Below are 72,089 nucleotides of genomic sequence, written 5' to 3'. Positions count from 1 at the left end.
TTGGAAAAAACAGTAAGTGGGAATAGAAAGGACTGGGCCGGGAAGCTGGATGACGCATTATGGGCGTATCACACTGCATACAAGACCCCCATAGGTACTTCTTCGTACATGTTGGTTTATGGGAAGGCGTGCCATTTGCCCGTCGAGCTTGAACACAAAGCATATTGGGCGATTAAAAAGCTAAATATGGAGATGGACTTGGCCGGTGAGAAGAGATTGCTACAACTCAATGAGCTTGATGAGTTTCGATTGCATGCGTATGAAAATGCCAAATTGTATAAAGAAAAGACCAAAAGGTGGCATGATAAGCACATCTAACATTGTGAGTTTGAGCCAGGTCAAGAAGTTCTTGTTTAATTCAAGGCTAAAGCTTTTTCCAGAAAAGCTTAAATCTCGATGGTCGGGTCCGTTTGAAGTGGTTAGTGTGAAACCTCATGGTGCGGTGGAATTGCATGATACGGGTTCCAATGCGACATTCTTGGTAAATGGCCAGAGAGTAAAACACTATTGGGGTGGTGACATTGCACGTCACAAGACCTCGATGGATTTAGTGGAGGCATGAAGAACGTGTTGCGTCGTGCCGCGACGTTAAATCAGGCGCTTCTTAGGAGGCCGCCCAAGTTAGTTAGTTCATTGTTTTGTAGGAATTAGATCTTGTATGTGTGTGTGTGTGTGTATATATATATATATATATATATATATATATATATATATATATATATATATATATATATATATATATATATATATATATATATATATATAAAGGGGATCCAGATATGGGAAAACGAGGCGGATGCGTCGCATTCCCCTCAGCATGAAAAAATTGATGGACTAATTGCACAAGGCAGTGAAGTCTGCCCATCGCGTCCACAGCAGCGTCCAAAAATAATTCAGAGAAGTCACTTAGGATGCGTCGCGTCCAAATATGCATCCCAGGTAAGTATTACTTAAAACACTTAAACCATCTAAATCCCCTCCCTCACAATTTTCCCTTCAACCCGTCTTCCTCGTTCTTTCTTTTAATTTAATTGGCCCAAAAAAAAAACCAAAGTCACCGCCTCACCCCAATTGCGACGCATCCAAACGCGACAGGTACGTATCGTCTTCCTCGTTCTTTCTTTTTCTTCTCTCCTAATTCTCCTCTCTTCCCTCTCTCAATGGTAGCAACAAGTTAGGTTTTGCCAATTTCAAATATTACACATGTGTTTAAGAGAGGAACCGAAAAAGTTTGAGGTTTAGGGTTGTCGTTCTTGTTAGTTGTAATGGTTACGAGATGATAAACTATAATTCCCTTCATCTCGTTAATTTTGGGAGGGTAGTCGAATTACCCAACTGATAGAATGAACTAGGCACAACTGTTGCATATCACATGTTCGACGAATTGCCCGTGAGGTAAATTTAGGCGCCGGTGAAGTCTGAGTAACCGAGCAACACTAGTATATGCTAGTGAATAAGTGTGAGGTCGTTTGTGTTGATTGTGTACAGTAATGTTTTGAGCCTATGATATATTGTCTAAATAAATTGAACATCCGGCACATGCTAGACATCTTGAATTATAAAGTGTTACTCGATTTAAATTGTGTGAGCGCTATGCGTAATGATATGTCGTGAGAATAAGTGTGGGGTCGAGTGAGGTGCTATGTGCAATTGAACATGGTTAGTGAGCGTCGCTCGGATAAACCTCATGTTGGGCATAATGATATCTATATAGCGCAATGCTTATTTGTAAAATTTGAAGAAAGTATCACATCCCTGCTGAAAGTCATGAGCTATAGTTTCATGAAGTATTGAATGGCATGAATTTGCGAATAATTGGAAGTGCAAGCTGTTGCAACTGCTTTATAGCTGAACTTCACTGTTTTATACGCTAATTGTTGATTTCTTTGCATTGCAGGTACTTAGGTTCATAAATGGCAGCAACGAGTAAACTGTCTAAGCAACAAGACAAAGATAATAACAAGCAACCGCCCAAAAAGCTTACTGGAAAGGCAGCAGGTGCCCCAAATCCACAGAAAAAAAAGGAAGCGAACTGAGAAGGAGAAGGAACTGCAGACTAGGCAGTTGATTGATGAATCAGAGCAAGAAGAGGAAGAACCATTAGTAAGGAGGACATTGAAAAAGGGTATTACAACAACATCATTAACTCTGCCAAGCAAAGGGATAGAGATAAAAGAACCTGTGACATACCAGAGAAAAGCCTCCAAGCAGAGTGACCCGAATGATAAAGGAAAGCAGAAGATTACTGCAGAATCTGAGTCCGAGTCAGATTCGGATAATGAGCTTCTACATGGCGACATGAGTGACGAAGATGAGGGTGAACTAATAGACCGAGCTGCTTGGGAGAAGAGCTTTGTTAATGAAAAGGCATTTCGAGCTTATAATAAGATACTGGGTTCAAAGAAGTACATTCGATAAAAGCCTATCAACATCGGAGCACTTAAGAAAAAGTACCCAGAGTTTCTAAAATCAATTTGAGAGGTGCAACAATGGGGACCTATTTTGAAGGGCCACGGCAAGGCCAACCTCACTATCGTTAGAGAGCTTTACGCCAATTGGCGTCACTCCAGGGGCAGCATTGTGAGAGTACGAGGGGTAGATATTAATGTGTCAGCTGAAGCTCTGAATAATTTCTTAGGGGTGCCACACACACTAACAGATAGGTTTGACTCCATATGCAAAACACCAGATTATGCACACATTAAGTCTGTCATATGCCCTACCAGGAAGGATGCAAATTGGAAGCATGGGAGTATGGAGTACCATTCTATAGCCAAGGAATTCATGAGTGCGTTAGCACGTGTGGCTCTAAATTTCATATGCAACCGCCTGATGCCATGTCAACACAAAACTGATGTCCCTCGACACCGAGCACTAGTATTGTATGCTTTATTGGAGGGGATACCGCTCAACTTAGGAGCCATCATGCATGACCAAATGCAACATACCAGGATGAACTACAAGTGGAGGTTGTTCTTTGCAAATACCCTATCAGCTTTCTTGACAGAGATGGGAGTACCATAGGACAAGGAGAATGACGACGTTGAGCCTAAAGCTCCAGGACCATATGATGTTACTCAGGAACTAGAGCCGAACAAGGGAAGGTCTTCTAAGCTCACCATTCAACAGTTGTTTGAGAAAATGCAAGCGGATATGCAAGAGAACAAGGCTGAGTTGATAGTGACTCGTGTAGAGTTGAGTGCCACCAGAGACGAGTTGAGTCAGACTCGTGCAGATCTAAGCCGAGTCCAGACTGAGCAGGCCACGATGATGAGGGACATATCATTACTCCTCAGAGCTCTGGTTCAACGTGCAGATATAGACATCTCACAGCTGATTGCATCGTCCACTGCCGGACCATCCAATCCTGTTCCTCCTATAGTCCCTGAGGCTCCACACACCAGGCCTACTGAGATCGCTGTACCACCTGCTACAGAATCAGCTCCAGTTGGTGATGATAGGACAATGACAGCTCTCCCTATGCGTGAGGATTATATTGTAAGGCTGGAGGGGGTCTTGATGAATGCCATGGATGCAGATGCTCTTCCACAGACTGCGGATGAGCCTTCCACCTTGACTTGAGGGAGTTTCTTCTCACCCTACTTTACCTTATTTGTGTGCATTGAGGACAACACACAGTTCTAAGTGTGGGTGGGGGTTATTCATATTTTTTTGTATGGATGAATGTACTTAACTGTTACAATTTGACTGTTGGGGGCTGTAATATTCACTGGATTAATGGCATGTAATAGTAGTAAATTCATCGATATGGAGTAACTCTTAGTTGATTCTTGAAATTAGTGTTAGTATTAGGAGATTGACAGAAAACTAAAGAACAGCACAAAAATAGAGTAGTAGCCTTGAGTAATTAGTAAAAATTTTGTGTAGGTAGTAATAATCCCCTGTGGTTTTTCTTTGTGCATCGGTTCTTTTCCATGGGATGTATTTTGAACCGGGTAGTAAATTTTTTCTTTTAGAATAGATTAGAGTTAGAAAATAAATGGAGGAAGAAATATGAGATTTCTAGGGGGCTCTTGACTTGTTTGATAGTAGCATATTCAGGCTTTGGCATGTGTAGTGCCTTTCCTATGTTTTAAAATTGATCATGAAGCCTTTATAAATTGGATAGCATGTTTTGTGATACCTATGTCTCGTTTACATGACTTATGTTCACTTTGTGCTTAATGCTTAATATCTCGTTGCTCCGTGAATACTTACATTGTTTGAGAGTCGGAATGTGATCGTCCTTAGTGAGTCATATGCCATGTGGGGTGAGGTTTTTGTATTGTTCATGTATTGTACTTGTGTCTAGAACTTGCCCGGTATGTGAGTTGAAGCGAAATTTGAGGTGATGCTCGGTTTGAAAAATGATTTTAGGCTTTCTTTGATCTTTTTGAGCTTATTGCTTATCATAAATAAAATTTATCCCTAGTTAACCAATTTGAGCCTATTGACTTTTATTTGGTACCTACATTACAAGCCTATACCCTTTTTATTCTTAATTGACATTGTTTTGATCCTTTTACCTCTTGAAGCACTTTAGTTGTTAGATGAGCACTAAAAGAAGTAAGAAGGAACTAAGTGTGGGGTGGCTTTTGAGTGGAACCAATGAAAGGAAGAAAGGTGCACTTGTTTTGTAAAATAATACACCACTAGCGGAAATTGAAAAAATAGTTGAAAAAAAAGGAAAAATATAGATGAATAAATTGTTGTCTTGTTCTTGCTAGTGGGTATGAATTAAAGTAGTGCTTAAAGAAAGAGAAAATATTATTGGGGATGATATTATTTTTGAAATTGAAATGGCGTTGAAGAATTTGCGCTTAAGTTATTTGGTGATGTGTTAAAGTGCTTAGGAGGTTGAGTCACTATTCCTAAAATATATCCTACCCGTCCCTTAGCCCACATTACAACCATGAAAAAGTCCTAATTGATTCTAGATCGAGCGAGCTTAAATTAGTAGAGATTTACATTAAGGGCAAGCCTATGGTATCAATTGCATGCATGTGACTTCTTTGTGAGAGTGAGAGATTTTCTTTGATATATGTGAGTCATTAAAATATATTTGATCATGAGATTCGAATGTGTGGATTGAACTCGCTCTCTTGTTCTTGTTGTGAGGGCACATGGTTTCACGAGGGATAGGTAACGTTATTAGACTTCTCTATGATGTTGAGTGTTCAAGCCATGAGTGCATTGTGACATTGAATCAGTTTTTGAGGTTAGGATTGTTGTGAGCATGTTGTGTTTGTTTGAATAATTTTAAAGAATGACATAAGAAAAGGAAAGTATATGTGATGCATATTCTAGAGCCTAATTGTTGCAAATAACCATGGTCATAGGTGTGGTGTGCTTTGAATGATAAAATCTTAATTTTGTTTTGTCTACTATAGTGATGGTTTGTTCGAGGACGAACAAAGGTTTAAGTGTGGGTAGTGATGTTTGGCATATTTCGATATGTGTTGATGTTACTTTACCCATGTTTTAACCGCTTTTTGATGCTATTTGATATTTAAAATGCCCAACATGGTTTAATTATTGGTTGTATGACTAATTGAGTTGTATTTAGGGTGGTTGGAATGCAAAATTATGAAGAAAAGGTGCTCTAGCTAGAGGAAGAGGGGTTGGATGCGTCGCATCCAATCTAGAAAAAAAATTAGATTTCATGCACCCTTAGTAGTGATGTCGTCCCATAGCATCCGCCTTAGCATCCGCACCTGGGAAAAGCTGAGATGGAGGAACAAAGGGTGGATGCAAACATACACCCTAGCATGCGAAGCTGAGAAGTGGAGGACGAGGTGGATGCGACGCATCCACCCTAGCATCGATCCCTGAAGCTGATTTGGACTAGAAATAGGAGAACTTTGGCCCACGACTTTGTACACAATATATAAGCCAAAAACGCCTCTTTTAGGTCATCTAACATATGGGGAAGGCGGAAAACACAAGCACAGAGCCGCCGTGGAAGCCGGAATTCATCAAGTTCCATCTTTTTCCCACCAAACTTTGTAATTTTTATGTTTCTTTGTATGATTTGTTGTTTGGCTACCATGTCTATGTGGAGCTAAACTTCACGTTCTAGGGTTGTGGTTCTTTCATGACTATTATTATTCGGATATTGATTTTGCCTTTTTGATTTATCATATTGGTTTATTTATTCAATCTTGCGCTTAATTATTTAATTGCTTGATCACCAATTGAATACTATCTACGAATCTAGAATTGAACTCGAAAGTGGGAATTCTAGATTGCATATAGGATTGAGTAGAGCAAGTTCTTGAACTCGGGCATCGGGGAACGGATTCGTGGTTAGGATAGACATATACCTAATTGCCTTGCTTGGTTGATTTACAGAAATTATAAATGCGTTCTTATTGATTCTAACTCCATAGACATATAGGCGTTAGGTTAGCTTGAATAGGCGAGTAAGAACTCGACAGATTCTTATAAGCAATATTAACCTTGTCAACCAATAATCTAGATAAATTAGTCGATCAATTCAATTGAAGAATACAATAGGATTGTTAGATAGCCCATAACCCTAGATCGTTTTCATTACATTGATATCATAAAAATTCGCTCTTTCTCTGTTCAAAATTCATTATTTATAATTTTTTATTTTATTTTATTAGTTTAGAATCAAATATTTTTAGGTTTAATTCTTGTTTAGATAATTAGGATAGTCTAATTTAGTTAATAGTTAATCATAAGTCCTCGTGGGTTTGACATCCGACTTTTAGTCACTTTATTACTTGACGACCGCGTATACTTGCATGTGCGTTTGGCCGCAACAGGTATGCTAAGGTTATCCCTTATTTCTTTTTGGCATGATCTATACGACACGAACGACACGAGCACATGCACAACTTTTATAAATGACTCTATTCATAGAAGTATTAGGGGTGTCTATGTTATTGATTCTCCATGTGAATTATTATTATATCATCTGTTTATGGGTCTCAGAAAAATACGTAAGTTGAAAAAGTTTACTTAATGATATTACTCAAAGGCATAATGGTCTTATGACACCCTGAAAGATTTTATTGACGTATTTCTTATGCATTGCATTCATGTACACTGACCCATAACCAGTTGGCGTTATATATGCATATATATATATATATATATATATATATATATATATATATATATATATATATATATATATATATGGGATATGGAAAAGGTTACGGCGTTATATACGCACCACCACCTGATCAGCTGGTATACGTTGATGATTTGCCCACATTAGCCGAGAAGATATGATGGGATGCCCTCAGAGGCTTGATGATGTTATGAACACATATACATATGCATGGTATGATATTTATACGCATATGCATGACATTATAAAAATGAAATGATTCACAGAGCTATGCAGACGTACATGTCGAGTCCTTTACTCTATGTTTCTCTCATGTCTATTATTTACTGATTTTTGTTCCTTACATACTCGGTATATTATTTGTACTGATGTCCCTTTTTCCTAGGGACGCTACGTTTCATGCCCATAGGTCTCGATAGACAGGTTGAGAGTCCTCCAAGTAGGCGATCAGCTCAGCGGAAGATGTTGGTGCACTCCAATTGCTTCGGAATTGCTTGTTTGGTCAGTATGATTTTGATTTGTATTGTTTGGTATGGCAAGGATCTGTCCCGACCTTTATGACAATTATGTATTCTTAGAGGTTTGTAGACAGATGCCATGTATATGAAAGATTGTACGGCCTTGTCGGCCTATGTTCAGTGTACGAGTGATCGTTTTGGTCTTATAGGCCAGTATGTCATATGTATAATTTTATTCCCTCATGCTTTACTCTGGTTCATTTACCTATGATGGAATGATACAAAATACGTTATGTTGGTACTCGGTTAAGTAAGGTACCGGGTGCCCGTCGCGGCCCATCGGTTTGGGTCGTGACATTCTTCTTGTTCGTTTTTGTTTACCGAAATCCTTATTTTTGAAATGGTTTTTGGCTCTATCGCTTACAAATTCTTAAAGATGCCCTTTATTGAATAACTGGGCTACCTCCTCTCTTAGTTTCCTGCAATCTTCCGTTTTGTGACCATGGGTGCCATGATATTCACACATTTGATTGGGGTTCCTCTGGGCAGGATCGGTCTACATGGGTCGAGGCCATTTAGTGTCCTTGATACGTCTGATAGCCGACACGATGGCGGATGCATCGATGCTTAAGTTATACTCTGATAGCCGTGGTGCTTCCTTAGGTCCGGTATGCCTATCGAACCCATTTATGTTCATCAGTCCCCGAGATCCTTGGCTTCGATCATTTCTCTTTTTGCCTCGTACGAGGTTACGTGAAAGTTCGCTACCCCGACGATCTCCATTGTATGGCCGGTATCGATCCTTGCTTAACCTTGGTTCTCGATCGGTATCCCTTTTAAAATCGGACCCGGAACCCAACTTGTCGTCTTCGACCCTTATTTTAGATTGATACCGATTGTGCACATCAGCCCAAGTAATAGCTGGTTATTCGATCAGGTTATGTTTCAGCCGTCGTGAAGCCATCGAGCTCCGTTCGTTTATACCTTGAGTGAAAGCTTGAATGGCCCAATCGTCTGTGACTGGTGGTAGATCCATTCGTTCCATTTGGAAACGAGATACAAATTATCTTAGCATCTCGTTATCCTTTTGTCTTACCTTGAATAGGTTCGACTTCCGGGTCTCGACTTTTATGGCCTCGATATGTGCTTTTACGAAACAATTTGCAAGCATAGCAAAAGAATCAATAGAGTTTGATGGTAAATTATGATACCATATCATCACCCCCTTCGACAGAGTTTCACCGAACCTTTTCAATAATACAGATTCGATCTCATCATCTTCTAGATCGTTTCCTTTAATGGCACATGTGTAAGAGGTGACATGTTCGTTGGGGTCGGTCGTCCCATTATACTTAGGAATTTCGGGCATGCGAAACTTTTTTGGGATTGGTTTAGGGGCCGCGCTGGGGGGAAAAGGATTCTGTACGAATTTTTTGGAATCTAAGCATTTCAGTATCGGGGGTTCCCCAGGATCTGATCAACCCTTGAGTTGTACGTTTCCACCTTTTTGTTGTTTTATTCGATCCTCTTTTCTCCTGATTTTATTCGTTTTGTCTGTTCTTCGAACATCTTATCTATTTCATGATTAGTCCCTGATTCTTGCTCATTTGACCTTACTACAACTGGCTCCGTTATGTGGGTGATTTCTCGGGGTGGACTGGGATCCGATCTGCTCGGTACCTATATTTGACTCTGCAACTGAGCTATCGCTACCTGTTGAGCTTGCAATATTTCGAAAATCATACGCAAGCTGATTCTGTTTTCCTTAACATTATGGGTGTCTCGAGGTGCAGATCGAGTACCACCATGAATGCTATTTTTAGGCTCAGAACATTGGTTTTCCTCAATAGCCACATGCAAATTAACGTCTAATGGTACTTCGACTCGGGCCCCAACGACATCGACAAGCGGACTTTCGGCCCTGGTTGTCAAGTTGTTGTTTTCTTCTTGAAGGCCAGTTGTCGATAGGTAAGGTCATTAATTGAGAGTTCGTTGTTGCTAATTCGAAATCAAAGATACTTTCAAAAACAAGTGTAAGAGGGTGCGTTTAGCAGATTCGTACCAAATAATCACTGTTATCCTTAGCCCCACGGTGGGCGCCAAACTGTTTACCCGAAAAACAGATAGAGTTAAATTTGTACGTAGTTCTAAGGGTATGCGGTATAACTTGACACAAATTGTAAGGATGAATAGAAATATCAAGTATTGACTATAGAGAATAAAAAATAAGCAAAGTTGGGAAGAAGATGATTTATAGATTAAGCAAGATGAATCAATTTATGAAACTAAAAAAGGATAACTCTTGAATATGAGAGTGTATGATATCTCAGTTACAATGTATGCCAAAAACTTGGTCTTCACAGAAATAATAACCATCCTTTTTATAGTAGAGGGATCCTACTTTAGATATAATTAAATATACATAGTAGGAGACCCATGATACATCAGCTTTTCTATCATTCCTACCAGGATTCTTTCCTCTACTGGGATTGCAATGGCTCTTGTCTATGAGATCGTTATTGACTCGAGCTTAGTATCGACTCGAGCTCTCGATCTTGACTCGAGCCCTCGATCTTGACTCGAGCTCGATTCTGACTTGGATCCTAGTATTGATTCGGGGTCAGTGTAGGTCGGTCGGTCTCTGCTTCATAAGCTTGATAAACTTTATTTTGCATCACAGTTCGATTTGGATTCGAGCTCGACATTGATCGGTCCCTAGGGCTCGAGGCTTGGTCTAGTGACTCTTGATATTATGAAGACGCTTCTCCGATTCAGTATATTACCATTTCGACCAGTTCGTACGAAGGTCTAACTGGTTTTTACCGTATACAACTGTGTACAATAGACCCTTATGGTCCGACTCTTCCCCGGATTATGCGAGAGTTTAGTGCACAGAAATACCCGTTCATATAACTTTTAACGTCATATTACTCGCTCGGAGTTGCGATATGTAATAGGCCAAGGGTGAATAGGTTGAGCACTTGAGACCCGGAAGTCAAAGATTAATGCTACGCCACTAGGTGTTAGAAAAAATATAAGAAAAAATTATAGTGGTTTTATACATAAAGGCCCTTTCCAAAAACTTAGCAGGAAGAATAACGAAAGAAACTAATTGTGTTCGCCAATAATGAAATTAATGAATGTCAGCATTATCTAAAAACACATAGATTAATTAGCTTAATCAGGCTGCTTCCTGCGACAAGTCAAACTCATGCGCTACTTCACCAAATTTGATAGCAATGATTTTGAAATAACTAGTAAAATTATGTTTCTTTTGTTAATAAAAAAACCCACTTAATTATGTCTATAGCATTCAAAAGGTTACTCACCTAGATTTTTCAAATTTTCGGTAGCTAAATACTTATTTTACCTTCTAAAGTATCAACATTTATCTTTTTTAATACCTTTTTAACATTATAATTTTTTTCTCTTTTACTTTGTATGATGGACTTAATAGAACAAATAAATATTTATAAAGTAAAAATGAAAAAGAATAATTTTAGGATATATTTAATGTTAGGACAAAATAATTGAGCAAAGTTTTCAAGTATATATAATGTATATTATAGATATATATACCTCTATTTTAAATAATTATTTTTTTGGTATTAATGCATATGATATATCCTTTAAAAGCTTTTATTTTCTTTTATTCTCAATTGTGTAAATATGTTTTTGAGTTGTTATTGTTACTATTAAAATTATCGATACGAATAAATTATTCCAACTAAATTTTTTATTATGCACAATTATTTTATTCATTAATTTCATGTACTTAAACTCTTATTTTATAACTCAAACATAATCTTTAATATAATATTTATGTAATTTTAAAAAATTATACATCAAAACAAGGTACAAAACGCAACACCCGTGCTTAAGACTAGTTAGATAATAGTTTACGAAAGAATTGGGTTAGTGTCAGCAGCATTTGACAGATTGGGCCAAAATCGCCATAAAAATAACTCGTAAAATAGCATGAGTTAGCCAGTTTTCGGACTGATAATTTAAAAATAGCTACCGTTTGTAAAGTCATTGAAAAATAGCCACTATTTTACTACATTACGGACCGGTCCAGCATAATATACCGGAGATTGGTGCACCTGTGTATGAACTTCCAACATATTATGCAGGAACTCCAACACGCGGAAAGTTCCAGTATAATATACTGGAGATTGGAGCACCTGTGTATGAACTTCCAGCATATTATGCTGGACCGGTATATTATACTGGAACTCCAATATAAGGGTGGCATGTGGGCCGGTTAGGACCGGGACCGGCCCATGACCGCAAGCCCACATGGGCGGTGGGCCTAAACGGTCATAACCGGATAGGACCGGGACCGTGGGGTGGTGGGCCGGGTAGTGGGCCGGTCTCATAGGGAAGGCCCGCGAGACCGGAACCGTTTAGGACCGGGACCGGCTGAGAAGTGGGCCGGTTCAAGCGGTCCTAAACGAGCCTAAACGGGCCCAACGGATAATTTTTATAAAAAAAAAAAAATTGACCGTTTGGCCATTTAAAAACTAACCGTTTGGTCTGCCAAAATAGTCGTTGGCTATTTGCAAAATAGCCATTTAACCCCCCAAATTTTGTTTTAACCCCAAACTTTTTATAATTACACTTTTTCCCTATTTTCAACTATAAATACCCCCTCATTCTTTTATTTTTCTCACAAAATCATCAATCTCTCTCTAATATTCTTCTATAATTGCTTACTTAATTGTTACAATTTGTGCAAAAATTGTGAAGTTGGTGAATTGAAGTTTTTAAGTCTTCAACGAATTTTTCAACAAGTTATTCGTCAATTCGGTAAACTCGTTCCAACTCTTAAGTTTTAATATTATAGTTTTGTTTGTTTTATTTATTTTGCTTGATTAATTAAGATGGCTTATTCCCTAAAAAAAATATTTAGTAAAAATAAGGAAAAATTCAAGAGTAGTGAATCTAATGGCCAATCTGTTCCTCCTCCACTTCCCCGGGCTCCCCGACCGAAACCTGTTACCCGTCCTACACCTCTTATTCTTGATAGCGATAATAGTTTATTATAATTTATCGAGAGTCAATTTTGCCATAATATTGCACCCGGTGAACAATTACACCATGAATATATGAATGCTCTTTATGGTAATCCAACTATTGATGAAAATGATGATGAGGAAATAGATTTTGATGAAGTTAACCCAACTAATAATAATCCAAATGATCCCCCGTCTGACCCTCATGTTACTGCCCCTATTTTTTCTAGACAACCTTCTAAACGGGCAGAAACATCTCTTGTTTGGCCTTTTTTATTCAACTAAGAGAAAAAAATAGGGCTAAGTGTAAAACTTGTGGCAAAGAGTTAGTTTTTAAATATGTTGGAAGTCGGGGAGGACGGGAAGTTTGACTAGATACATATTGCTACACCCTCAAGATAAAGCTAGATATTTTTGTATGAAAGCTTTGGCCGAGGGGACAAGTGCACCTAGTTAGGCTGACCTTAGTATCGGGTCAAATCAATTTCAACCGGGAATTAACACTATTACCGGTGGTATTTTATATTATGATCCAAAAAAAGATCGGGAAGAATTGACAAAAATGGTTACTGTTATGTGTCTACCATATAGTTTTTCTTCTAACCCTCACTTTGTGCATTATATTAGAAAAGTTTATAATCCTACTTATAAAGGTTTTCCTCGCACAACCGTAAAGAGTGATATTTATAAATATAAACATGAATATGAACAATATTTGCGCTATTTATTTACTCATATAAATTATCGTGTTGCTATTACAAATGATATTGGTAGAAGTGGTAATGACTGTGATTACCTTACTGTTACCAGTCATTGGATTGATGAGGATTGGATAATGCAAAAGCGCATTATTGCTTATAGAATAATTAATTCACGTCACACATGGGCAGTTTATTTCTAGCACGATTACAGATATTTGTAGATATTTTTGCATTAGTGATAAAATAATGTCAGTTTCAATGGATAATACTACTAGTAACACAAATGTTGTAGCCTTGCTTACCACTACACTAAGTCCTGCATTTAGTAACATTTTTTATGTTAGATGTATTTGTCATATTTACCATTTAATTGTGGGTGATGGTATGCGAATTTTAAATGTTGAAATTGAAAAGGTTAAAATGGCTCTTAATTGGCTTTTTTATTCAAACCGTAGAAGTAGACTTAGATGTATATATACATCTTACTATATACATAGTATATAAGCCATATTCGATAGTATACATCTTACAATATATTATATATACATCTTAATATAGTAAGATGTATATATAGTATATATATATATATATATATATATATATATATATGAGAGAGAGAGAGAGAGAGAGAGAGAGAGAGAGAGAGAGATATATCTTAAGCCATATTCGAATATATATATATATATATATATCTTAAGATTTATATAAAGTATATAAATCGAATATTAATGTATAAATCTTAAGATGTATATATAGTAAATCGAATATAGCTTGTATATCTTAAGATGTATAGTATAATATATATATTATAACGCATTGCTTTGAATATCTCTTTACAATATTTTTGTCTTTAAATTTGATTTAAAAAATTTAGGTGACAATTCTATAATATAATTTACTAGAAATTGCCTTAGATATTTCTATTACCATTTTTTTCTCTAACTTGTATAAAAATAATTTAAAAAATAGAAAGTATCCGTTGGGCCCACTTGGGCCCGCTTAGGACCGTTTGGGCCCGCTTAGGCCCGGGACCGGTCCACTTAACACGTGCCCGTTAGTTCGTGGTCCCGGTCCCGGACCGGTTCCAACAAGAAGCCTGCGAAGCCTGGGACCGCTTAGGACCGGCCCGCCTATGACCGACCCACTTAGGACCGGGCCCGCAAAGCCCACTTAGGACCGGATCCGCGAAGCCCACTTAGGACCGGGCCCGACCCACATGCCACCCCTACTCCAATATATTATGCTGGAATATTTTTCCGATTTTGAACAGTATTTTCGTTCAGATTTATCTTTACATAAAAAGTGGCTATATTTTAATTACTTTTAAAATTGTGACTATTTTTCAATTACCACTTGTAAATTTGGCTATTTTTGAATTTCTCCCAAATAACTCAACTATAATTTATGGTCGAAAGTTCAAATGATGCTACATTAATCCGAAAAAATATTCTCTTGTAGTTAGCGGTACTGCAAATTATATTTATGTTTATGGAATAAGTTACTGGAATAAACTAGAAATTGGAAGTAATTATTATTTGAATATTTCCTTTTTAATTAGAAAAATAGTGACTCGTAAATCGTGATCTTATAAAGAATAACAAAATACCATTGGCTCTCTTTCTCAACTCAGTTTTCAGTTTAAGTTCCCACAGTAATGAATTTTGCTCCTTCCAATGGACACCATCGTTAACTCGGCGCTCGAAGAAATCTGCGCGCATGGCGAATCCGGTCTCCCTCTCTCTAAACTCTGGCAAAAGCTACGGCCTTCAATTTCAAATCAAGGCATTAAACTTTGCCCAAACGTCAAAAAGGTCATTTGGTCTAACCTTATTGACATTCCAGGCCTTAAATTCGAATCCCATGGCGTTGTTTATAATTCTCAGGAGGATAATTGTATTCGTTCAGTGGAGCAAAGTGAGCGATTGAATTTGAAAATCGTGGCGCCGGATTATATGTGTGATAATTTCGTTGGAATTTATGATATTGAAGCCTCTGATGCTAAGCTTTCTAAGCCTGAACGTCGTGCTCTTGGTTGCCTCGCGACTCTTAGGTTTTCATTCAATTCTTTCTCTGTTTCTTTTCTGAGCATATTTCAATTGCTTACCGTTACTTACATAGTTTGAGTGAGCACGGAATTTTAAGAAAAAAATTACTTTCAAAACGTTGTAGCTACAGTATTAATCATTTAATTAAGGGTAAAATAAGAAGTTTATAATGCACATTCCTTTTGTAATAGGAAAGGGTGCCATATAAATTGGAACAGAGGGAGTATTATTTTTCGAGGAGTAAGGCAGCTTGTGTTCACCTTGACTAATGTAAACTACTATAGACTAAAATTATAGATGTTGGGTAAACTTGAAGAAAATGGGCTCACATTGAGGGTTGTAATTGGGATTTGAACCTGGAATCTCCAGGTTGTTAATCTTAAGCATCACTCATCCCTTTGGGACGAGCATATAGCAATTATATAAGCTGTCGTAAATCAGCAGTCTTTTTTTGTAGCGAAATTTGGTGAAATCATGCTTATGCTGTGCTTAGTTAGAGGTTGTAGTTTTACTCTGTGATTTGAAAGGTGGAAATTTAAGTGAAACCTTGAGAAAATTTGGAGAAGGTAAAGGAAGTTATTCATTGGGTTGGGGCTTATAGATGATATTTGAAATTCTTTTGTCAAATAAGTGTTTGTTTTACAATCTGGTCCATTCTTTCAATTTCAACTTTTTATTTTTGAAATGGTAAGGTATTATAGATATAAAAAAATCAGCACTAAGAGAACTTCAACTTGAAATAGAGAATTTGAAATTTGAAATTTGAAAAAGTTGTTTGAGAAGTGTTTCAATTTTCAAATGAAACAATAGTTTCGACACACAAAATTTAACTTTTTTTTCCAAGTGAAAGTCATGTCCAAACACAACTCAACTTCCAAATACCCTTTTTCAACTTCAAATACTCTTTTTTTTCATAGTAATGGAAGTAGCTTTATTGCTGATCAAAGTCTCTTAACTATGACCGAGTTTCAGAGGAAATGGAATCGCCCAAAATGAGCTTGGTAAAGACTTTGACATTAAAGGAAATGACATGTTCTACATATTGAAGAAGCTTGAAAGCCGAGGATTGATTGTCAGACAGTCAACAATTGTTAGGACAAGAGACATGGACGGAGAAGGGGACTTGAAAAAAAATCCAGTTAATACCAATATGCTCTACTTATCACGCTACGCAAAGAATTTGGGTAGTCAACAAAGGCTTGAGATAACCAAGGGGGATAATTCCTTGGCGGATAGTGAGATCATTGATGGAAGAGATGAAAATAGTGGTGGTGTCGCTGAGGAATCTCTTAAAGTAGATGTGCATGTAAAAGATTTTCTTCCGGAACTAGAAGCTATCTGTGATAAGCTTGAAAAAACTGAAGGAAAGGTTGGTTGTAAAGTTGAATGCTACATCTATCTGGTTTTTAGATGTACACTATTGCTGATTCTTTTATTTCTTTTCATGTACAAAGGTCCTTGCTATAACAGATATCAAGCAAGAACTTGGTTACCGAATGACTTCCGGGCATAGGCGATGGAGATTTGTACCTTCTTTTCCACTGATTTCCTTTCTATTATGTTTTACCTTAAGTATATTCCAACTTGTGAACCCATCACATGCATCATTATTGAATCTTTTACCAAAACTTTTACCCTAGGTTCTCAACAAGCTGAAGGAGGCTCAAGTGGTGAAGAAGGAAAAAGTCATAGTAGACGGGAAGGTAAGTGAAAAGTACTTTATAAGTACCAATTGCTGTGGGTTTTATCTATTACACTTTTTTGGGTCAAATATCTATTACACTTTTACAAATATCTATGACGTCATGGAAGAGCTCATGACTCCACTGCATATTCTCCCATTTCTTCTATTGTTTCTCTTTTTCATCTATGGAATTAGGTCCAAGGGTCGTATAATTAGTTTTCTAAAATTTTCTCCTATTGGAATGAACACATTTGTTAGGAATCCGCGAATTACACCTGCTTTCTGAACAAATTTAATCTAGTGGAATGCAGTTTCATTATTGTTGATCATTTATGCTAGGTTTCTTTATTGTTTGATAGGTGTTTCAACCAACTTTATCACTTACAATAAAGAATATTTTTGATTAGATCTTTTGCAGCTGTTTAATCCAATTTCTACTGAAACTTTAGATGTAGAAAAGGCCTTGCTTTTAATAATAGAATTGTACAGTATTTATAGGAGAACAAGTACATCAACATAGACTAATTAATTCCTAGTTCGTAGGAGATCCTTGAATCAAGGAATTTCATCTGAATTGTTTCCTAGAATAACTCCTAACAACTTTTCCTAAAATATCTGCTAACCTATATTTACAGGAGCAGATTATAATCAAATCCGTCAGCTCATTCGAGGAGCAGATTACCTCATTTGACACTCCCCCTCAAGTTGGCATGTAAATATCGAACATGGCTAACTTACTAACGGAAGACTCAAAAGTAGTTCTAAAAAGACCTTTTGTGAAAATATCTACAACTTGTTCAGTAAGCTATAAGAGTTGGATTTGGAGATTGGTAGTGGATATTGTCTTTTGCTAAGTTACTCTTTATGACATAACTGATGTTTGTGTCCAAAGAATAGGGCAAAGATTCATGGGGTTGATCTGATAGTTTTCTTTAACTTTTTCCTTTTTTTGGGGGGGGGGGGCTAACTTACTTACAATAGATTCCAGTGCAAGTTTCTTACCTTCACCTTTTCATGTCTTCATTTTCTTTCTAACTAAACAGATTTCAAAGTTCCACTTTTATCCCTCTACGTCTTATAAAGAAAAAACCCGTATGTGTCATCAACAGGGAAGAGGAACTTCTAAGATTTGAGCTTTAAGAGGAACTTCTAAGATTGTGAGGTGTCAGAATTTCAAAGATTGGTTGAATTACTTATCAAACAAAGTACATCTCAGGATCACAGCGATGTATGGAGGTGGAAGCCAGGGAACAGTGGAGTTTTTTCTGTTAAGTCTTATTATAGGAAACTTTTGATCAGGGAGGAGGTAGACTTTCCACGTTTTTCGGTATGTATCCCTAGGGTACTGAGAAAGGTGTGTTTTTTCATCTGGTTAGCAGCACGAGGGGTGATCTTAATGGCTGATAATCTAAGGAAGAGGAAAATTACTTACGTCAGCTGGTGTTCTATGTGTAGGGATCAGGTGAAGACGCGTACCATCTCCTTCTACATTGCTCGGTAGCTTCTTGGTTATGGTGGGAAATCCTGTATCGGTTTGGTACATTTTGAGTGATGCCCGACACAGTGAAAGAAATATTGTTTAGATGGAATTGCAGAAGACGGAGGGGGAGCCCCAGGGCGTGGAAGGTTGCTCCACTTGCACTTATGTGGGTCGTGTGGAGAGAGAGAAATAGAAGAGTTTTCGAAGGGTAGAGAATAATTTCACAGTTAAGAAATAGCCTCAATAGCCTCTTGGCCCTTATTGCTTTTTGGTGCACTCATGAGATTCCTGTATGTACAGACGATTGGGTGACGTTTGTAGAGAGCCATTTGTTTTTGTTAGGTTTTTTACTTTTTGGTATACCACTTGTATGCAGGTTTTTGCCCGACTATCAACAAATTTTGTTTACTTCATCAAAAAAAGAACAGTCTTAAGCTCTTACGTATATTATTACTGCTCACAACATGGTAGCTGACTGTACTCTGACAAAAGTTTTCATTTTGTGTGAATATTAGCTAAAAAAACTGCAGCCTATGAATTAGGACTTTGACTGGCTAATTAATTGCCTAGCTTTTGCACCTTCGCAGGAACTCGAGTGTCTATATCTATTAAAGGCGTTTTCACGAAAACATTTTGAGCCAAAATCTAGCATGCGTGGATGTGATGATCTTGATAATGAAACAGCAATGAAAAAGGCCAAGAGAGGTCACATTTCGGACCTGCTTTTAGAGCTTCCTATAGAGCATCAGATTTACGATATGGTTGATGCTGAGGGAGGTAGAGGGTTGCCATTCATTGAGGTATTGGATATTTTCTTTTATGAATATCTAATCTAATGCTGGTGTCATTTTGCTAGTGCTGCTGTTATTTTACGTGTATATTCTCTTCTTCATTTCTGGTGTAATTTCATCGATCTATAATTTGTGTCTTGGATCATAATTTTTTGGTTCTTTTGTCAGTCAACTTTGAACTCAAGTTGATTATGTCTTTATGATCTTTTTAGGTGTAATTTCACCCAAAGCCTCATTTTTTGTCTTTATGATCATTCTTCAAGCCTTGGATAATATTTTGAATTTTTTGTGAGTCGGGTATGTGGTGATTTGGTACTCATACATGTGTATAATTTGGATAATTTATAGTTGCATTTCTGTATGTGTGTGCATTGACTTTCAAAAATATGACTCTTATGTGAGGGTTCCTTCATATGTACATATGTGATTCTTTGCCATTATAATGTACACAGGTGTGCAAAAGGCTGGGAATAAACAACAAACAACACTATGGTCGGCTGTTTGATATTATTAATAGATTCGGAATATATATGGAGCCAGAACTCATGAACAAAGCCAAGGGTTACCGACTCTGGACGCCTGGAAACCGTAATCCTGGAGCTTCAACTATCACTCTGAATGAACCAGTAGTAGACCCTTCAGAAATTTCTGGTTGCACTCCACTTGGAACAGATTTAGAGTTTCAAGAGAACTCGGCATTAACCATACAAGCAGTGGATGCTTCAGTTCCTGAAGATGACAGTGTAGCTAATAGCGAAACTGTAAACACAGGAATCAAACCAAAAGTTTCTGATGGCTTGGTGCTGGATGAAAAGGATGAATCTGTCCCACTTTTTCTGAGCAGATCACCGGACTCGACCATCAAGGTAAGCAGTACCACTTCTGATCCAGAGTTACAGCCTGTGACTGCAGCATCACTGAATGTTGCGCCAGTGGAAGCGCTGGCTCTTGCTGTGCCTTCACCTTCAAGACGCCGATCTTATCCAAGGTATCCCTGTCTTACATTTGATGCAGCCAATGCAAAGAGGGAGCAGTGGATACTTAAACTTCTACAGGTGTTTTTACTCGCCCGTTCTTTTAAGCTCTTCTGTCCGTTAGGCTACATATTTCCACAGGTGAAGGATCACAAATATTTTGTCTTTAATCAGGAGGAGAAGTTCCTGGTCAGATCAGAGCTATACAGACGGATTCAGGATCTTGAGAAGGAGAAGACGACAATGACAGACAGAAAGACCTTAGATCGTTGTCTGAATAAGCTCTTGCAAGGAGGACATTGTAAACTTATCGTTGTTTATGTCCCTGTTCTAACAAATTGCAAAAACAGCCGTCGGATACAGGTGGTTTTGCACCCTTCGGTTTCTACTGTATCTGCTGAACAGATTCATGAGAGATTCAGGTCTTTTGAGACACAAATTCGCACTCAATCCTCTTCTCAATTGGAAAAGGGAGAGCCAATTCCTCAACTGAATGATCTCACCAGGACCCATAAAAGCATAAAATTGGATAACCAAGCTGAGCGAGCTGAAGCCATGCGTGCAAATGGATTTGTACTGGCCAAGATGGTTCGCACAAAGCTTCTTCACGTCTATCTGTGGGAATATGTGAATAGTTTGCCTTGTTGTGATGATGATTTGTCATCTTTTAAAAACGGTCATGACCTAAAAAATCCTCATAGTACATGTAAATTAATTGATCTAAATGCAGCCATTAAGGCCATGCCGCTTGAACTGTTTTTACAAGTTGTTGGATCTACTCAGAAGTTTGAGGATATGATAGAGAAATGTAGAAATGGGTTTTGCCTTTCTGATCTTCCTCTGCTGGAGTACAAGCGTCTGATGGATATCTTAGCGATTGGACGACTATCATGGTTGATTGACATTTTACGACGTTTGAAGGTATGATGAATTTTACTTCGAAAATTTCAATCGTTGATGCTTGGTGCAATGTGGTTTCTAGACGAGGCTTTCCCCATAATGTTTTGATTCCTAGAGGCTGTAGGAACTATTGGGATAGGAATGTTGCTATTGGAAGAGGGGCCCATTCATTCATGCTTTTCTCAAAAGACAAATTTTCTTCTATCTACATGCCCTATTTCCATAGGAGCCTAAAATGTTATCCAACAGTTCCGCTGGAGTTCACTTTCAGTTTCCATTATCCACTAGATGCATGCCAGAGGCTTTTCAATGAAAGGAAGAGATCATAACGTAGTTCAGGTTTCTTGTAGAGAATCTGATAAATGCAATTCAGTCACTGATATCTCTTGAATAAGTTCAGAAATTATTTAAGGGAGAACTTTGATGAGAGTGAAAATTGTTTTCTTTGTAATTATCTCAGCAACTTTGTTCTGCTGGTATTCTAATATAAAGTTACTCTTTACCGATTAAAAGAAAGTTGTTTTCTTCCAGAATATTTAGAACCTGCGGAGTACTCAAAGAAATAGCATTTTCTGTAGTTTAAAGCTATTTGAGACACTTGTGGCACGTCTAATAGGTAACGAGTTTCAGGTATGGAGTTTCAGGAGTAATATTCAAAGAAAGTTGATAATTATAATTCGTGGTAACTGCCTTACAACATATCTCTCCCTGTGAAATACATTTTTACTAGCCATTCCTGTAAGTAAACTTAATCCTAAAGCTGCAAATATTAGTGAAAAAACTGGTAGTATTCACTCTCTGAAAAAGAAAAAGATTCATGTATGGAAAAATCAAAACTGAGTTATGGAATTCATTATATTAAAACTCCTTCCTGTGCTTTAATGAGAAAGTATTGGGTGTTAAGAGTTTCTGTGAGTTGTTTATGGATACAGTAGTTAATTGATCTTGTAATTATATATGGCAGTTGTTTCGGCTTGTATGTGGTGGACATCCAGAAAACACAGAAAATCTCCCTCATACTACTCTGACTCATGCATTGGAGCTTAAACCTCACATTGAGGAACCTGTTTGCTCAGTGGGTTCATCTCATGTTATTCATTGTCCAGATCTTCGCCCTCAAATCAGACATGATTTTGTTCTTTCAAGTAGAAAAGCTGTTGAGGAATACTGGAACACTTTAGAGTATTGCTATTCTGCCAGTGATCGTAAAGCCGCTTTGCATGCATTCCCCGGCTGCGCAGTTAATGAGGTTTATCCTGTTTATTTTCTTTGCATTTCAGTGACTACTTTGAATTTCCATTCTTTGAGCGTAGTGATGTCCATGGGGAGCCGGATGACACCGGGTCTCTTTCATATGCAGCCTTACCTTGCATTTCTAGAAGAAGTTGTTATATAGCAACTCAGGAAAAGGCCCAGAGTTTATAATACTTGATGCAACAGAGTGCTTAAAGCCAAGGGGCGTTAATAAGCCAACTTATGTTGAAGTTTTGCACTTAATAGCATGTCTAATCATTTCCTTGGAGTTCGATTGGATCCTTGAAAGTTTTAGGAATGTGGGGCAATTTCTTGTTGTACTGCTATTTTTCTATGATTTCTTATTTATTATTTAAAAAAATTACTCCCTTTGTTCCATTTTACATGACAGCTGGAATAGGAGTTCAAAATGTTACTCTGACTTGTATATTGTATCAAATAATAATTGAAGAAAAATATTAAAGTAATGGTTGAAAAGTTACCTTAATAGAGGAAAGATCAAGTCAAACTTAAAAATTTGAATAGTGTAGTGATTTGAATTCTGGAAAGTTGTGAAATTTGTATAGAAATGGAATTAGAGTCAAGCATTTCGGAACGTCCCAAAATAGAAAGTGGCCTTGGAAAGGAAAGAAGAGCGTTTTTCTTTGATTTGTTAATTTGGAGCAATAAGATGGATTGCCGCGCAAGATTATTTCAATGCCTATCAAAAGGAAATAGATTGCCTTTTAGAACTGTCATTTGTTTATAAAGTATGATGGCTAACTTTGGTCAGTCTCTTCTCCTTTGCGTGTTGATGGCTTGTTCGTGCTTAAAGACTTCCTGCTGATGAGTATTATGTTTGGAGAACTGTTATTTTCATTTCATCTGTTTTGTTGCATTATATCTAATTTATTTATCCCTCTTTATTGTTTTTCCTTAGTTTCTGTTTGTGCTGAGAGGGAAGTAAAATGTTTGTCAGGTATTTCTCTTCCGGTCATGGGCCTCAGTTAGAGTTATGACGGCTGATCAGCGGGCTGAACTCCTTAAGCGTGTTATTAACGATGGCCCGCACAGAAAACTTTCATTCAAGGAGTGTGAGGAGATTGCTAAAGATCTGAATTTGACTTTGGAGCAGGTTCTTCTGTGTTTTCTTTTGCCCACTCTCTGAGTTGCAATAAGAAAATTGTTTAATGAACTTACAGGACATTTCGAAGTTGAATTTGTTAAAGAAGTACTACTCTGGCTGATTATCTCACTTATCTCACTTATCTAACTGTTAGACTTGATGAATTTGTAACTATATCTTTGTATTAGGTAGCACATTTAATTAATGTATCAATGAATGCATCAAACAAGCACCCAAGGGTGTGGCCTAGTGGTCAATAAAGTGGGTGAGAACCATGAGGTCTTGGTTCAAATCCCAGAGGAGGCAAAAACACTAGGTGATTTCTTCCCATCTATCCAAGCCTTGGTGGACAGAGTTACCTGGTACCTGGCACCTTTGCTGGTGGGAGGTGGCAGGTATCCAATGGAATTAGTCTATGCGGGCGGAAGCTGGCCCGAAAACCACGGTTATCAATAGGAAAATAAAAAAGATTGCATCAAATGACGCCTAATGATCACTTTTATATGCATGAAAAGCTAAAAAGTAGTTTCCATTAGAAATCATCTTGATTGGGACTCTCATGTAATGAGTGAAGAAATTATTCTAGACCTAAAGGGTTAGTCGTTTTATTGTAGAAAACTGTGTTTTTGTTTGATTAAACAAATTTAATTAAATTAATATTTGGGCTGTCACATTCTGAGAGGCTTTCTTACATGTCACAGGGGAAAAATTAGCTAATTCCAATTATAATGTCTCATTTAATGATAATGGTATTCAAGCCATACATCTTCAGTCAGGTGACAATTCACTTGCAGGTACTTCGAGTCTATTATGATAAGCGACAACGAAGACTTACCAGATTTGAGCGAGCTTCAGATGCTGGAAAGGGCGAAATTCAACCAAATCAAGGTACACCTGCATTATCTCCAAAAAAAAGGAAAAGATCTGTAAAAGGGAAATCCTCAAAGCATACCGAAGCTGGCACCGAGTTTGGACGGCCCCATCAGACGTTTAGCCAGATAATCAATGAGGAACAAAGCTCTTTCCTGTCTACTTCTTGCCCACACACATGCAGCTTGGAGGAATATCACGCAAGAGATGACGTGGTAGCTGCTGAAGAATCAGAATTACCTGAAGATGACAGGGTAGGACGTGCTTTTCTTGCTAAATGTGCCTTGTCAAGAGTAAAGCCTACACGCAGGGGAAAGTTTCATTGGACAGATGATGCAGATAGGTAAATGTTTTGAATTATAGAATTTCTTCTACCTCGGGAGGTAAAAAAAACTAATGGCTGGTCGTTGTGACTTGTGAACAGATTTTTCAAAGTTCCTGATGACAATTAGATTCTTAAGCTTAAATCCTTGTCATAAAATTGGTGATTTACTGCCGCTCCCTTAATGCTTTATCCGTGTTAACCTGTTGCCTGGATCTATTTGTATGTTTATGCTTGTTACTTGGATTACATGAGAAACTTCATGTACAGGGAACTGGTGATCGAATATGCAAGACACCGAGCTTCTCTTGGAGCAAAATTCCATCGTGTAGACTGGGGAAAACTTCCAAATCTACCAGCACCACCTGATTCCTGCAGAAGGAGAATGTCGGCGTTATTGAGAACTAGTCCACAGTTCTGCGATTCTGTCATGAGACTGTGTAATGTGCTTAGTCAACGTTATGTGCATTACCTTGAGAAATTCCAAAATAAAACATTGAACGATGAGGGTCACCAAGCAATGCAATGTGATTTTTTTAAACTTACCTCAGACTTCCTCTCTCAAGAGCCGTGGGATAACTTTGATGATGCCAATATAAAATTGGCCCTGGATGATGCTCTGCGATACAAAAAGATTGCCAAATCGGCGACCGTGAAGGATGTTCAACCTTTCTTTGATAAGTGCTCAGATGTTAATACCGATGAAAGACATGTGAGATATTTCATGAGCTTGCGTGGCATGAATTTGTCCTGAATCTTTTAGATTTAGGCGTAGCATTTCGACAAAGATTTCAGCAACTTGAGATACCTGCACGTGCTCTAGATTGTTTGCAGAAGTGTAGCTTACTTGTGTTTTAAAAAAACAAACTGTGACTAACTCTATCTTATGTTTTCTTTACCAGATTGCTATTAGAATTTTTTTAATTTGGTTCATGTTCCCCTCTCTTTCAGGTTTCTTATGGTCCTCAATCAGTTTTACCACTTTCTAGTGGCCAATATGTTGAAAATTTTCCTGGAAAGACTGAAGATTCTAGTGCACCATTAAGCTCAAATAGGATCTTGCAGAAGTATGTGAAACTTACAATTGGCGGTACCGCCATTAGCAAACGGTTATATGAATCAGTAGCTGTTGCTAGTGCTGCAGAGCTATTTAAGCTCATCTTCCTCTGTAGTTCAAAATCTCCGCTTGTGCCGACCTTGCTTGCTGAAACTTTAAGGCGCTATTCTGAGCATGATCTCTTTGCTGCTTTCAACTACCTCAGGGACAAAAAAGTTTTGGTAAATCTTGTTTTTTACTATGTATTTAGCTGTTAGCCTTGGTATATTTCTGACTTACACTCCCTCCGTCTCAATTTATATGATGATCTTTCTGTTTTGAGAAGTTCCAAAGTATTTGATACGATTCCGTTAAGTATTTTACTTTATAAGATTTCCCCAACTTTTAAGAATTCAAATTCATCAAACTATTCACATGTGTACTTCAATGTGATGTAAGATTAGCTTTTCATTCATCTCTGTAATATTTTCGTCCACTACGCTAGTATAATAATGTCTAATATTTTGTGTGAGTCATACGCCATATAGAGAGACAGGAGTATAAATTTACAGCTTTCTTTTGAAACTAATATTTCATCTATATCCTATAAACTTGAACTTAGAAATAAATGAAATTCAGTTTCAGTTTCTTTCAATAGGTGTTCTGTTGCTGCAAAGACCCACCCTGCATCTTGACCTATAAATTTTTTTTAAAAAAGAAGAGAGACTCATCCTGCATCTTTTTTTCTGGAGATAATTCCTAAGCTTTAAATCTTTTCTCCTTGCAGATTGGGGGAAATTCCAATAGTCCTTTTGTCCTTTCTCAGACCTTCTTGCATTGTATATGTATTTCTCCATTCCCACCTAATACTGGAAAAAGAGCTGCTAAGTTTGCTAGCTGGCTTTGTGAAAGAGAGAAGGAACTGATCGCTGAGGGGGTGGATATTCCAATTGATTTGCAGTGTGGAGATGTTTTCCACCTCTGTGCTCTACTTTCTTCAGGAGAACTATCAATTGCACCATGCCTACCGGATGAAGGTGTTGGAGAGGTTGAGGATTCCAGAGTAGCTAAACGTAAATACGATGACAGTGAATTTTCTGAGAGTGATACGTATAAAAAGTTGAAAACTTCAACGGCTGGTGATGGTGAGATTTGCTCGCGACGTGCAAAAGGTTTTCCAGGAATTAGGTTGTGCTTGAGGCATGCTGCATTTTCAAGAATAAAAACTATGGATTCACTCAAAGACATTGACAAATATAATCGCATACTATCTGTTGAAGAGCATCAAGCCGTTACTACATCAGGCGCTGATCTTGGCAGTGTCTCATTCGGCCCAGATGACCAAGTAAATGAACTTCATGATAGTGGGGTCCCATATACTGCAGTTTCTCCCACCGAGTCACCATGGCAAGCCATGACTACCTATGCTGAACATGTTTGTTCTTTCGGTTCTTGCCCTGAACAGAACTCTCTGGTACATCCAGAAATGTTTAGGTCTGTTTATTCTGCTATTCAAATGGCTGGTGACCACGGTTTGTGCATGAAAGACATCTCGAAGATTCTAAAGATGCAGGGTATGTAACCACAAACCTACAATGTCTTTTAACCCCTCCATTTAGATATTCATTGCATCTGGTAATTATTGTTTCAGAGAAAAAGGTTTCGGAAGCTGTTGTTGAGGTGCTAGAAGCATTTGGACGAGTTTTGAAGGTTCGTCTGAACTAACAGTTAGCTATCTTCCCTTGTTTTCCCTGTACACTGTCGGATGAAGTTTCATATGCACCTACTTAGAATTACTAATAAAAGAAGTCTGATGAAATCCTCAGTTGTGGTTTATCTGGTTTTATTTGTGATATATAATGATTTTCACTCATTTAACTGGATAGAAAATATTAGTAAAGGGATGATTTAAAAAGAAGTCTTTCTTGTAGAGAAAATAGAAGCTGTTTGGTTTATTTGTTTTTTTAACAGATCCATGTAATGGTTAGGTTGATGTGGATTCACCTGTGTAGATTTTTATGCTAGTTTTTTCTTGAAACTCCTCTAGTTTCTTCATCGTGGGTTTAACTTTTCTGTGTGGTGTGTTTGTCTTGTCACTTATGCATGTCTAAATCTTGAAAATTTACTTAATATGTACTGACGAACCACTCCTGAAAACCGATGGATATTACCTTGAAATTCTCAGGAGCCCCCAAACTATGATTATTTTTAGAATTATGGCTAACTTTGGTAGGTTTTAACATTAAATGACGGTTTTAAGTGCCACATGAGATAAAAGATTCAGAGGATTTACCATATTCACCTGAATTTTTTTGTAAAGCATAGTGCACCGAACCAAATAGGGAGAGAGGATGGGAATAGAAGCTATGAGCAGATGGGTAAATGCTTGGAAAATAAGTTCCCTTATGTCTTGAGTTGGTTTAGTGATGTAGAAAATTTTGGTAGGTTTAAAAATGAATAAGGTGACTAGGCACCAAACAAGTGTCTGTGTCTGCATAGTCGTCATAAACAAACACACATGGACTTCAAAATTATTGTATTACTAGTAGATTGCTCTTCTGTTTCACTTTTGGTGTGTTGTCATTCTTCTCATTAAAGGGTTAGCATGTCTCTTGTGTTGTGGATTCATATATCATTCAGCCCCGTGTTCTACGAATAAGATTGACTTACATGCTGAATTTGCCGCGGACCAGCTTCTTCGCATATTAGATTGTGTGGAGCTAGCCACTAATACTCAAAATAAACCCATGACATTATGTACTGTGCTTGGTGTAGTTGTTTGTTTTACATGCGGGGTGATCAAAGGAAAGAAGGTATTGTGATAGAAGTCAAAGGGTATGAAACAAAGTACAGTAGATAAACCATTGGGCGTTCTGTTTGACTAATCATCTAGTGGGACCCAAAAATGCAGGTCAATGCCTATGATTCTATTCGGGTGGTTGATTCTTTATATCGTTCCAAGTACTTTTTGACTCCAGTGGCTGCTATTCATCAAGATGCTACATTATCTTCTTGTGGAGATTCTGAGGCTAAAGTCAATGAGTCTATTACCCACAATGGAGAAGATCATAAAGATGTTGAGTTGCAGAAGGAAATGAGTGGGAATTCTGATAAGGTACACAAAATCACAATTCTTAATCTTCCTAAAGCAGTTGCTGAACCTTCAAGTGAAAAGCAAGCCATCAATGAGGCCAAAGGTTGTCGCCATACTGAAGCTAGTTCACCCACAAGAAATCACCCAGAAGAACCATATGAGCTCCGCTCTAATGGTTTGCATTTGTGTAAGCCAATATTGCCTTGGCTAAATGGTGATGGTACAACAAATAAACCTGTCTACAAGGGACTTGTACGCCGTGTTCTTGGCATAGTGATGCAAAGTCCAGGAATAGAACAGGTATGCTCTTTTACTTTTGCAAAAACATGGATACCTTATCATAACCAGTGAATCTGTGCAATTTAGAACTGTCACTTTCTAAATTTGTGCATAGTGAATTGCTTCAAAATGTTAGAGAAAAATTGATCTTTGTTGGTTGTAGAATAAATCAGTGAATTTCTCCTTAATTTTTGTGTAACTCTCTTGTTAATATAGTTTCATTTTTCATTGTATCCAATCTCCCCACTTGTGGGATTACACTGGGCATGATGTTGTTGTAGTTGTATCCTGTCTTTTCTTATTTCCTACTACTTCACTTGTAGGCTTCTGTAAAAGGTGCGATCGTGTTAAGTTTTCTCGATCTTTTCAATGTACCCTCATAGATTTTCTGCTGTGTTCTTGAGAACACCGCTTTCTATCAATTTTTAGTGCTTCATGTCATATGGATTCACTCATTTCCCTATGAATATTGGGACTCAATCATAGGATCATTGTTAATCTTCATTTTGATCATTGATGAAAAAACTGTGCAAACAGTAACCAATTTAAACATCCAGTATGAGCTTTACTATTTATGTATAACCTTCCTCATAGCAAATTTTTTGTATATATATTATATACACACAGGTACTTCTGATTTCATATTTTTAGTTTGAAACTGACTACTTAATTGTTGTTCAGGGTGATATTATCAGGCAGATGCATGTTCTGAATCCACAGGTATGAATTTTACTTACGTTTCTTCAGACTTGTCTAGACAGGCCCCAAATTGAGCTTTGGTTTGTTGAGAATCAAATAAAAAGTAACATGAAGCTAGTATAGCCACTTTCCATGGAAATGGCGCATTGCATTTCGTGTTTCCTTTGGTTTCCTTACTTGTTACTTAAACCTATCTCTAGGGAGGATCTTATTAAGGTAAAAATGAGTAGGAATTAAATATTTGAGCGGTTTCAATGTTCTTGCCCAAGAAATTGCAAATTTTCCAATAATCTGTGCTCCAAAGGCTTTCTCTTTCCTTGAGTTATTACTTTTAACTGTTAATATTGTTTTGAAATTTTCTATTATTTCTTTCTGTAAATTCCTCTAAGGTGTTTCATATTGCCTTTGTGAGTGCACCACATGGTCTTATATCTAAGCTTTCATTTTGGAAGTCCTGATATGCCTTTTGAACATTAACAAATTATCTCTTTACCCAGAGGTGGATCCAGGATTTAAACTCAACCCATTATATTTTTAAAAATATGGGTTCATATATACTATATTTATAATTTTTATGAATTTTGCACATAAACTTTTACTTGCGTCGAAAGTTATGAGTTCAATTGAACCCGTCGCTAACACACTACATCCGCCCCTGTCTTTACCATACATGTAGTTTCTCAAAGCTAATATCTTTCTCTAGCTTGTGAGTGTTTTGCATCCTAGGCAGAGAATTGCCGGCATGTATAGTATCCATTAGTTCCTTCGTCCTAAATTTGCAACAAGGGGAACAATTAGATAACTAAGATAATGAAAGGTTTGGTAGTAATGGAGAACTCACTACCTCAAGGTCATCTTTTCAACAATTATTCAAAAAATCTTTTTGCTAATAATGTGTTATTGGTATGAGATAGACAACTCTTGATATTTAAGAGACACTTTTACCTTTACCTTTTTATCTTCTAAAACATTCTTGTTGTGTCTTTTAGAGTTGCAGAAGTTTGTTAAATATGATGGTTCTGGACAACGATATCTTTATGCGTAAGATTCCTCAAACAAAACCAGCTGAAGCCCCAATGCTTCTTGGTAGTCTTCTTGATAGCCATTTCAAGAAGGCGAAGTTAATTTCAAGGGAGCATTTCTTCGCAAACCCCTCTAGTACACACCTGTTGTAAAGAACAATAAGTACGTAATTATGTGGGCAGACGTTGGATCTAGTTATTTATTTGTTCTTCGCTTTGTGTCTCCTAGTGCGGAAACAACCTCTGGGTTCAAGTTTGCGTACACACCTACTTGTGAGGACTCACTGGGCTTGTTGTTATTGGTGTTGTTTTTTGTCTCCTAGTAGTTGTTTTGGAATGAGGCGTATTAGTTGTTGTAGTAGTCTCCTCGTTGATCTTTGTATAGTAATTTCTCTTGGAAAAATGCTCAACTTGTAGGACATGTTCAGTTGACGAACCCCTTTAGTTTATTTATAGCCTTTTTGGCCAAGTTTGTTTTGGCTAAAAGTGTTTTTTTTTTGTTTTTTACCGAAAGTGCTTTCTTTACAAAAGGTGTTTGACCAAGCTTTTAGAAAGAAAAAACTGTTTTTGAGTATAAAAATAAAAGACATGTTCATGAACAATTTGTATTATAATACAGTTTTAGCACAACATGATTGTTTCTTACTCCTAAAAAATCCATGGATCCAAAGACAGTTAGAAGTATGTTTCACAAATGACTATGAGACGAGAATCAAGAAATTAGTTGATAAATTGATGTGTACCTAATTTATTAATGTTTGGTTTTAAATCAAGAAGATGGGCGATATATAATTTGATTTAGTATTAAGCTAGAAAATTTTTGAGCAAAACTGAATCAAAGTGAAAGTAAATAATTCATTTTACAATTTTTAAATTTAATAGAACTAGAAATAAAAAATAATAGAAACTCTCTCTCAAAAAGCACTGCACAGACACCATAGATAGATCAAAAATAGCAATAACTACAACTACAAATATGAGTTTCTTCTACATATTTTTAAACCAGTTTGCATTAAAATTAAAAATCAGAGTTTATTAAATATTTAACAAAAACCAAAAAGGAATCTTAAGTAAATGTCTCAAATAAGTCCTAACTTACCAACCTCTAGTCATTAATCATAGACTTTCCAAAACTAACCAAGCACATATAAAAATTGAAAATCCAAAAAAATAAGGTTCTTTCTATTCAAAAATCTCATGCAAAGATCTCATTCCATAATTTTAAGCGTGATCAGCAACATTAGATGCAAGACGGAAAGGAAATTCATGGATGAGGTAGCAAACAAGGTGATGAAATACAAAAAAAATATATACAAGATTCCAAAAATTTAAGCAAAAAAAGATGTTTTTTCAATGGGTATAGTTGAAATTCATTGAAAACATATAGATGAGTCAATATACAAAATTTTAGAAAGATTGGAGGTGATTTGGACTGATTTGGTATCAAAATTCGTAGTTAAAATCGAGTTCAAAAAATACTTCTGTGACACATGTATCAAACATGTATCGCGCATGTATCACACATAGGTATACATGTGATACATATTTGATACAAATATGATACATATGTGTTACACAAATAATACAACGTGTGATTCATATATCATTTTTTCATGTTCATCTTCTAGTTCGAATTTTCAATTCAAACCACCTCAAAACTCCACCAAATCATCCCAAAACCGGGATTCAAACTCCTTACGATGTATCAAATCTATTCTAACAAAACCTACTCAAAAGAAAGCAAACATTTAACCTTTTTTTGCTACAAATAGCTAATTGGCTAATATTGGTAATATTTGGCTAATATTAGTAATATTTTGTGAATTGACCAATTTTTGTAATAAACTACTTATAAATGGACATTGCTGGTAATTTCCCAAACCAAAATGCTCACTTTCAACAAATTTAAAGGATCAAAGTTGCTAAACAGTACTATATTTAAGGGACTAATTTAAAAACCACTTAAAATTTGTTTAGTTATCAAAACCAGATAAATTAAGGTAGCAGTTGCCGAGCTATGAACCCAACATCCTCAGCTGCTCCTAAAGCTCTGTTAGAGCTAAAAACAGCTTTATTTCATGGCTTTAAATCATTCAATCAGCTTAAACACATTCATGCACGCCTTATTCGTACAGGCTTTGAACAAAACAACTATCTCTTAAACTTACTATTAAAATACATTTTAAACAATTTCAACAACCCTAATTATGCTAAACTTGTTTTTAACCAAACTCAAGAACCCAACATTTTTTTATACAACACTATGATTCGTGGGTTGGTCTCAAATGACTGTTTTCACCAATCTGTTGAGTTTTTTAAATTAATGAGAAAAGATGGTTTTTTGCCTAATAATTTTACTTTCCCATTTTTGTTAAAGTCTTGTGCTAGGTTAGTGGATTTTGAACTAGGTGTTAAGGCTCATACACTTGTGGTTAAAGGAGGGTTTGATTGTGATGTGTTTGTGAAGACTGGTTTGGTTTGTGTTTATGCCAGGTGTGGGTTTCTTGACGATGCACACAATGTGTTTGATGATATTCCTGAGAAGAATGTTGTTTCTTGGACCGCGATAATGACGGGGTACATTGATTTTGGGAAGTTTAGGGAAGCGATTGAGTTGTTTCGGAGGTCATTGGAGATGGGTTTGAGTCCTGATAGTTTTACGCTTGTTCGCGTGCTGTCGGCCTGTAGTTGTGTAGGGGATGTTAGTTCCGGTGAGTGGATACATAGGTATGCGGCGGAGATGGGTATGGGAAGGAATGTGTTTGTTAATACTGCTTTGGTTGACATGTACGCTAAATGTGGGAACTTGGCGAGAGCTCGCGAGGTTTTTGATGAGATGGTAGAGAAGGATGTTGTTTCTTGGAGTGCTATGATTCAGGGTTACGCGGCGAACGGGCTTCCGAAAGAGGCTTTGGAGCTGTTTCACAAGATGCAGGGAGAGAACCTTAGGCCAGATTGTTATTCAATGGTTGGTGTACTTTCTGCGTCTGCAAAGTTAGGAGCGTTAGAAGTTGGCGAATCTGCCACTAGGTTGATGGAGATGGATGAGTTTTTCTCTAATGCTGTTTTAGGTACAGCACTAATTGATATGTATGCTAAATGTGGGCGAATGTTTTCAGCTTGGGAAATATTCAAGCAAGTGAAGGTGAAGGACAGAGTAATCTGGAACGCTGTTATATCGGGTCTTGCTATGCATGGTCATGTGAAATCTGCCTTTTGTTGTTTTGGTCAAGTAGAGAAACATGGTATTAAACCTGATGGAAACACATTCATGGGTCTCCTTTGTGCTTGTACTCATGCTGGCCTTGTCGACGATGGTCGGAAATATTTTCGTAGCATGACTCACTTGTACTCTTTGGAACGAAATATTGAACATTATGGTTGCATGGTTGATCTTTTAGGCCGAGCCGGTTTGCTAGATGAAGCTCATTCGTTGATAGAAAGTATGCCAATGAAGGCTAATGCCATTATTTGGGGAGCGCTATTAAGTGGTTGCCGGTTACATCGTGATACCAAGTTGGCTGAACATGTACTAAAGCAGTTGATTGAATTGGAACCATGGAACTCAGGAAACTATGTTCTTTTATCAAATATCTATGCATCTAACAATAAATGGGATGATTCGGAGAAAATCAGGTCCACTATGAATGAGAGAAGAATGCAGAAGATTCCTGCATATAGTTGGATAGAGATTGATGGAATTGTTCACGAATTTCTTGTTGGAGATACATATCATCCAATATCAGATAAGATATACGATAAACTCAGTGAACTGAGCAAGGAGTTAAGAGAGGCGGGCTATGTTCCAAAAACGGAATATGTTCTATTTGACATTGAAGAGGAGGAGAAGGAACACTTTGTTGGCTGTCACAGTGAGAAGCTTGCGCTTGCATTTGGCTTACTAAGTACTAAAGCTAGTGATGTTATCAGAATAATTAAAAATCTTCGTATCTGTGGTGATTGTCATACATTCTTCAAGCTAATCTCAAAGATAACAGAGAGAGAAATTATCTTGCGGGATAATAACCGTTTCCATTGTTTTACTAAAGGATCATGCTCATGTGGAGATTACTGGTAAGACTTCAGTTGGTAACATGATGTGCTAACTTTCTATCGAGCAAGTAATCGAGAAGAGAAAGAATATTGGAGAGGGAGGGAAAATAGAGGTCAAATACTGTCGTACTTTTATGCCGATCAGGGAAACCCATACAAAAAGCACAAGAGACAGACCTAAGATTTCTCTGTCAACAAAGAGTACAATCAACTAAATAAGAGGAGCAATGCTGTGCAGAAGCTCACTGTTCTTTGAGGCGAGGGTCTATCGGAAACAGTTTCTCTACCTTCACAAGGTAGGGGTAAGGTCTGCGTACGCATTACCCTCCTTAGACCCCACATGTGGGATTACATTGGGTTTGTTGGTATTGCTGTAATGCTGTGCAAAAGCGAAAATACTGTGATCGAACAATATATGGTGTTGATCAATTGGATTAAAATGAGTTCCACAATTTGCAGTTCCTCGTGGAGATATTGGGCTATCTCATTGGAAGCCTTTATACAAATGCCTGGGCTTGTTGCAAGCTTTAAATCAGTAGCTATATGGGATGGTGTCATAGAAAAGACGGGGAGAGCTGGCCAACTGGAAAAGACAATACTTGTATCAGTTGCAGAGAAAGAAACAACCGAATTTTTTAGAGCAAAAGGCAGTATGTAATGACCTTGAAACACAGTTGTATTTTTTGCTAATCTTTTGGGGCAACATGGCTGATGTTAATGATACAGAAAAAGAAAAGATTAGTGTAGTTAGGTAAAAAAAAAAAATTAAATAGGTATATATACTACATATTGAATTTTCTTAATTTACTCGAGTGTTTAATTTTTATATTTTGACATCCCTTAGTAAAAATTCTGGCTCCGCCATTGACTCTAGCCCATTGAGTGCTCTCAGTCTGTTAAACGAATGTCTGCAGCAGAAAAAGTCGTCTCTGTGCGCAGAAGTCACTGACGTGCTTAAAAGAATGTTCTTTTTATGAACCGAAAAATCCCTGAGGACCAATTGCACAAGGCTAATTATTGGACTTGTCCCTCTATCCTTTTCCCTTTTAATATCAGACTTTGTCTGCGACAGAGTTCGAACCCGTGATGTGCGCTTAACCCACACATCATAATGTTGATAATAGCATTATCTGGATTGAGTTAGGCTTAATTGTCTCCTTTAGCAACGGTTTTACTTGTATATTCATGGTTAACTTTGTTTTTCAGATCCTGGTATCTCTAGTAAATAGAAAAAAATTCCAAATATGACATCGATCAGCTAGTTGTCTATGCATTGAGAAAGCATATGTGCAAAAAATCTGTATTTGAACTAGTAAATTGATAACCGTGGCAGAACATATTTGTAATGTGCTGAGATTGAGCTATGATCTTCTTACTTAAGTACTAAAAACATTAAAGGTCGAACCATCACGTTTAAATCCTGAATTCCCACGAAAAACAAATTCAGTTCACATTTTTAAGGATGTTTAGAGTAACCAACCCCCAAGTAATAGGCCATACAACAAAATAGTAGCTAGCTGCTGTTACTCAAACTGTATGCTTTTGGTGAATGATGACGATCAAACTATTCAAACCAATTATCTTTATGATAAACTATTACAAGAAACAAGGAATAACAAAATCCCAACAAAAAAAAAATGCTACGTGATATTTTCCAATATACCTAAGTTTTGGGGGTAAAATTACCCGGTACTTGTGCGGATAGAAGGTAACAAGTACCCGATGAAATAATCTGATGTGCGCGAAATTTGGCACAAAAAAAAAAGGAAACAGGGAACAAAAATCTTACAAGATTAATGTCAAAAAGGCAACTAACACAAATATTCATCAAACAAAATACTCAAACATGTGAATCTCTTTTTAATAAACTGAGGAACAACAATCGTCCAAGATTAATGCCAAAAATCACAGTAAACCAACTAACGGTAGCGGCGGAGCTACAAGTCTAGCTACGGATTCGATAGAACCTCTATATTATTCATTCTGTCATGAATTTCAGAACTCATATACTTAAAATCCCGATTCCGCCACTAATATAAATATTCATCAAACAAAATACTTAACCATGTAAATCTCTTTTGAATAAACTCATTACAAGAAACAAAACGAGGACTAACAATCTTCCAAGATTACAAGTCTAGCTACAAGTTCGACAGAACCCAGTAGCTCTATATCACCTATCCTGTTTTAGATACCAAAACCCATATACTCAAAATCCTGACTCCGCGGCCAACACAAACATTCATCAAACAAAATACTTAACCATTTGAATCTCTTTTTTCTTGAAACCACATTTCTCATAAAAAGCTCTATTCCCTTCCGTACAATCAAGTATTACCTTATAACACCCCATAGAATAAGCATGATTAGCAAGATACTCAACAATTTTTTTACCTAATTGCATGCCACGTGTACTTGAATCAACAACAACATCCTCAATATGACCAGCTTTTCCACAATTTCTTACGAATTTTTTCTCAATAAATACACTTCCTGTTGCAACAATTTTTCCTGATTTAACATCTTCAATCACACAAATAATATGTTCATCTCCATATTTTGTAATCTCTTCGAATCTTTCCTTGAATTTTTCGTCTGTTACAGAATCACAAACAGTCAATTGTTTTAATAATTCAATGAAACCTTTTTCTTTGTCTGAGATCTCCAATTTGCGGATATGGAATGTGTCTCCTTCAGTAGAATTATTGCTCTGCATTTTTGCCTTAAAAAAATAACTAATTAAGAAACTTGTAAATGAAATTTATAAATCAAGATCTCTTATTAATTGAGACTGTATATCAAAAGAAATTAAGAAAATAATAAAAACCGTAGGAAGAAGGAATTGGTCTTACACTCTTACTTGAGAGAGAGTTGGTGAGAGAAGGGAGAAAGAGAAGAGATCGATTGGAGCATATTTACCAACTGCTTTTTGTGTACATTTTTCAGATTTATCGTTACAAAGTGGGCTTGTGATCCGAAACGCAGAAGGTCCAAGCCACGTAAAAATAGCACGGGTTAGCCAGTTTTCGAACTAATAGTTCAAAAGTAGCCAGTGTTTGCAAAGTTATTGAAAAATAGTCATTATTTTGCTGCAACACGGATCGGTCCAGCATAATATACTGGAGATTGATGCACTTATGTATGAACTTCCTGCATATTATGCTGAAGCAGTATATTATACAGGAACTCCAATATATTATGCTGGAACTCCAGCATAACTCCAGTATATTATGCTGGAATATTTTCCGGATTTTGAACAGTGTTTTCGTTCAGATTTATCTTTACATGAAAAGTGGCTAAATTTCGATTACTTTTCAAACAATGACTATTTTTCAATTAACATTTGTGAATATGTGACTATTTTTTAATTTCTTCTCCAACCTTCTGTCCAAATGGACCCCCAGTGATGATTTTTCTTTTATTTTAAGAAAAAAATTAATTAAATTTTTTCTGACATCTGGGGAAAGGGAGGGGTGAGGGGGTGGGGGGGAGGCTACTTTGTTCTTTTTCATTTGTTTGCATACAATTACACCAAGTTATCCACACTACTGGCTTTAAAAAAGGAGTATGTGACAATGGTCTATTTAGTAAGAGTGTGATGGCAACAGTTTAGCCAGAAGCACTATGTACTGTAACACTATTTGTGGTGCAAATCAAGTAGCTAAGAGTACATATTGATGAGATGTTCCACCTTATTTTGTACTTTTAATGTCAACCACAGATGCACATTATATATCTGGCGTTTCAAATAATCATATGCAAAAGATGATAACAATCCCAAACAAGAAGGTAGGAAGAATGACAGTGACTAGAGTTCGTAATTAAGAAATTATTCAAAACTCAGTATAATTTCACAAGTGAGATATAAGGAGGGTAACACAGTCTTATCATTACCCTATAAAAGTAAAAATATTGTTTTTGATATACCCTCAACAGCTCAGAAGAAGCATAGTCACATCACTTACCATGAAAAGAAAACAGTAACAAGAATAGACAACAAGAATTAATAAATTATGCACTGATTAATTAATAGACAACAACAATACCATATGGTGCAATAGCTTCAGCAAGAGAAAGAGCTGTAATAATCTTGACTCTCTGGCACTCATCAGTAAGACCATGTTCAATAACTTCAACCAAAGATCTCAAACATGACAACCAATGAAAATAGCGATTTGCTAAACAATCTTAATACCTGTTTGACGAGCTTGCCAAGACTTGTTACTATGACAAGCTTCTTTCAGGAATGTCAACAAAGCAGGTATACCAAAAGCAGACGCTACGATGCTAAAAAGCTCGAGCAGTTTCGTTCCAGACATATTCCTCAAGGGGGTGAATATCAGGACGCATGACATCAATCATAGTGTAACAACCCGAAATTCTCACCTTCGGGACCGTGATGACGCCTAACATTTCACTTGCTAGGCAAGCCAACGTTACAATAATCTTAACCATTTTTTTTACAAATTAATTTGGGTAGCTGAATCCGAGCAAGTCTATGGTACGCCGCTGGTACCAACTCCAAAATTTGCACAAGTGTAGAGCGTAGTGTGAGTACAACCGACCCCATGTACTCTATAAGTGCCGAGCCTAACCTCGACGAAGTAGTGACGAGGCTAAGGCAGGTCGTTTACATTAACATGTGCGCAATAATAATAATAATAATAATAATAATAATAATAATAATAATAATAATAACAATAATAATAATTAAAAATAATAATAATAATAATAATAAAGATAATACAACAATAACAATAATAATAATAATAATAATAATAATAAAGGTAAGACAAGTAAATCATAGCAATAATCGAAATCATTTCGACAGTCACAATCAATTATTTCTTTTCTAATTCCGTTGCGACGTGCAACCCATTCCAACAATATAATTCTTCAATAAATTTCCGTTGTAGCGTGCAACCCGCTCCAACTATATAAACTTAAAATATAATCTGTTGCGGCGTGCAACCCGATCCCCCAATATATTCATTTTCATTTCCGTTGCGGCGTGCAACCTGCTCCAACAATATAAATTAATAACTCTTAAATGTAATAAAAAAAAATACTCCAGTAAATACCACATTAGATAAGAACTTATTAGGTAACAAAGAATACAATGATTATAATTTATTTAGGTTAACAAGAAATGACAAGTAGCAATTGTGAAAAATGAGGGAGAAGATAGGTAATTCAATACTTAATATGCTAAATGTCAAGTGGCAATTGAGACACATAAATCAAATAAGCACGTAACAATTATTGCATGAATTCAAGAATTAATATTTGACTGGGAATATGAGAGAAACAATCAATATAATAATTAACTCATGATAAAGAAAATAGTTTATGATTTCCAAATAATTATGCAAACAATCATTTTGACGACGTATAGCCACTCGTCACCTTGCATATACATTGTTACACATGAAATTCACGTAACAAATAATTCAAGGGTTCTATTCCCTTAAGTCAAGGTTAACTACGACACTTACCTCGCTTCGCAACCAAATTCAAGATTCCAATAAACCTTTGCCTCGCGAATTAGTGTTCAAAAGTTTCAAATCTAGTCACAAACAATTCAATATACTCAACACGGATCGTAGGAATTAATTACATATAAAATTACTAATTTTTCGAATTAAAATCTGAAATTCATCTAAAAGTTTTATAGTGGGGCCCACATCTCGAATCTCAAAAAAAAAACTCACGAAATCCGAACATCCGTTCCGAGACGAGTCCAACCATATAAAAATTATTAAATTACGATGTCAAATGGACCTTCAAATCTTAAATTTTGCTTTTGGAAAGTTTTACAAAAATTTCAATTTTCTTCCATCTAAATATGAAATACATGATGAATATAGACATGGATTTATGAAATATAATCACTATATGAAAAAAAAAAATACTTACCCAGTTCGAAATCATGAAAACTCCTTTGAAATCGCTCCTAGGCCAAGCTCTAAGGGAGGATTTGTGAAAAATGGGAAAAATCCCGGTTTTGGTCTGTTTTAATCATTGGGTGTTAGACCTTCTTCGCGTTCGTGTAATGCAGCATCCTAAGTGGCCTTCGTGTTCGTGAGTACTCCAACGCGTTCACAAAGGCTGCTCCCACTAGCCTTCGCGTTCGCGTAGAAGAAACCATGATCCCCTTCCCAGGTCCATAAAGCATCGCGTTCGTGAGTAGGGTCGCATTCGTGAGTAGCTGGTCGCGTTCGTGAAGGGTAAGGCCCCTTATTGCTCCGCGTTCACGACCCAGCTGTCGTGTTCGCGATTAAGAAAATTCCACTGTCCCAAACTCCACTTTGCGTTCGCGAAGCACACGACACCAGAAACCAGCAAAAGTCCTAAAACCAGATTTGTTTTTCAAAGAACTAAGGTCTGTAGGCTATCCGAAACTCACCCGAGCCCTCGTGCTCCAAACAAAATATGTACATAAGTACAAAAACAACCTCATACGAACTCGCTCGCGCGATCAAAATATCAATTTAATGCCTAGAACTACGAATCGGACACCAAATCAAATAAATTTTTTAATGAAATTCTACAATTTCTATTTTAACAACCTGACGTCCGGATCACGTCAAACCAACTTTGTTTCTCACCAAATTTGGCAGACAGGTCATAAATATAGTAACAGACCTATATCGGGTTCAGGAACCAAAATACGAACCCGATATCAACATAGTCAAAGATTGATCAATTCTTTAAAATCATTAAACCTTTAAATTTTAAAATTTCGACAACAAGCAATAACTCGAGTTAGGGACCTACGAATTTGATTTCGGGCATACGACCAAGTCCCAAATCACGATACGGTCCCACAGGGACCGTCAAAATACGTATCGAGATCCGTTTGCTCAAAATGTTGACCGAAATCAATTCAAATGGATTTTTAAGGCAAAATTTCATATTTTATCAATTTTTAATATATAAGCCTTTCAGAAAAATATCCGGACTGTACACACAAATCGACAAAGGCCTAAATAAGCTATTGAAGGTTTCGAAATACAGAATTAAGATTTAAAACTCTCGATGACCTGTCAGGTTATCTCGCCAAACCAACTACCTTGCTAAGATGAGATGTAATTTCCTTTCAATCAACGCGAGCATAATCATCATATTCATAAGTGAGCAGAGGTGAAATGACCATAAGAATCTTGCGCATATAAGGGCGAGCCAATTTATCTAATTTGTAGAGACCTTTTCAATAACCTTTACCAGTAAGTGTTTTTTTTGGTTATTTTGTATTGGTGTTGTTCTGATTTTTTTACCATATTTCATATTTCTATCAATTAAGGATCATTTCGTCTCATTCAGCAGCATCCACAATGTAGTCATAGAGGGCTGGGTGTCTTATTTAGGGGAAAAACTTTACGGAACAAGTGTTAGTGTGTCACTTATGTTCGTGGGTCTGTTCTCTCGATATTTTGTACTCTCTTTTATAATGGATTGTTCATCTCCGCCGTGGACGTAAGTCAATTAACCGAACTACGTTAAATCTTTGTCTCTTTTCGTATATTTCTCTTTGTTATCTAATTTATCGTCGTTCAAGGTTTGCTTTACTATCTTCCGCATGACACCTGATTATTTCGGTCCTAACAAATACTAGTAATCCTCAGGCTTCATAAATGCCAAACCACCTGGCATTTTCAAACTAGAGATCGAATAAACGGGGCACAAAGCTTATTTATTCACTTATAAACTCTTGAATCTCTTTATGTCTTAGCACCTTCTATTTATAATACTATAAAACCAAATTTGATTATACTAGAAAACTTATTCCAATATGGTTTAGATAAAGAAAATCCAACTAGACATGGATTAAATAAAGAAAAAATGTATAAGTACCCTCTGACTTATATTCGGATTCTCAATTACACATTCTACCTTTGCGGGAGGTTTATTACCCCCTAAAGGCCTAAACTATTTTAAAATAGAATTATTTACGCCCTTAAAGCTTACGTGACAGAAGTGAGAAGCAAGAAAAAATGATTTTTTAATTTATTTTTTTTTTGCTTTTTTACATTTTTAATGAGAAATATAATTTCGTACTTTTTCCTTTTTCTTTGTTTTTTCCTTCTTCTCCTGCACTTAGCCATTCCCATCAATAACATACAGCACTCGCCGACGACTTTTATGGCATTCTTCTTTAATTATTTTGGTTAGTCTTCTTTCTATTTCTCACCGTCTCAAACACACAAATCACACTTTCATTAAAAAAAAAATATACATATGTGAAGCAAACCACTCAAATCTGGAAATATCCATCACCGGAATTTTTTTTTCTGTCGGAAAAAATAGAGTTTTTGAAATTTTAAACTGGAAGAAGCCTTTTCTTACCCAGCAGACACACATATACTCACATAATTCACTAACACTCGCCTTTTAATCATAAGAGCCACCATTTTATGCCCCCACAATTACCGGTGATAGAAACCATCCAAAACGCCATCACCACAATAGCCAAAGGCCTCAAGTCTAGCTTAGCAACCAAAAAAAAAAAAATCAGGGCCCAAAATTTAGATAATGGGGTGAAACTTTGTTGTTTAGTTTGGTGGTGACGAGAGTAAATGAAAAAGAGAAAAGAGAATGAAGAAAATAAGAGAAAAGAAAAATAATTTTTTAATAAAATATACACTTGTATGGGGTGTGTAGTTCACCTCCCAGCTGAAATCTGATTGTAGTATTTCAAGGGTGGATTTATTCTATTTTAAAATAGTTTAGGGGGTAATAAAACCCCCCACAAAGGTAAAGTGTGTAATTGAGAATCCGGCTATACGTCAGGGGGTACTTAGGCATTTTTTCTTAAATAAACTAGTAAATACTAAATTCTAGACAATTTAGGAATACTAATTAATCTTGGTTTGAAGCAATACTAAATTCTATATATGTATCTGTGGCCGATCCTAATTGTTACTAACTCAGTACCTTCACCTTGATAGACTTTCTATATATGTTCAAATAATTAATATTTTCAGAACTAAAGACGTCTTATTTGACTAAAATCACCTCAAGTATCTGTGGCCGATTCTAATTGTTAGTAAAAAAACTTAGTTGACATTTACGGTTATAAAGATTTCATCATATTATCCTCAGGCAATATATACGTACATGGGGAAAAAAAAGAGAACATTCCTATAATTTAAAACCTTTTCATTTATAAGAGTGATTTTTTTAAAAGTATTATGCCATTATTATAAAATAAAAATATAATTTATAATACTTTTTATGTAATTTTTAAATACTCTATTTATATTTTATTTTCATAATATGATTAACATATGTCCAATTTGAATTCGGAAAAGATCAAAAGTGAACACCAATTAGTAAGGGATTAAAATTTTGAGACAAGTATAGGAGTGACTTCTTGAGAGGTTAGTTATTTTTTACCGATCTTCTATGAGAAGATCGTCCATAAAACTAAAAAAAACATTCGAAATGAGCCATAAATCGATTTCCTCATCGAATCGAATATTATTAGTTAAACAAGCTCCTTTTTCTCTCTCTATCTAATTTCTTAAAAAAAAGAGTTGTACAAATTAACAAAAACACATAGCAATCAAAGGAAAGTAGGATGTCAATATATATCCGAGGGAAAGAATTTCTTTTAACTAAACATTTTTCTTAGCAAACCTCTGTCGTTGTCGGCAAGCGATTCAATTGAAATTCATGTACTAATTGATTTGGTCCCTACTTGTTGCCAAGGAGGGACAATGTTGCCTACTATTAAACACACACAATAAACATTGCATATCCAATTCAAGAATCACGAATACCAAAGATTGGTGCAAAAATACTCTCAATTGGCCATAAACTTATACCAACAACAACATCCTCAGTCCCACTAGCAGAGTCCGGTCGGAAATATAGTATATACACAGACCTTACCCCTATTCTGAAAGGACAGAGATGCTATAAACATATACCACCAAGCAAAAATGGTCGACATTCCTCTACTTTTAATCATAAATCTTAAATTTGTTAAGAATGAAGTACTTTTTTTTTATAGGGAGCGCTTTATTTCTCTAAGTAGGCCTACTTGGTGCGAATTCAAATAAGTAAAACGAGGAAATTTCATATACGAGATATTGAAAGGAAAAAAACCAATAAAGGAGGCTTCGTCAATATTATGTATGACTGGGGGTAGCAAAATGGTTAAAAGAAAATAATTATTCATCCATATTATCCATTAAAAAATAGGCTGGATAGTAAATTTTCTAAAAATGGGTCAAATATAGATAAGAATCATATTATCCACTTAGAAAATGGATAACCAATGGATAACTAATGGATTTAACTTTAATATTTGTAAAGGCTCAAATTGGGGGTTCCTCGAGTTTGGGAGATTAAGAATTTCTCCCAAAAGTAATCAAATTCAAGAAGTCATGGATAATATGTATATCTATATTATCCGCTGGTTAACCCATTTTTTATCCGAATTAAATATGGGTCAGATTAGATAATTTATCCGTTTTTACATTATCCGTTTTCAATCCGCCAATATCCGACCCGACCCACCAGTTTCCCCCGTATGACCCTCTCATTGCACTTAGTCAAGAATCTTTGCTTGGTTGACCTGGGTAGTCAAAGTAGGGAACTCCTCTATTATTGTTTGTCTAGGTCATCGAGTCAACAAACCATCTCTGAATCTTTATCATTCTTTTCACATATAGTTTAACAGGAGAGAAAATAAAATCTAATTGAATAGCAATGAGTAGCAAACTAATTGATATAAAATCCTGGTATTGCTATTTGAATTGTGGTACCTTGACCATCAGATTGACTTGTGGGGTTTAATCTACAATTTAAAATATTTTTTGTAAGCAAATAATTTTATATAATTCATATTATTATTATTAATATATCAAATCAAACAGTCGATAAGAAATAATTTTAACATAATTAATTTTGACATAACTAATTCTAGCATTATTACTCTATTCAGTATTATTCTTATAACGGCAAAGGGCCAAATATACCTCTCTACTTTCGAAAATGGTCTAAGAATATCCCTCGTTATACTATTGGGTTATCTATACCCCTGCAGTCATACTTTGGGTTCAAATATACCTCTCATTTAAACGGAGGGACACGTGTCGTCGTCCTGTTGGTCAATTCTAAATATCTCCTAATTAATTAAAAAGACCCATTACCCATACCCGAAAAAAAAAATTTTAAAGCAAATTTTTTTTATAAAAAATGGAAAAAACTAAAATTATTTTTACTAAAAACTGAAAAAAACGAAAATATTTTTCAGTTTTTTAAAAAAAACTGCTTTAGAAAAAACTAAAAAATATTTTCTAAAATAATGTTTTTGTAAAAACTGAAAAATAAAAGCTGAAAATTAATTTTCTAAAGCAATTTTTTGTAAAAACTGGAAAAAACTGAATTTTTTTACTAAAAACTGAAAAAACGAAAAAAAAAATTTCCAGTTTTTACAAAAAAACTGCTTTAAAAAAAAGCTGAAAAATATTTTCTAAAATAATATTTATGTAAAAACTGAAAAAAATTAAAAATTAATTTTCTAAAGCAATGTTTTTGTAAAAACTGAATAAATAAATATTTTCTTTTTTTTCAGTTTTTAGTTAAAAAATATTTCAGTTTTTTTCAGTTTTTAATTGCTTTGGAAAATTATTTTTCACTTTTTTTTTTCAGTTTTTACAAAAATATTATTTTAGAAAAAAAATCAGTTTTTTTAAAGCAGGTTTTTTTGTAAAAACTGGAATAAAAAATATTTTCGTTTTTTTTTCACTTTTTAGTAAAAACATAAATTTAGTTTTTTCCAACTTTTACAAAAAAAAATTATGTTTCGGGTATTGGTAATATGTCTTTTTAATTAATTAGGAGATATTTTGAATTGACCAACAGGATGATGACACGTGTCCCTCTGTTTAAATGAGGGGTATATTTGAATCCAAAGTATGACTGTAGGGGTATAAATATCTCAATAGTATAATAAATGATATTCTTAGACCATTTTCAAAAGTAGAAGAGTATATTTGGCCCCTCGCCGTTCTTATAAATACTACCAAACTATCCTTGACAGTATTTACAAGTAACAGCCACAATGGACAAAAAAGAAAAGATTAAAACAAAAGGGATAGTTGGGGAGTGAACCAGTCGGTACTTGGTCTACACTGGCTACTGGATTAAATAATAATAATCAACCAAATATATAAAAAATGAAAATTATAATATAAAATAGACCATGCAACGTAGAAATCAAAAACATCTTTTTCCAGCATGCTTGACCATATCTGCAACAAAAGACGACTTGGAAACTTGTTGGGTCAATTAGTTTATTATTATTATTAGTGGAAAATTGGTTTGTTAAAATTGTTCTTAAAGTCTAAGCTAACAGTGGACGCGCACACTAAAGGGCGTGAAGACTACTTCAGAATTTGGCCATATAATTTTATTTATGTTTTTTTAAGAACTAAGGGATCGTTTGCAATTATTCCGGGTAGAATTTGAGATTGAATTTATTCCATATTTTATTATAGGTATTAGATAATCTTGAAATTAATTTTATACTAATACGATAACATTAGCTATTTCATATAAAAAGTGAGATGACTAATTTTATTCTATGATATATCTTTGTTTATCACACTATTGTACCAAACGGTCTCTTGTACACACAAAGACAAACCCCTCGTCTTTTGAATAATTTTAGGAGGATGTGATTCACGTGATGTAACACTTTAACAAAGTATTTCTAGTTGTATCTGTTTTCCGATTAAAATTATACATATAATTTTAGGAATTTTAAACATATATAAACATAGGGTTATATATAAAAGAATAATTAATGAGTGTAGTGAAATTTCGTATTATTGATTTTTTTGGAGTAGAAAATGTGCAAAAATAAAAATAAAAAGTACTATTGCTTTCTTTAAATCCACATAAAGGGCGAATCGAAGTTTGTATTTAAAAAGTGGAATCGATATGTAGGGTCTATCATGTTCACATGTTAGCCGTGGAATTTTGCATTAATGAAATTTAAATACTTATGTTTGAAGTTTGAAAAATGATTTACACGTTTTGTCAATAGCAATTGACAACCAAAACACCAAAACTACAAGAGTATGAGGTTAAAACTTTCAATATACTCGTACATGCTAATGAAGTAGTTATATATTACAAGATTATCAACAGATAACTGTGATCTAGAACTCGTAATTTGTAACGACCTGACTTGTTGTTTTAAAAATTAACGTCTCGTTTAGTGACTTAGGGTCTCGAGAAGTTTCTTAATATGTATTATGACTCGCGTGTGTGATCGAGTTTGATTTTCGAAAGATTCGGAATTAAACTGAGAGAACAATTCTCATTTTTGAAGCTTAAATGAAAAGAGTTGACCGGAGTTTGACTTTTGAGCAAATGACTCCGGAATAGAATTTCGATGATTCTAATAACTTCGTATGGTGATTTTGGATTTAGGAGTGTGTCCGAAAAATTATTTGGAAGCCTGTAATTAAATTACGCTTGAAATAGCGAAAATATGAAATTTAAGTTGGAAGTTTGATCGGGGAGTTGACTTTTTGATATCGGGGTCGGAATCCAGTTCTGAAAATTTTCATAGGTCCGTTACTTGTGTGCAAAATTTGAGGTCAATCGGACTTGACTTGATAGGTTTCAGCGTCGAATGTAGAAGTTGAAATTTCTTAGTTTCATTAAGCTTGAATTGGGGCATGATTCGTGGCTCTAGCGTTGTTTGATGTGATTTGAGACTTCGACTAAATTTGTATGATGTTCTAGGACTTGTTGATATATTTGGTTGAGGTCCCGAGGGGCTCAGGTGAGTTTCAAGGTGGTTTCGGACTATTTCTAGGCCATTTTAAATTGTTGGTTTTGTCCACAAAGGTGTGCATCGCGATCGTGAATATTAGGTCGCATTCCGAAGAGTAAAGAACAATTTGGGGCCTTGTGAATCGCAATCGCGGAAGCTATTTCGCGATCGCATAGAACAAACCTTTGTTGCACTGACCCGACTTTGAAAGCTTATATCTTACAATCTATAAAGAATTTGGAGATGATCCAAAAATTAAAGTTGTATCCCTTTGTGTCTAGTTTTCAGAAAGGAAAACCATTTGTCATTTGGAGTTGTGTACAAAATATTATGATAGATAAACTACAGGCTGTCGGGGAAGAGTTTGGAAATCTCTGTTGCATAGGGCTGACTTTGGAAGCTTATATTTCGAAATCTATAAGAAATTGGGAGATGAGCAACAAATGAAAGTTATATCCCTTGGAGTCTAGTTTTCAGAAAGTTAAACCATTCATCATTTGAAATTTTGTACAAAACATTATGACCATTATACTAGAGGCTTTTTGGAAGAGCTGAGGACTTCTTCTTCGCGATCGCGAAGCATTTTCCGCGATCACGAAGAGTAAATACCTGGGCAGTAGCTATATTTCGAGGTTTCAGCCTTTTTAACATATTTGGAGCTATGAAGCTCGGATTGAAGCGATTTTTGAGGAAATTTTCATCATATGGATTGGAGCAAGTATTTTATATCTGAAAGTGATTATACTTCATGATTCTATGGTTATATTCATCATTTATTTCAGATTTAAATGGAAGAAATCAAGATTTTTGCAAAACTTTTCAACAAGGAAAATTTTAGATTTTGAGGTCGAGTTGTTATCGAAATTTGATAAAATTGGTATGCGTGGACTCGTAATTAAATAGGTTGTCAGATTTTATGAGTTTCGTCGGATTCCGAGACGTGGGCCCCACGGACGATTTTTGAGTTAAATTTCAGGTTTTGTTGGAAAATTAGTATTTTCATATGGAATTAATTCCTATAACTAGTATTGACTGAATTGAATTAATTTGAATAGATTTGAGCTGTCCGAGTGATTTATTCAAGCAAGACGACTATTTTGGAATATCGACATAACTTCAAAAAGGTAAGTATCTTGCCTAACCTTGAGTGAGGGAATTACCCCTTTGACATTGAGTTTTATGTGAAAATTATGTAATTGAAAATCATGTACGCGAGGTGACGAGTACGTACTTAGTTTATATGTGCATATTATATCGGTTGAAATTCGTAGACGCCCTTAAGTATTAAATTGAAAAATTGTTGTAACTTATTAAATCCCTTATTTGTCATGCCTCATTCCTTGTTTGCCGAGGTTGTTTTTATATGATAATTTGGTGTGATTGCCACTTGACTTTTATGTGAACTCTGTGTTTGTTTGAGTTGCCATTTTTATGGAAAACACTTTCATTATTGATTTTACCTACAGATAGTTTAAATGAAAAATTTAGTTAATAAGATGAATAAATCTATTTATTTCTTGAAGTTGTGATTTAAAAGAGGTGTTGTTCCCTGATAAATTACTTTTCAGTTCACGTTGTTGAAAATTTGGTATTGAATTATAAAGGCCATGAATCATATTAAGGCAAAGTGTCAAATCGTGAAATATTATTCGGTTGAGTTGTTCACTCCCGAATATTTTGTTAAGATGTTGTACACATTATGATCGAGTCGTGGGTTTCTTATTGTGAAAAAATAATATATTGTTGATTTCTGTGATATGTTGTAATATTTGAGCACCTGATGTGCAATTGTGATATGTTGTAATATTTGAGCACTTGATTTGCAATTTGTGATATGTTGTAATATTTGAGTACTTGAGGTGCAAGTTGTATTATGCTGTGATATTTGGGCACTTGAGGTGTGATTTGTGAAATATTGTGATATTGATACGTATGCGGTGATTTAATGTCAAGGGTGTTGAAATGCATGCGATGAGATAAGGGTGGCTTGAAACGCGTGGCTAGTGGGGAACTACTAGAAGTCATGCGGTGTGATAAGGGTGGCTAAAACGCGGGATGCTATTTCGAAAAAAATAATTTCTTTAAAAATTAAATGTGAAGGCTCCCGCGGTGATATAAGAAAATGAGATATTGTGAATTTATTTATGATTTGGGACTACGAGTCGGTACCTCGGGAGTGCCCTGTTGATATTTATTTATTTATGTTCTTGTCTTGGGTGATTTTGTTTCATTTAATATGTAAATTTTTTTCTTCTTCTGTGGTGTACTAGTTGACTTATTACTATGTGTTTTGTGCTCCTAGTTATATTGTGTTGGCTTTGGCTTTTAGCACAAGACTTTGAAGAAGTATATTTCTGATTTTTCTTACTGATTTTAGATGATTGAGTTAATTTAAATAAAAGAGAGTATTATTATGTTTTAAATTAAATAAATTTACATCCAAATCAGTAGTTTATGCGATGCTTTAATTTAAGTGTAATTTTATTTTCTTCACCCAAATAATTTCTAAAATAAATTTATTTCTTTGTTGATTTCTTACTTGATTTAAAAATTATAAACTCACTTTAGTGAAAATAAATTGATCATGTGGATCTTATATACATTGATATTTTTGGCACGTGAGTTCTCCGTACAGTTGTGATAGAAATATGGGCACGATATGCCGTGAAAATATGAAAGTGGGCTGAGACCCGTATGTTTATAATTTTGATATGAGGTGTCACAAGGTGACTTTTATTTGAAAGAATTATATTCAAAATATTATTTTAAAGAATTATATTCGGAAGGTATTTATTCGAAAGAATTATATGTGAAAGATTTACATTTGAAGGACATGTTTAATTGGTTGTGCTTGTGTTCCTTATTCGTTCGAGTAATAATTATGGTGTTCTTGTTGCCTTGTTGTTTATATCACTGGTTGATTTTGTTGTTATTATTGCTAGTTATTTTCCAGTACTATTGTATACTGCTATATTGCACAGGCTATTTGACTAGTGAGTGTCTTGACTGTACCTCGTCATTACTCCATCGAGGTTAGTCTTGATACTTACTGGGTACCGACCGTAGTGTACTCATACTACACTTCTATATATTTTTGTGCAGAGCCAGGTATTGGAGATATCGGATTCGGACAGAGTTAGTGTGTTGATCGCAAGGATTCAAGGTAGAGCTGCTTGGTCACCGCAGTCCCTTGGAGTCTTTTCATTTTATTGTACTGTTAATTATTATTCGAACAATATTGTATATTCGATCCTTGAGATTATTTCATCAATCCAGTTAGAGTTCGTGACTTAGTATTACCAGTCTTGGGAGGTTTTTAGAATTATTTCCGTTGTTGGTTTCGACACGTGTATTAAATTATATGTTTAAAAAAGGGCTTGAATTATAATTGTAATCGGCTTACCTAGTCTTAGAGACTAAGTGTCATCACGATGCCTGTGGTGAAATTTTGGGTTGTGACATAATTAATAAGGACTTAGGGTAATTATGCAACCCATTTCACAATGCATCCTGAGGATTTAGGATAATTGTGTCGCCCGGTATACAAAACATCCCGCGTTCACTAAGGGTTCGAGAAAGGGCCGCATCCCAAGAGGGAGTGATGAGACAGCCTATTCCCATTCAAGCATTAATGACTGATTTCACGACTTGAACCCGTGACCTATAGGTCATACGGAGATAACTTTATCGTTGCTCCAAGGCTCACCTCTAAAATAATTATGCATAAGTTGAAAAACTTTAAAGATTTTTGACATATTTTGCTTTTGTTCTTTCGAGATATGGGTGTGATCCATTGCCTTCCATCTTTATTGTACAATAATTTCTTAAAAGAACTCACAATAAGTCTTCTACCCTTGACGTACAATATAATTTTATTAAAGGGTAGCCCAGTGCACTAAGTGTCACGATCCAAATTTTCTATATGCCGTAATGACGCCCAACATCGCTGCTAGGCAAGCCAACGGTGAACTAACCATGTATCTATTCTTTTAACATTTTTGAAATAGTTGACTTTTAATTATTAAATAAGTAAGAGATGAGAAATTTAATAAAATAAAGTGTAACCAATTATAAGATCAAGTGTGGTGAAAAAATACTCAAAATCATCAAGTGTCTACTAGCAAAATTTCAAGACCTAGTGTCACAAGTGTATGAGCTACTAGTAGAATATACAAAACACTAAGCTATTGTCTGAAATAAAGTAGACAGAAAGTAAATACAAAAGAAAGACTTCGGGTGCTGCAGAACGGGTTCGGAAGGCAGCTCACCGCTAAGTCTCGGAGTATTAGAAGTGCGCGTCGAGATGACAACCAAATGCACCTGCCTCAGATCCTAGTGCAGAAGTACAGCGTGAGTACATAAACAACATGTACCCAGTGAGTATCTAGTCTAACCTCGAAGAAGTAGTGACGAGGGGTCGACTTCGACACTTACTATGGGCTAACAATAAAATACTAAAATTCTAAATAAGCATGGGTTATGTAAATAATAATGAAACTCAATAACAAGCAGTGAATAAATAATTCTTTCAATAATAGTAAATCCCGAGTCAATTTCCATCATTAAATAATTGTAACCTCTCAAGCCAATAAAACGACATCAAGTATAATTAGGCTCTGAGTATTATTACACACGATTTATGTCGAGGTCGTACGGCCCGATCCAAAATATATATATATATATATAGATCCGATATACATATACATATATTGTGTGCACTGCCGAGGGTCGAACGACACGAACCATAGATGCATCTATTAACATGCCGAGGCGAATGACCCACTCCCATGTGAGTAGAGGAATTTACCTCACTCGCGGAAATACTTACGACGCGAGTGGACATGGATTTCTCAGAGTTATTATAAACTTCTTCCATTTTTCCCCAAACATAAGAAATCTAAACGGGAGATTTTAAATCTTAAAGTCCTTAATCTCAGCTCTAGTTAAGACGATTAATATGCATAACCAACATAACAATGCAAACAAAATATGGTGTAAACCTAAGACTACCCGGACATCATATAGGATATATCTACGCACGGACTCTCGTCACCTAGTGCGTACGTAGCTCCCCACACAAGTAATTCACAACAAAATACACCTAAGAGGATGAGTTCCCTCTAAAAAGGTTAGGCAAGAGACTTACCTCGTTCTCAAGCTCATTTACGATCCTCAAATTCGTTCTAAAGTCTCAACTCGGTGTCGAACAATCCGAAACTAGTCAAATGTTACATGAATTAATCAATACGCGCTCAAAAGTTCATAATTTAACTATTAGAGTAATTACCTAACACAAATTGGAAGATTCCTAAAATTTATCTTCGGGCCCACGCGCCTGAATTTTGAAAACTTTCTAAGATAATTGTTACACATAACCTCACGAACTCAAATATATAATTTTCACCCAATTCCATAATCATTTTCGTGGTTAAATCCCATTTTTATCAAAATCTAGATTTTACATCTAAACCCAAAATTTTCACAATTTTACATGTTACAATCTCCCCATAATCTATGTTTTAAACTCATATTGTATAGAAATCACTTACCTCAAAGTTCTAGGTGAAAATACCTCTTCAAAGAGCTCTATATTCGACCAACAAGTGAGAGAACTGAAGAAATGAGCCTAAATCTCGACTTAAATGCAACCCTTCTGCCCAACGGTTTTTCCGCTTCTGCGGTTCCTTGGCCGTATATGCGGAAGGTTTATCGCATATGCAGTCCTCCCTTAGTTGGCATAAATCCGCATCTTCCGAAAATGGCTCGCTTCCACGAGCCCCCTCCTGCGGCGTACGAGACGCACATGTGCCCATTCCCGCTTCTGCGGTCGCGCATCTGCACCCTCCATGTCCGCATCTACGGACTCAACCCACGCAGCCCAAATTCGCACATGCGGCCAACCAGCCTCTCCTACGGTGCCGCACCTGCTGCCAACCTTTCACAGGTGCGAATATACCAGAAGCCCAGCTGCATCAGCATGTTCTCCAAGTCCAACTTGGTCCGCGCATCGTCCGATTAGGGCCTCGCCCAAACATACCAACAAGTTTGTAAACATAAGACAGACTTGCTCGAACCCTTGGAACACGGAAAAAAACACCAAAACTAAGAATCACACCCTAAACCAAATCGAATCAACTTATGAACTTCAAGTTCTTCCAATTTGTCCGAACGCGCCGAATCATACCTAAACTACTCGGAATGGTACCAAATTTTGCGTACAAGTCTTAAATCACCTTACATGGCTATTCCCAGGCTCAAAATCCCAAACGGACCTCAATAACACCAAAACCTACTTCAAACCAAATTTGAAGAACTTTTAAACCTTCAATAAGACAACATTCAACTTTAGGCACCGAAACACTCCCAGGTCGTCCAAAACCCGATTCGAACACATGCCCAAGTCCAAAATCATCATACAAATCTATTGGGACCTTCAAATCCTTATTTCGAAGTCGTTTACTAGAAATGTTGACCAAAGTCAAACTTACCCCTTTAAGGCCAATGCTAAGGAACTAAGTGTTTTGATTTTAACCCGAAACCTTCTAAACTCGAACTAACCATCCCCACAAATCATAAATTAGTAAAAACACATACGTGGAGTCTTATTTAGGGAAATGAGGGATCTAGAAAGCAAAACAATCGGTCGGGTCGTTACGTTCTCCACCTCTCAAAAACAAACATTTGTCCTCGAACGGATCTAGGATCATACCTGGAGTGACGAATAAGTGTGGATATCTTCTATGCAAGTCCTCCTCGGCCTCCCAAGTCGCCTCCTCGACTGGTTGGCCTCTCCACTGAACTTTTACTATAGAAATCTTCTTGGACTTCAGCAGGCGAACCTGCCTGACAACAATGGCAATTGGCTCCTCTTCACAACCCAGGCTCTCATCTAGCTGAACCGTGCTGAAGTCTAACACATGCGACATGTCGGCATGATACCTCCGAAGCATAGACACGTGGAAAATCGGATGAACTCCTGATAGACTGGCAGGCAAAGCAAGCTCATAAGCAACCTCCCCAACTCGCCCTAACACCTCAAATGGGCCTATAAACCTTGTGCTCAACTTGCCCTGCTTTCCGAACCGCATGATTCCTTTCATCAACGAGACATTCAAGAGAACCTTCTCGCCCACCATAAATGATAAATCACGCGTCTTCTGATCCGCGTAACTCTTATGTCTGGACTGAGCGGTGCGAAGTCGCTCCTTAATCAACTTTACCTTTTCTAAGGCATCCTTCACTAAATCAGTACCATATAACTTAGCCTTGCCGGGCTCAAACCATCCGATGGACGAACGACATCGCCGATCATATAAAGCCTTAAATGGAGCCATCGCGATGCTGGACTGATAACTATTATTGTAAGCAAACTCGGCCAAAGGCAAGAATTGATCCCACTTCCCTACGAAGTCAATCACACATGCTCTGAGCATATCCTCCAAGATCTGAACCGTCCACTCTGACTGCCCGTCGGTCTACGGATGTAAGGTTGTGCTGAGCTCTACCCGAGTCCCTAACTCACTTTGTATTGCCCTCCAGAAATGCAAAGTAAACTGAGGGCCTCTATCTGATATAATGGAGACAGGCACACCATGCAACCGAACAATCTCCTGAATGTAAATCTGGGTCAATCTCTCTGAAGAATACGGGGTCACGACCGAAATGAAGTGTGCCGACTTGGTACACCTGTCGATAATGACCAAAACTGCATCAAACTTCCGCAAGGTCCGCGGCGACCCAACTACGAAATCTATAGTAATGCGCTCCCATTTCCACTCAAGTATAATCATCTGCTGGAGTAGGCCACCTGGCCTCTGATGCTCATACTTAACCTGCTGGCAATTTAGGCACCTCGCTACATACTCAACTATGTCCTTCTTCATCCGCCGCCACCAATAATGCTGCCTCAGGTTGCGATACATCTTCGTAGCACCTGGATGAATAGAATACCGAAAAGTGTGTGCCTCCTCTAGAATCTTTTCCCTCAATCCATCAACAATAGGGACACATAGGCGACCCTGGACTCATAGAACACCATCCTCACCAATAATAACCTCCTTAGCACCACCTTGTAGTACCGTCTCTCTGAGAACCAATAAGTGCGGATCATTAAACTAACGAGCCTTGATCTGCTTGAATAGTGAAGACTGGGCGACAACACATGCAAGAACTCGGCTGGGCTCTGAAAATATCCAATCTCACAAGTCTGTTAGCCAAGGAATGAATGTCCAAAGCTAGTAGCCTCTTCTCTGCTGAAATGAATGCCAAACTACCCATACTCTCCGCATTTCTGCTCAAGGCATTCACAACTACATTTGCCTTGCCCAGATGATACAGGATGGTAATATCATAATCCTTCAGTAACTCAAGCCACATGCGCTGCCTCAAATTAAGGTCCCTCTGCTTGAACAAATGTTGCAAGATGCGATGATCGGTGTAAACCTCACAGGACACCCCATAAAGATAATGCCTCTAGATCTTAAGATCATGAACAATCGCGGCCAACTCCAAATCATGTACAGGGTAATTTTCTTGTGGGGCTTCAACTGACGTAAAACATATGCAATAACTCGCCCCTCCTGCTTCAATACACAACCCAAACCAACGCGTGAAGCGTCGCAATACACTATATACATCCCTGAATCGGAAGGCAACACTCACACTAGTGCTGAAGTCAAGGAGGTCTTGAGCTTCTGAAAGCTCACCTCGCAATCATCGAACCATCGGAACTGAGCACCCTTCTGGGTCAATCTAGTCAAAGGTGTCGCAATATATGAGAAGCCCTCCACAAACCGACGATATTAACCTGCTAACCCCAAGAAGCTCCAGATCTCAATCGATGTGGTAGGACGAGGCCAACTCTGAATTGCCTCGATCTTCTTGGGATCTACCTTAATACCCTCGCTTGATATAACATGCCCCAAGAATGCCACAGAATCTAACCAAAACTCACACTTAGAGAACTTAGCATATAGCTTCTATTCTCGCAAAGTCTGAAGTACCACTCTCAAATGCTGCTCGTGCTCCTCCATGCTACGTGAGTAGATCAAAATGTCATCAATGAAGACAATGACAAACGAATCAATATATGTTTTGAACACCCGATTCATCAAACCCATAAACGTCGCTGGGGAATTAGTCAAACCGAAGGACATTACTAGAAACTCATAATGTCCATATCTAGTCTGGAAGGCTGTCTTCGGAATATCCGAATCCCGAATCTTCAACTGGTAGTACCCCGATCTCAAATCGATCTTAGAGAACACCCTGGCACCCTGCAACTGGTCAAATAAATCATCAATATGCGGCAACAAATACTTATTCTTTATGGTAACTTTGTTTAACTGGCGGTAATCAATGCACATCCGCATAGTCCCATCTTTCTTCTTCACAAATAATACCGGTGCACCATAGGGTCATGATGTTGGGCATATTTCGATATATGTTGATGTTACTTTACCCATATTTTAACCGTTTTTTGATGCTATTTGATCTTTAAAATTCTCAACATGGTTTAATTATTGGTTTTATGACTAATTGAGTTGTGTGTGATGATTTAGGGTGTTTGGAGTGCAAAAATATGAAGAAAATGTGCTCTAGCTAGAGGAAGAGGGGTTGGATGCATCGCATCCAATCTAGAAAAAAATCAGATTTCGTGCACCCTTAGCAGTGAAGTCAGCCCATAGCATCCGCCTTAGTATTCGCACATGGGCAAAGCTTAGATGGAGGAACAAAGGGTGGATGCAAAGCATCCACCCTAGCATGCGAAGCTGAGAAGTGGAGGACGAGGTGGATGCGACGCATCCACCCTAGCCTCAATCCCTGAAGCTGATTTGGATTAGAAATAGGAGAACTTTGGCCCACGACTTTTGTACGCAATATATAAGCCAAAAATACCTCTTTTAGGTCATCTAACATATTGGGAAGGGGAAAAAAGCCACGACAAAGCTGTGGAGGCCGGAATTCATCAAGTTTTATCTTTCTCCCACCAAACTTAGTAATCTTTATGTTTCTTTGTATGATTTATTCTTTGGCTACCATGTCTATGTGGAGCTAAACTTCACGTTCTAGGGTTGTGGTTCTTTCATGACTATTGTTATTCTGATATTGATTTTGCCTTCTTGATTTATCATATTGGTTTATTTATTCAATCTTGTGCTTAATTATTTAATTGCTTGATCACCAATTGAATACTATCTACGAATCTAGAATTGAACTCGAAAGTGGGAATTCTAGATTGCATATAGGATTGAGTAGAGCAAGTTCTTGAACTCGGGCATCGGGGAACGGATTCGTGGTTAGGATAGACATATACCTAATTGCCTTGCTTGGTTGATTTACAGGAATTATAAATGCGTTCTTGTTGATTCTAACTCCATAGACATATAGGCGTTAGGTTAGCTTGAATAGGCGAGTAAGAACTCGACAGATTCTTATGAGCAATATTAACCCTGTCAACCAATAAGCTAGATAAATTAGCTGGTCAATTCAATTTAAGAATACAATATGATTGTTAGATAGCCCATAACCCTAGATCGTTTTCATTACATTGATATCATAAAAAATCTGCTCTTTCTCTGTTCAAAGTTCATTATTTATATTTTTTTATTTAATTAGTTTAGAATAAAATATTTTTAGGTTTAATTCTTGTTTAGATAATTAGGATAGTCTAATTTAGTTAATAGTTAATCATAAGTCCTCGTGGGTTCGACATCCGACTTTTAGTCACTTTATTACTTGACGACCGCGTATACTTGCGTGAGTGTGTTTGGCCGCAACAAGTTATACACTCGGTCTGACGAACCACTTTGCTAGCAATTCCTCAAGCTGTTCCTTCAATTTCTTTAACTCTTTCGGAGCCATGCGGTATGGTGGGATAGAGATAGCTGGGTACTTGGAGCCAAATCAATATAGAAATCGATATCACGATTTGGTGGAATGCCTTGAAGATCAGAGGGAAACACATCGAATAACTCCCGGACTACGGGCACTGAATCAATCGCTGAAGTCTCTGTAGTAGTATCTCGAACATAAGCTAGATAAGCCAAACAACCCTTCTCGACCATATGTCGAGCCTTCAGAAAAGAGATAACCCGACTAGATGTACTGACAGACGAACCCTTCCACTCCAATCTCGGCAACTCTGGCATCGCCAAGGTAACCGTCTTGGCATGACAATCAAGAATGGCATGATATGGAGATAACTAGTCCATGCCCAGGATGATCTCAAAGTTGGTCATATCAAGCAACAAAAGATCCGCTCTAGTCTCATAACCACAGAAAGTCACGATACAAGACCGGTAGACCCGATCCACAACAACAAAGTTGCCCACTGGTGTGGACACATAAACAGGAGTACCCAAGGACTCACGAGGAACACCCAAGAAATGAGCAAACAGAGATGAAACATATGAATATGTAGACCCTGGATCAAATAGTACTGAAGCATCCCTATCGCAGACGGAAATAATACCTGTGATCACGGCATTTGAGGCCACTGCATATGGTCTGGCCAGAAAAGCATAGAACCTAGCTGGAGCGCCACCTGGCTGGCCTCCACCTCTAGGATGGCCCCTACCCACCTGCCCTCCGCCTATGGGCGGCGATGGCTGATGCGGCAGCTGGTGCTGTAATCATAGGCCGATGACCCTACTGCACAACCTTGCCCCGTAGTCTGGGACAAAACCTCTTCATGTAGCCAGGATCCCCGCATTCATAACAACCCCTCGGAATGGCAGAATGCTAATCGGAAGTCTGACCCTGATGGCCTGAATACCCACTAGAGGAACCTTGGATAGTTGGTGGGCGATAGGAACTCTCTGGCATGGCGCTGAAATAGGGCCGCACTGAAGCACCCTGAGGAGGCGACAGTGCTGGATATGTGGGCCTGCTAGGCTTACCCCTCCTAAACTGATCTCTGCCCCCATACGGGGCACCACTGACCCCTCCAGAATAGCAGAACTGCTTGTCCAGCGACATCTGCTCTCGGCTCCGCTGACAAACACCCTCGATCCTCCGAGCTATCTCTACAACTAGATCGTAAGAAGTCCCCATCTCAACCTCTCATTCCATAGTTTCCTGGATACCAGAGTGCAAACCTGCAACAAACCTCTGCACCCTCTATGCATCAGTGGGAAGTATCATAAGTGCATTGCGAGACAACTCAGAGAACCTCGCCTCATAGTCAGTCACTGACATCTGACCCTGCTGGAGCTGCTCGAATTGAAACCGTAACTTTTCCCTTTGAGAGGGTGGAATATACCTATCCAGAAAAATACGTGTGAACTGATCCCAAGGCAAGGGAGGAGAACTTGTTGGTTTGCCGAGAAGATATGACTGCCACCACCTACGGGCCTTGGCCTCCAACTGGAAAACAGTAAAATTCACCCGTGGGACTCTAATATCCTCATGTGGTGTAGTATGTCCCTGCATCGATCAATAGAGTACCGGGGGTCCTTATGTCGCTCACCTCCAAAGACAGGAGGATGAAGCCTGGTCCATATGTCCAATAGCTTCTGCGGCTCGCCGGCCGCAGCTGGTCTGGGCTCAGGTATAGCTGCTGCTACTGGCTAGGCTCTGCTCATGGGTAGTGCGCCCGAGGCCAGATATGCGGCAACTGCATACCCAAGAGCATGAGCGGTAGGCGTCTGTGCTCCCCCTCCCGCCTGAGATGTGGCCAGGTTTGCTGGAAATAAACCAGCCTGAGTCATAGAATCCATGAACTGCAACATACGGCCCATGACCTCTTGAAATCCCGGTGCAGACAGAAAATCCACCGGGGCTGATTCTGCTGCAGGCACCTCTCCCTGCTCCTCAATAATAGGATCCTCTACTGGATCCACTGGTGGCATAACTGGAAAAACTTTAGGACATCCTCGTCCTCTACCACGAGCTGGAGCCCTCCCTCAGCCCCTGCCTCGGCCTCTAGAAATAGGGGAAGCAGCTCCTCCATGATCGGGTACATCAACTGCACGCGTTCTCACCATCTGTGAGAGAATAAGAGAAAGATACTTAGCACAACATCAATTGCACGATAGGAGATGAAGAAAGAGTAGTTTCCTAACACCCTATAGCCTCTCAAAGATAAGTACGGACGTCTCTGCACTGATCCACATGACTCTATTAGGCCTCCTCATAACTTGTGATACCTATGTGAACCTAGTGCTCTAATACTATTTTGTCACGATCCAAATTTCTTATAGGCCGTGATGGCACCCAACGTCGCCGTTAGGCAAGCCAACGGTGAACTAACCATGTATATATTCTTTTAACATTTTTGAAATAGTTGATTTTTAATTATTAATAAGTAAGAGATGAGAAATTTAATAAAATAAAGTGTAACCAATTATAATATCAAGTGTAGTGAAATAAATACTCAAAATCATCAAGTGTCTACTAGCGAAATTCCAAAACCTGGTATCATAAGTGTATGCGCTATAGTAGAATATACAAAACACTAAGCTACTATCTGAAATAAAGTAGACAGAAAATAAATACAAAAAAAAGACTTCGGGTGCTGCAGAATGGGCTCGGAAGGCAGCTCACCGCTAAGTCTCGGAGTATCAGGAGTGTGCGCCAGGATGACTACCAGATACACCTACCTCAAGTCCTACACGGTTAGTGCAGAAGTGTAGCATGAGTACATAAACAACATATACCTAGTAAGTACCTAGTCTAACCTCAAAGAAGTAGTGACAATGATTCGACTTCGACACTTACTATGAGCTAACAATAAAATACCAAAATTCTAAATAAGCATAGGTTATGTAAATAATAATGAAACTCAATAACAAGTAGTGAATAATAAATTCTTTAACTAATAGTAAATCCCAAGTCAATTTCCATCATTAAATAATTGTAACCTCTAAGACAATAAAACAATATCAAGTATAATTAGGCTCTGAGTGTTATTACGCACGATATATATTGTGTGCACTACCGAGGGTCGAACGGCACGAACCATAGATGGATCTATTAACCTTCCGAGGCGAACGACCCGCTCTCATGAGAGTAGAGGAATTTACCTCGCTCGCAGAAATACTTGCGACGCGAGTGGACATGGATTTCTCAGAGTTATTATAAAATTCTTCTACTCTTCCCCAAACATAACAAATATAAACGGGAGGCTTTAAATCTTAAAATCCTTAATCTCAACTCAAGCTAAGACAATTAATATGCATAACCAATATAACAGTGCAAACAAAACATGGTGTAAATCTAAGACTACCTGGACATCACATAGAATATAGCTACGCACGGACTCTCATCACCTAGTGCGTACATAGCTCCCCACACAAGTAATTCACAATAAAATACACCTAAGGGGATGAGTTACCTCTTACAAGGATAGGCAAGAGATTTACCTCGTTCTCAAGCTCACTTCCGATCCTCAAATTCGTTCTAAAGCCTGAACTTAGTGCCGAACAATCCGAAACTAGTAAAATGTTACATGAATTAATCAATACACGTTCAAAAGTTCATAATTTAACTATTAGAGTAATTACCCAACCTAAATTGAAAGATTCTTAAAATTTATTTTTGGGCCCACGCGTCAAGATTTTGGAAAATTTTCGAAGATAACTGTTACTCATAACATCACGAACTCAAATATATAATTTTCACCCAATTCCATAATTATTTTCATGGTTAAATCCCATTTTTATCAAAACCTAGGTGTCACGACCCAAAATCTCACCCGTCGTGATGGCGCCTATCTCGATACTAGGCAAGCCGTTAATGTCACTAAACCACAATTTCTTTTAAGTTTGAAAATATAATATTTAAATACAATACAAAATCTCTCAAATACAAAGACAAACACTCCCCAAAACCTGGTGTCACTGAGTACATGAGCATCTAATATAAATACAAGTCTGGAATATACAGTCTATAATAGTCTGAGACCAAATACAGTATACAAGGATATAGAGAAGGAGAGACAAGGTCTGCGGAACATGGCAACTACCTAAAAATCTCCTGAAAATCAACTGCACAAAATGATCAACTCCCGCTATGTCCGGGAACACTTGGATCTGCACACGAAGTTCATGGTGTAGTATGAGTACAACCAACTCAGCAAGTAACAATAATAACTAAGGAACTGAAGATAATGACGAGCTACACAGTTATAGTTCACTTTCAGTAATTTCAGCAAAGAATAGACATGCTTTCAAATCTGACAGTTTAAGTCAAATCAATTTTATACAGTTCAATTTCATGTAATCCGGATATAAAATGTTTCAGATATTTCACAACAATGACAGATAGAAACCAAGTGCAACAACAAATGCAAAGCAAGTACAGCCTCTCCGGCAACAGTCACTCAACTCATCATTCGGCTCTCAGCCCTCAGCATTCACACTCAATGGGTACCCGCGCTCACTGGGGGTGTGTACAGACTCCGGAGGGGCTCCTACAGCCCAAGCGCCATAATCTGCACGGACAACTCACGTGCTGCACGGACAACTCACGTGCTGTACGGACAACTCACGTGCTATAATATCCTGCACGGACAACTCACGTGCCATAATATCCTTACCTCACTAACAGGCCCTCGGCCTTTCTCAGTCCTTTACCTCTCTAGTCTCTCGGGCTCTCAGAAATTACAAAGATCAGCCCAAACAAAGATAACATAGTGCATCAACAAATATCAAGAAATACTGAGGTATGATATGCTAGTAAAATCATGACTGAACACAAGATAGCAATTAGCAAATAATTCAACAAGTATGTGACCTCTATGGGTCCCAACAGTACTATTACAAAGCCTAAGTATGATTTTAACATGATTTACAGTCAAATTTCTTCAACACTAAGAGAGTTTATAGCTTACAACAGGTTATTCAACTTTACAGTTTTACGGGACAGACCAAGTCATGATCTCTTCGGTGCACGCCCACACGTCCGTCACCTAGCATGTGCGTCACTTCCAAAATAATCACATGACACAAAATCCGGGGTTTCTTACCCTCAGGACCAGATTTATAACTGTTACTTACCTCCAACCGTGTAATTCTCTATTCCGCTATGCCCTTTTCATGAGAATTGGTCTCCGAAAGCCTCGTATCTAGCCACAATTAATTCGATTCAGTCAATACGAATTATTGTAATTAATACCATAAGGAAATACTAATTTCCAATAAGAATCCGAAATTAATCAAAAATTGTTCGTGGGGCCCATGTATCGGAACCCGACAAAAGTTACAGAATATGAGCGCTCATCCAACCACGAGTCTAACCATATAAATTTCACCAAAATCCGACACCAACTCGACCCTCAAATCTTCAATTAAAGTTTATGAAGATTTCTACCATTTTCAACCCAATCCTTACCCATTTGAACTTAACAATCTTTTCACAACCTTATTGGTATGTATACATAATACTCTTACACCCAAGAATCATATTATTAATCCCCCATCTTTACTCCAAACCCGAAATTGAAGAATTAGGGAAAGAAATTCTTACCTCTTTGAAGCCCTAGCAAGATCCTTGTGAAATCTTCAAACCTTGAACAAGAATTGATGGATAAATGACTAAGTCTTCACTTTCTCTCTCTCAAATGCTCTCACCTCTCTCTAAAATATCAGATTTTGGCTAAAAAATGAGCTTTAAGGGCTATAAATCGAAGTTGGGTCGGGTCAAAAATTAGAAAGAATGGAAGCTCCGACGCAGTTATGCGATCGCATAACAGGTATGCGGTCCACATATCTGCCGCATAATTTGGCCTCCAAAGCTGGGCGTTACTGATCCAGTCTGCGGTCATTATGCGGTCCGCATACTTGTTCTGCGATTGCATAATGCACCGCAAAACAGGTCTATGGTCGCATAGTGCACCGCAGATTTTTCTCAAATCTTGCCCCTCTCCTGAGCCACTTTGCGACTATTATGCGGTCCGCAGAGTGATTCTGCGACCGCATAGTGGTCGCAGAAATGACCATTTTTCGACAAAATTTTCCTTTACACATCGGTGCATTGTTCAACCTAAAAAGTCCGAGAAATTTCTACAATCTTTGTACTAATTGATCTACCTCGGCACCACTAAACCTTAATTCCCTTAGCAAAATTTCCCCGAGGTTGTTACACATAAGTTAACATCCCGTCAACTATTTCAACTTAAGCTTCCAACATGAAAGTTCATTCTTCCAAACTAACTCCGAAATACCTTCAAATTAAAACCGACAATTCACACAAGTCATAATACCTACTAGGAAGTTATTCAAGACTTCAAATAGTTGAAAGGAGCGTAAATGCTCAAAACGACCGGTCGGGTCGTTACACTAGGTTTTTCATCTAAACCCAAAATTTTCACAATTTTACATGTTACAATCTCCCCATAATCTATATTTTAAACTCATATTGTATAGAAATCACTTACCTCAAACTGCTAAGTGAAAATTCCTCTTCAAAGAGCTCTATATTCGACCAACAAGTGAGAAAAATGAAGAAATGAGCCTAAATCTCGACTTAAATGCAACCCTTCTGCCCAACGGTTTTTCCGCTTCTGCGGTTCCTTGGCCACATCTGCGGCTCCGCATCTGCGGAAGGTTCATTGCAAATGCGATCCTCCTTAGATGGCCTAAATCCACATCTGCGAAAAATGACTCACTTCTGCGAGCCCCCTCCTGCGGCGTACGAGACGCACCTGTGCCCATTCCCACTTTTGCGGACCCCTGACTACTTCTGCGGTCGCGCATCTACGCCCTCCATGTCTGCATCTGCAGACTCAGCCCACGCAGCCCAAATGCGAACCTGCGGCCAACCAGCCGCACCTGCGGCCAAACCTTCACAGGTGCGAATGCACTAGAAGCCCAGCTGCATCAGCAAATTCTCCAAGCCCAACTTAGTCCGCGTATCATCCGATTAATACCCGAGTCCCCCGGGGCCTCGCCCAAATATACCAACAAGTTGGTAAACATGAGACAGGCTTGCTCGAACTCTCGGAACATGGAAAAAATCACCAATACTAAGAATCACACCTCAAACCAAATCGAATCAACTTATGAACTTCAAGTTCTTCCAACTTCCTCCGAACGCGCCAAATCATACCTATACTACTCGTAATGGTACCAAATTTTGCGTGCAAGTCTTAAATCACCTTATGAAGCTATTCATAGGCTCGGAATCCCAAACGGACCTTGATAATACCAAACCTACAAATTTAAAAAATTTTTAAACCTTCAATAAGCCAACTTTCAACTTTAGGCACCGAAACGCTTCCGGATCGTCCAAAACCCGATCCGGATAAACACCCAAGTCCAAAATCATCATACGAACCTATTGGAACCATCAAAATCCCGATTTCGAGGTTGTTTACTAGAAATATTGATTAAAGTCAAACTTACCCCTTTAAGGCAAATGCTAAGGAACTAAGTGTTCCGATTTCAACCCGAACCCTTCCAAACTCGAACTAACCATCCCCGCAAATCATAAAACAGTAAAAATACACACGAGGAGTCTTATTTAGGGAAATGGGGATCTAAAAAGCAAAATGATCGGTTGGATCGTTACACTAAGCTTTCGCTATGCGTGGGGTCCGGGGAAGGTCGGATCACAAGAGTTTATTGTGCGCAACCTTACCCTACATTTTTACAAGTGACTGTTTTCATGGTTCGAATCCGTGACCTCCTAGTCACGTGGCAACAACTTTACCAGTCACGCCAAGACTCCCCTTCAATATTATAATTATTTATAGATCCCTGTTATCATTTGAGCTATTTGCATCACCTGTATGTTGAGCTGCAAAATTGTTTGGACATGATTTAATTGAAACAAAAAATCTGAAAATAAGAGGTATCACGAAATTACTTCACTTATGACTTAACATTTTAAAATGTAGCGTGTCATGAGCATATTGCTTATTTCTTTCAAGAAAAAATAATAGGAGTAGAATTAATTGAAAATAAAGAAAGAGAATAAAAAAGAAAGAAGAGAAAAATACAATGGCAACAAAGTAGGAGGATGTCAATATTTTGTAAAACAAATATGACCAAATATGTCACCTATTGACTTTAGTCTTTTTTTTTTTTTTTTTCTCTTGCGTATTCATATTATTAAATAATCCTATTTTATCCTCTATCATACCTAAAAATTCCACCTCGTACTTTTAAAAAAAAAATATTGCAAGTTTATTCTTCATATTGTTAGTGCATGACATCATGAAACGACGAAAAATAATACAATCTATTCAAACATTGTATAATCAAAACGATACAATACAATATAAAATAATATAATATAATATAATATTATACTATACATTATGAAACGATATATAACAACCCTCCAAACAAGCTGTAAATGGACTTTACACAAAATGTTAATTTAAATTAATCGAGGTAGCGGATTCTGGATATTAGATAATTAAAGAGAAGTGGTTGGCTGAATTTTGTGGACCTCATGACTCACACATCTAAGCATTACTATTCTTGGTTGGGTTTATAGCTTTTTCTTTTAAATAAAAGAAATTATTGTCAATCATTGACATGAGGATTTATTTTTGTTACTCCCTTCGGTCCATTTTAATTAGTTTTTGGTTGTTTTCATATTTATTACGAAATTCACTTTTTAATATTAATTAATAATAAAATTGATCATATTATTCATAATTTGTTCATTGAAAATATAATCAATACTTCTTTAAGGGCAATGAAATTAAAAGTTAATTAATTTCTTCTTGATATTTGAAAAAATTAAATATTGTAGATCACAAAAAAAAAAAAAAAATTAATTAAAGTCAACCGGAGAAAGTATAATCTAAAATGACTTAGAATTTACGGATTCTAAGGATTTTAATGTTGGCAAATGAACAATTCTATAGAGATGTAAGTGTTTGGCAAAACCTTAAATCGCTTCATTTAATGAAGGAATCAACTAACTAAAAAGATATACTTATTTTAAACCTAATACTTAGGATATTAATGTATAAGTATTTCTTCTTACTTTTAGAATATCTTTCTAATATATAGTGACTTTAATGATAAATTCTTTTATATTTGTTGAATGATTTTTAATATATTTAAATCATACTAAAAGAATTAAAGTACTTTTAATTTAATTTTCATATTTTACTTAAATAAAATAAAAATATATAATTATTATCTTTAATAATATAATTTTAAGATTATTTATTTACTTATAATATTAACTATTAAGTAAATCTATTCATGTCCTTATTCGTAATTTGATACTTAAAAGCATTTTTTGAAAAGTTTGGCCAAATACAAATTATTGCTCAAAAGTAATTTTCAGAGTGATTAACCAAACACAAATTGCTTCTCTCCAAAAGTATTTTTTCCAAAAACACTTTTAGTAGGCAATGGACATAAAAATTATAATTTAAAAAAAATAGTATTTAAAATTTAAAATTATGTTTGGACATACATTTCACTTGAGAAAATGTTACAGTTTTGTGAGTGGAGAATTATTTTTAAAAATTTTAAAAAAATAATTTTGGTTTATGAAAAACTCATTTTCGATTTTTTTTTTAAAACTTACAAAATTTTATGAACAAATATATTTTTGATTTTTTTAAAAAAAAATATTTTTATGAATAAACGGGACCTTAGAAAAATCACTTTAAAAAATAAGTTTGATTTTTATAACTTAGGCCAAACCGGCTATTATAACTCCCTAATTTCTAAGTTGGGCGCGTGGGACTTGTATGCCATAAATAGTTTGGACCCAAAAAATATTGACAAGTGGACTTACCGGCAAAGAACCGCAGTCTCTGCAAATATACAGACTCCACTTGATATTCCGTTCCACTCATTTCGAACTCTGGGTAGTACTCCGTTTCTTTCTCCGACGACTCTCTCTCTCTCTCTCTCACACACACACACACACTCTCTCTCTCTCTCTCTCTCTCTAGAGCTCTCTCTCTCTCTTTCTCTTATACTCAGTGAGTTCGTTGTCCGAATCTCAAGGTGTTGGAGAGTAGTTTATTGACCGAATCTCTCTGAAACAACTCCCTCAATGGAAGTCGAAACTAACGCCGGGTCCAATTTTGATCTCAACAACTCCCAGCCTCATCCTTTTTCGTATAGAAAACTCCTGGACAAGTCCGCTTGTGAACTCTCGGAGCTCCATATTCCCGATTTTCGGAGCTCCGACATGTCACTTGAAGGATTTGGTTCACCGGTCGCCGCCGCCGGTGTAGAATGTGACAGCGGAATGGTTTTGGTTCCGGCGTCACCTGCCGTATCTGAAAACGGTCGCCGGGAATATGATATTGCTGACACCGCGCCGAAGAGTCCGTCGAATGCCGCGAAGAGACTGCAGAAGGTCTACCGGAGTTATCGTACCCGGCGTATGTTAGCTGACTCTGCCGTCGTAGCTGAAGAGCTTTGGTAGGAGTTGTAACTAATCACTATTAATATACAGTATTATTTTACTTGGGAATTTTAAGTTATATACATTCAACCTTTACAAAATATATAATTACAGATACATCATGAGATTAACTTAATTGATTATCTAGTAAAAATGGAACTAACATTAAGTTAAAATTTATATTATCAGTGTGTATTATTTAAATCTTTTTACTTAGAAACTGTGGAAAGTTTTCTTTTTTATATTTCTGCTTATTCTTTTTTTTTTTTTAAATAAAAATTGTGCTAATTGTATTATGTGTATGAAGGTGGCAAGCAATAGATTATGCACGGTTGAATCACAGTACTATTTCTTTCTTCAATTACTTGAAACCGGAAACGGCGGCTTCACGGTGGAATCGCGTCGGCTTAAATGCTTCCAAGGTATTTTTTACGTTTTATTTTGTGAGGATTGATATAAAATATTGCTACCTCAGTTTCGTGTAGACTTTCTGTCGTTTAATATTACAAAAGGCTAAATTTGTCAAATGCAACTTTACATTAATAATAGGTACGTCATAAGGTAATGTCATACGATAAGGATTAAGGCATAAGGGAGGCTGGGAGGTTACTGTTACCAAGCAAAACCTGTATAGAGGTCTTTGAAATTATTCATAATAAATGAGTATATATAATAGAAAAACGATAAAACTGTGTCATTTGGTTCATGGACTAATTATTCCAAGATTATAATGTCGTAATTAGTTATGGTATATTATTACGTGTGAACAATAACACATGGAAATTATGCAGAGATCATGATACCAAACTCGGGAATTAGTTTTACTATTGGTATACTTGTACAACTTCTAGTTTATAAAAGGCATAAATTGAAAATTATTAAATTTCTTATTTATACTAATATTATCATTGTTTTTTATGAAATGAAACTTTTTATTTTTATTTACTAGAACAATGCCCCTTGGTTTATAGTTATTTTTGTCATATTAGGTGATCTTTTGTATAATTGTATTGCAATATCTCTTTTATGTAATTTAATGCATAGGTATCTATTTAAGTTTGCAGATATAGTTATGTGAAATGCTATGCTAGAAATAAAGTATTATATTAAAAATTAGTTTGGTGCACCAAGCCTCTGTAAAAATTACTTTGCCGCGTTAGGGGAAGTGCCTGACCAATGTATGCTGCTTTACTTTGCATTTTTGTAAGAGGCTATTTTCGCCGGTTCCTGACCAATGTATGCTCCTTCAAAATTTAACACATTATATTAGTAATTCAAAATTTTATGCTCGCTTTTTAACATTGTACTAATAATAATGCAAAATATTGCAGCAGATTATTTTTTCTCATCCGCAAAACCAAACAAGTACTAAGTGTATCTACATTCTGGCCAGGTTGGTAAAGGTCTGTCCAAAGATGCGGAAGCTCAGATATTGGCCTTTCAACACTGGATTGAGGCGGTGAGTCTGCCCTTTTACTCTGGCTTCCACTCTTATTTGAATATGCCCCAGCCCCAATTTTACTTTCATTATTGATGAGATATGATATTTGATTTCTGTATTGCGGTACTGTAGATTGATCCACGCCACCGGTATGGGCATAACCTGCATATCTATTATGAAGAATGGTGTAATACTGATGCTGGTCAGCCCTTCTTCTTTTGGTAAGGAAGCTGAATGCTTAAACTGTATTTCAGAAAATTTGCATTGTCCCAAATGTAAATCTTCAGGTGGTCAAGTGGCAGTTGTGTAGTGTTACAGAGGTTTGTGGGATGTCATAGCAGCTTTATGTTAATTGTCATAAACCCTGCATTTGATTCCTGGCTTGGTTAACTCTTTCTTTATTATTGTTTTGGCTACTGTTTTAGTTTTTATGAAATATTAAGAATTGTAATGTCGAATTAGTTGACTGCAGTAGCAGCTTTATGCTAAATGTCGTGTGTTTGTCTGATTTGCATCCGTTGCTATAAGATGAAGCGGCATATGTGCAAATTTATTCCTTAAGATTTTCTTGCAAAGTTATAAGCTTTAGTCTGGGTAGCTTAGAATGACTAAGCATGTGCAGGTTGGATCTTGGAG

At 36.9% G+C, this 72,089-nt stretch overlaps 4 protein-coding genes across 7 annotated transcripts in view; 3 read left to right on the top strand and 1 right to left on the bottom strand.

Moving 5' to 3' along the window:
* The first annotated feature begins 14,891 nt into the window (after positions 1 to 14,891).
* On the top strand, positions 14,892 to 31,300 carry LOC104104726 (uncharacterized). 2 transcript variants are annotated; one of them, XM_009612874.4, is made up of 17 exons: positions 14,892 to 15,326; positions 16,294 to 16,690; positions 16,776 to 16,847; positions 16,962 to 17,024; positions 19,073 to 19,285; positions 19,729 to 20,331; positions 20,425 to 21,171; positions 22,115 to 22,399; positions 23,363 to 23,518; positions 24,304 to 24,722; positions 24,972 to 25,413; positions 25,653 to 25,979; positions 26,525 to 27,311; positions 27,389 to 27,447; positions 28,649 to 29,131; positions 29,792 to 29,830; positions 30,799 to 31,300. In XM_009612874.4, the coding sequence occupies exons 1-17, from the start codon at positions 14,950 to 14,952 to the stop codon at positions 30,982 to 30,984; spliced, it is 5,655 nt and encodes a 1,884-aa protein (XP_009611169.1). In that variant the 5' UTR covers positions 14,892 to 14,949; the 3' UTR covers positions 30,985 to 31,300. The 2 variants fall into 2 exon arrangements, with proteins under 2 accessions (XP_009611169.1, XP_009611171.1); XM_009612876.4 differs by lacking the exons at positions 14,892 to 15,326; positions 16,294 to 16,690; positions 16,776 to 16,847; positions 16,962 to 17,024 and adding an exon at positions 18,168 to 18,711.
* Positions 31,301 to 32,797: 1,497 nt separating this feature from the next.
* Positions 32,798 to 35,055, top strand: LOC104104725 (putative pentatricopeptide repeat-containing protein At3g08820). Its single transcript, XM_009612873.4, has one exon. It carries the CDS (start codon positions 32,849 to 32,851, stop codon positions 34,907 to 34,909), a length of 2,061 nt encoding a protein of 686 aa, XP_009611168.1. The 5' UTR covers positions 32,798 to 32,848; the 3' UTR covers positions 34,910 to 35,055.
* Positions 35,056 to 36,926: 1,871 nt separating this feature from the next.
* LOC104104724 (glucosamine 6-phosphate N-acetyltransferase) lies at positions 36,927 to 37,872 on the bottom strand. 3 transcript variants are annotated; one of them, XR_011409260.1, is made up of 2 exons: positions 37,737 to 37,835; positions 36,927 to 37,594 (listed from the first exon to the last, which is right to left on the bottom strand). XR_011409260.1 is itself a non-coding variant. In XM_009612870.4 (2 exons), exon 2 carries the CDS (start codon positions 37,598 to 37,600, stop codon positions 37,130 to 37,132), a length of 471 nt encoding a protein of 156 aa, XP_009611165.1. In that variant the 5' UTR covers positions 37,601 to 37,606; positions 37,745 to 37,872; the 3' UTR covers positions 36,927 to 37,129. The 3 variants fall into 3 exon arrangements, 2 of the variants coding, with proteins under 2 accessions (XP_009611165.1, XP_009611167.1); XM_009612870.4 differs by having other exon boundaries at positions 36,927 to 37,606; positions 37,745 to 37,872; XM_009612872.4 differs by having other exon boundaries at positions 36,927 to 37,606.
* A 31,575-nt stretch (positions 37,873 to 69,447) lies between these two features.
* Positions 69,448 to 72,089, top strand: part of LOC104104723 (IQ domain-containing protein IQM3-like) — a 5,468-nt gene continuing 2,826 nt past the window's right edge. The window contains exons 1-5 of the mRNA XM_009612868.4: positions 69,448 to 70,029; positions 70,320 to 70,434; positions 71,406 to 71,471; positions 71,586 to 71,674; positions 72,076 to 72,089. The exon at positions 72,076 to 72,089 is cut by the window's right edge and continues 74 nt beyond it. Coding sequence (XP_009611163.1) covers positions 69,656 to 70,029; positions 70,320 to 70,434; positions 71,406 to 71,471; positions 71,586 to 71,674; positions 72,076 to 72,089 — 658 coding nt within the window. The 5' untranslated portion in view covers positions 69,448 to 69,655. The remainder of the gene's footprint in view (positions 70,030 to 70,319; positions 70,435 to 71,405; positions 71,472 to 71,585; positions 71,675 to 72,075) is intronic.

Source organism: Nicotiana tomentosiformis, chromosome 7, assembly GCF_000390325.3.
Source record: "Nicotiana tomentosiformis chromosome 7, ASM39032v3, whole genome shotgun sequence".
Lineage (NCBI taxonomy): Eukaryota > Viridiplantae > Streptophyta > Magnoliopsida > Solanales > Solanaceae > Nicotiana > Nicotiana tomentosiformis.
This window is presented reverse-complemented; position numbering and strand designations above follow the sequence as displayed.

What these genes read in the sequence shown, in the direction of transcription:
- LOC104104726 (XM_009612874.4), top strand. Translation starts at nt 14,950, where the DNA reads ATGGACACCATCGTTAACTCGGCGCTCGAAGAAATCTGCGCGCATGGC. An exon ending in GGATACTTAAACTTCTACAG is followed by an intron (nt 20,332 to 20,424) that starts GTGTTTTTACTC and finishes GTCTTTAATCAG; the next exon opens with GAGGAGAAGTTCCTGGTCAG. An exon ending in GAAGATTCTAAAGATGCAGG is followed by an intron (nt 27,312 to 27,388) that starts GTATGTAACCAC and finishes TTATTGTTTCAG; the next exon opens with AGAAAAAGGTTTCGGAAGCT.
- LOC104104725 (XM_009612873.4), top strand. Translation starts at nt 32,849, where the DNA reads ATGAACCCAACATCCTCAGCTGCTCCTAAAGCTCTGTTAGAGCTAAAA.
- LOC104104724 (XM_009612870.4), bottom strand. Translation starts at nt 37,600, where the DNA reads ATGCAGAGCAATAATTCTACTGAAGGAGACACATTCCATATCCGCAAA.